Raw genomic sequence first — 72,089 nt, 5'->3', positions numbered from 1 at the left:
TTGACCATGTAATGACTGAACACTCAATTTTGGTGCCAAAAAGTTACTAATTAATACTAGCAAAATCATTCAAATGAATTGCTATAAGTATGTTTGTGTATGTACAGTAAACTCCCTATTATCCGCGGGCGAATGATCCGCGGTGCGGATTATCCGCGCATGCTACGAAAAAATACAGCAAATATGTAAATCTGTATTTTATTACAAGTGAGCAAATTTGAACTCTACTGACGAGTGTATTGTGTGCAGTATACAGTAAAACGCCACAGGCCTTCTCGGAACTCACACGGCTGGCATGCGTAATTATTCAGTAAAATACAAAAATTTTTACTGTTAATTGTAACTTTACTGTACATACATTTGTAGATTTTTAAGTTGAAATTAATGTTTCCTTTTTTGTTTCCCATTTTCGGCTCTTTGCGGATTATCCGCGATTTTCACTATCCGCGGTGGCCCTGGCACTTAATTTCGCGGATAATCTGTAGTGTACTGTAGTTAGAACATTGTCTTTCTGCTCACTTAGAAAGTTGACCTTCATTCTGCAAGTTAACACTCCTCCGAATCCCAACTCTGTGCATGTCTGTGGCAGCAAACATATCAGTAATTCTTTCTAACTATAGAAGTCACACTGTCTCAACATTTGCTGCTGTGTATATTAGTTCTGTTACAAAACCAGTAAGTTAGGCACAGCATATATAGCTGGATGGTTGCAAAATATTACATGAGTTGGTAACAACATTAAAAAAAGGTAATGTTGTAGTCCTGGCTGTATGCAATGGATTAGAAACCATGTCTATTTCATTATCTTAGCCTGTGATGTGCTTTCAAGCTAATAAAATATTTTATTTTGTTTCAGATGATGTGCTAGGCCAAATACTGTCATCTGTTTCTCTTTGCAAGCTGACGTCAATTCTCAACCGTCAAGTTGCACTTGTAATTTTGGGCCAGAGCTGGAATGGAAGAATGGCATTAGTAAATGCCATTTTTGGAGTGGTGGTGTTGCAGAATGTCAATAGCTCATGTAAATGGATTCGCCTGTCGTATGGGCAGTCCAGTACTATATCAGTATACATGTCTCAAGAATATGAAATGGAATGTCACCAAAATACCAGTCAATGGTTTGCAGGACCTGATGATGAATGTGTAGTATCAGGAAATGATGACGTGGTAAGTGACAATGACTATATTCATATTTGAGTATTTATATTTTTAGTTGAAATAGAAGTGGTAAAATTATGCTATTTAAATGCCTAGTATTTTTATTAAAATATACATGGCAGATTTCAATGTTACTTTTAAAGGTCATGTATTGTATTTGTTTGCTTGCATATTATACAGTATAAAAATAATAATTGGGTGTAAAAACTATGGGGTTCACAATGGCTAATGGTCATGTCTCTGGCCTCCCACCATAGTGATCCAGGTTTAATTCCCGGCTGGGTCAAACTTGTATTCTTCGCAAGTGGGGAATGTGGCATATGTTGTTATGTGCCAGTGGGTTTGAGTGGTGTTGTCGAGACATTAAGCACTAATTCATTGATCGTTATTCATTCATAAGTTCTGATGGAGACATATTTTAAGAAAATTAAACGTATCTTTGCATTTAAAATTTTGTTTCAAAAGCTAATATAAATACAATTACTAAAAAACCATGATCACTGAATGTGGCAATTTAATTTTTTTAAATAAGGCTTCTGCAGTTGATTTGGAAACAAATTCAATAGGAGTTTTAAATATTGTGGCTCAGAAGTCGTTATAATGTGCTGGGTTCTGCAGCAAAAAAATACCATACTATGTTTATCTGTAATATAGATTTAGTTTTGATAAACGTAAAATTTTTTAAATACTGTTGGCAACATTTTCTGGTTAGAGGTTACAGAAATGTATTCAGACTGTAACATGGGTTAATTAGCTTGCTTAGCTAAGGCATTGCATGCATGAATAAGGCTAAGTAACAAGTTTGAATGTCCTAGGCATTTCACATGCACATTCAGCCTTACAAATAAATTTCATCATCAAGGAAGTACATTTTTACTTATAATTAAAAGTTGGTAACCATACTTTTTTTTTTTAAAGAAAAAGCATCACTTCGACTTAATCTAAGTTTTTGTCTGAAACATTCTCAAAATAAATAAATGTGGGGAAAACTATGAATAAAAGAGTTGATTGTTTTATGATTTTATTAATTATTGAATATTCTTTTAACATTTGGTGGTTGTTGTTGGTTTGAAAGTCTTAGTTTGAAGAAAAAAAAACTGAATCTCTGTATCTGCAAAGTTAAGGTTATGGAACAAAGATGATTTGCTAGAGGAAAAGCACCAAAGGTCTGTAACCCAACACACCCCTGTTTCTTAGCTTGAAAGTGCTGCAATATAACAATACTTTTGTGAACTTTGTCATCCAGTTCAGAAAACATGTCTTGAGTATTTTTATAACGATTAAACTCATATTATTTAGTGCTGCTGGAAATAGCTTTGGATTTAACTCCCAAAAATGTATTAAACTTATACATCGTAAGCAACCAATATTCAGCTGACAGCCACAGCTTACACTTGGCGCGGTGTATGCTGGCCCTACATGTGTATTCTACAGAAGTGGAGCTTGTCGAGGTCAGCTTGGGAAAAGTTGGCCGACATTCATTTGAGATCCGTTGCTCTAGGCCTTTGCATGCGCCACATGTACATCAAATAAATAAGCTACAAGAATGTGTTTCTTTTTTTCACTTAATTTTCCTTGGGTTTAACATTTCATAGACATTGAGGTTGTGAGAGATTGTCACACGCGACACAGATAAGGGATATTAATTGGGAAAGGTATGAGTGATGGCTTATATAGTACGGAACAATTTCCATGAGTTCCTGAAGTTTCGGAAAACTGTGGTAAACCTAAATCACAGCGGCCAGACGAGAATTTGAAACCCGGCCTCTGAAATGCCATTCCAGTGTGTTACCACGTCTTCATCCTGTTAACAAATTTTAATAATTCAGTAAAACTTCACTTATTCGTCACTATCTGGACCCAGGCCTGTGATGAATAACAGAGTAGATGGAAAGCAGAAATATCTTAATACATATGTACAGTAACAGGATTTCATTGTGAGCTTGTGATTAAAATGAAAATAAAATCCTTTAAAACTAAATAATACATTTACATTGTATTTAATTTTACAAAACTATCAATATAATCTTTAATGCATATAAGATTAGTAATGTACAGAACTATATTTATACTGTACATACACTTGTACTGCTATAAACTAATTTTAAGGAAGTCTTGGTTTTTTGGTAGATATATATTTTTGGACGATGACAGGTAACGGAAACTGTTGGATAGTCAAAGATTCATTGTTTTCTCTCCTTCATCAAAATAAAAGAGTTGGCACCCTCATATTGCTTACAAAATTCTTGCCTTTCAATTTTATGGATTTTTGATGCAGTTTTTTTACATTTTTACCTAATGAACAAACACACTCCTCTTGTTGCAGCTGCATACTAGGATGCACTGTTTCAGCATATGAGGCATTCAAAATTTTCAGTGGCAATGATACAATGGGAGTGAAGTAGGCAATCCTTCCTGTAAACAGAGTTAAACACAGTATTTATGGAGGGAAACGGTAGCCATGAACAAACATCTCGTAAAATAAGTTAGTCTTGTAGCTTGTTTATTTGACATACATGTGGAGTCTCACTGCTTCAGTATCTTGGTTGGAACATGTGGCAATCTCTCAGGTCAGTGCAGCCAGCTGCAGGTTTGAGAATTCCTCCCTAGTTAACCTCAAAATGCTTTCTCCACTTTTGCAGAACATACTTGTTAGGCCATTGAACACCAACTGCTCTCGAGCATTTTGTTTGTAGGTGTAATGAAGCAAGGTTCCGAATATGGATTTGCAGGTATTGAAATTATCTGGAGCGTTACAACAGGTAATAATAATAATTATTATAATAATAACAATAATAATACTTCAGCAATTACTGCTGATGATATTACAGTGGCAAGTTGTACTTGTTTATTATTTCAGTTGCCAGCGGAGCTCTCAATGGTCCTTGAAATAAAGATCTGTCATTCACTTCTTCGTGATAATATTGCAGTGCTGCTGCCTCCTGATTATGAGATGTTAAAGCATCAGGATTTTCAGGGGATTGTTCACAACACAATGGACAAAACACTTCCCATTTTCGTCTATGCTCTTGATGAAGAAAGGCTTTCCGAACATGTATGTAATATAAAATTATTCAATATAATTATGTGGATAGTGCCAGATAGTATTTTCCTTAATAATTTATTACTTGGTATGCAGTCAGTGGCAGATCCCAGAAACATTGTGAAGGCATATGTTCCTAAAAGTGATAGTTTTTCACGTCTTTTCCATGAAAACATAATTTTATAGTTTGTCATTGTTATCATTAGAGTGGGGCTTTATCCCCTAACACCCCTCCCTACTTGGATCCACCTCTGTACTTACAGCTGGTGTTTCTTTAACATGCTATGTTGTTTATGTTGTATCTCTGTACATGTCTACATGTCAGTACAACAAGATCACTATTTACGCAAGTATTTTTGTTGAAATATTTACAGAATTAAATGTTGCTCAAGTTAAAAAAACTAACTTTTAAACTATTTGGACACAAAACCAAAAATTGCATTAAAAATATGTTACAGTATATCAGTATCTGAGTAAACTAATGTCATGTTTAAATATTCTGACATGGGTAAGTTAAACAATAATTTAATAAAATATTAATTTATTTAATAGGTTGACATGTTTTGAGTTAACATGGTGGCCACATGTTCTTGAATTCTTTGAAAGTGAGAATTGCCCTTGAATTTTACCCATCCATGGAAAATTAGGAAATGTGCTTGAATTTTGGCTTGAGTCATTGAACTTTATTTTATTATAATGTTATTTATATCTTTCGAGCGAATAAATATTATACTTAATGTTTTGTGTTGTATGTTCCCAGTTGTTAAACTGTTAGTTCTGCATTACAAAAGACGTAAAAAATTTTGGGGCAAATCTTCCATAAAAGGGCCGATATAACACTTACTTCAATTAATGGTGCCAACGTTCTTGCAGACAGGCCCTTTTACACGAACGTGCAAAAAGCCTCGGTAACACCATGGTGAAGTTTCAGGCAGCTCCAATGTCCTTGACTAGCACAGCCCCGTCATCATTGACACGAAAGTTCCACAACGTTAACCATTGACGTTAAGATAGGAACATAAAGATGCAATATTGGATTCAGCAGTTTTCATGCCATAACAATTTTATTTTCATTTGGTGATAGAAAAGTTTTTCATGTTACGGCAGAGATCACACACAAAGAGATTTACAAATCCCATAAAATAGTGTCGTTTGATAGGTAGTATTATTACAGTTGTAGGCATTGCAAAAAAATGAATCCAATATCAATGCCAATGGCTTCACATGGTTTTAACTCTGAGCCATGTTTCCTTAGTAAGCAACAATCGAGATAGAGATATAGTGCAATGTGTGTTTCTTTGTTAAAGTATCAATACATATATGTGTTGGCATAGTCTTGTGTTCACAACTATTTTGAGGTTAATCATTTATTTCAAAACATTTAGTGGCTGTTTATATTTTTATTTATGATGTTAATATCAAAATTTTGGTACAAATTTACCAGATGATCTACTTTTGATAAATTTCAAGAAAACCACAACATAATCACTGACTTGCTGACCAGATGTTTTCCGCACAGACAAGTAATGTTTTGTTATTGCCTTGTATTTAGACACGTGAAGACTCTTAAATTTGCAGAATAATTAAACAAAGTAAATTTGTCTTGTTATATTGCTTGCATTTTGAATTTTTTTTCTTTAGAAAAGCATATCAATTGTTGAAAGCATACCTAAAATGTATAAAGGTAATTACATCACGTTAGTTACTGCAGTTAAATTATTATTTCTTTTGAGGTAACCAACAAGATCTAGACTCAAAATGCCCACCCCTTTTCCTAACTACCACCTTGCAACCACCAAGACTATTTCAAGCTTCAACAAAATTCTCTTTTTTATGCATGCGTGAAGTAATACACATTTTTTAACATAGATAAATTAGGCACAAAATAAACAATGTCTGAAAAATATATTTTTTGATAAGACTTTATAATTCAAAATGGTCATTTTTAATTTAGAGATTCATTGAATTTTCAACATTTGCTTAAAATTACATATTCATTTGGAAAAAAAATTGAAAATAACCTGTGCTTTATTAAAAAAATTAGAGTCTTAATGAAAAATCCCAATGAAGCTAGACGAATTGTGTTTTTTCAGAAAAACTCAAGCTTATCCAACCCTGTCAATATCTAATGTGGAATAGGAAATGGTACTGCCTTGGTGTAAGACATGCATGACAATAGTTTCTTAATGAGGGCTAAGGCTTTGATTTATTGTGGAAAATGTTAGATTTTTAGGAAATTTTATAGAACTTGAGATGCCATGCTTGTAGGAAAATTGGATTACATCTTAGCTCAGTAATTTCTGTAGTTTTACTTCTTCATATGTTATATAGGTTTTTTTTTTTTTTTTTTTTTTTTTTTTTTTTTAAGAATGTTGGTGAGCTGCAAGCCTTCAGGAACATGTTTCCAGAGCTTCCGTTCTTCTTTGTTCATACCGCTGGCAACTCTCCTCCGTACACCACAGAGCTAACCGAGTCAGAACAGCATGAACTCCAGCAGCAGGAAACACCACAGACAGAGTATCATCGCGATGCAGAAATATTCCTCCCAACTGAATATGAAATGGATGTAATGGACCAAAACCTTCATGTGATAATGCATCAGCTCTCCAGTTTAGGTAAAGCAGAAATGTTGTCCACTATTTTATCGTATCTGTGTTTATAATAAATACTGACACTCATATGTTGTGTTGAACATTGGAGTTTGCCTATTAAAAAATCATGGAGTCACAGTGGTGATCCAGATTCATTTCTTATCTGGGTCAAACAGAAATTTTCACATTATGGGTAAAGTGGAAGTCCTTGCAGTAGGCCAGCAAGCCAGCTCAAATCCAGTCAGTCTCATCTGCATCGTACTGTACTGGAAACATCCCCACACTATATTGGAAACATTCTACCTCGTCACCTCACCTATCAGATCACAAGTGGAATTTCCTGTGTACCTTTCATTTGTGAATGATTAAGTCAATGGTGGTTGAGTGATCAGATCATTTGCTTTCTGCCAAGGAAATATGATTTTGAAACCCAGCATGGCTGAGTCCTGACACATTTTGTGAGTGGGAAAACATGGTGGGCATCAAACCATAAGCCGGGTATTCTTGGGGTGCTCCGTTGTCAACAAGTTTTTAAGCACAAAAGCTTTCATTCAGTCACTCACTCACTTGTTTGACAAATTCTCGCACCTGCCTATTGTTCTGCTTTGTTCTTTGAGCTTCCACATAACGAAACCTCTACTTGAAACTCTCCTTGAGCTGCTCTAAACTTTCTCCATTCCTCCTTACCCCTGACTCCTGGAGGCCCAAGCAGCTCTGGGTGCACATGAACCCAACAGATACCAGTACCTGGTAAGAGGGGGGGGGGGGGGCGGGAACAGCAGCATGCCCTTCTCAGCTAAATTAGCATGGTTTGTTATGTCTCAATGTTGCACTCCCTGACTGCTAGCCTACATTTTTGGCTGCTCTCATCTCATTAACTGTACACCTATCCCTCACTTAGCACATCTTCAGATTGCACGGATTAATTTAGCGCAATGTTAATTTTACTGCCCCAGTCTTGACTAGCACGTCTGTAAATTTCAGTTAGCGCGAAATCTCCACAGGCAAAAAAAAAAAGTCTGGCATAACTCCACGAAGTCTGTTTCAACTTTTGTAAACAACAGATGTGCCGTAGATACAGTTAGCCAAACAAGGGGGGAAGCGATGCGCGCGCAGGTCTGACTACGCTATCGGCTGTTGTACAAACATCAGCTATGGCAAGTTAAATTGCGGCTATATAGTGCAAAGGACCAAATGTTTTTATGTCCGCGCGTATTTCCGCCGTGCCGAACTGTTGTCGCCTGGCCACAGACTGGGCTGTGAACTCAGTCTAGCAGGTGGCAGGGAATTCACTCAAACAAAAGCAACGTCTGCCCATTCAGTTGCCGGTAACTGTACGTGCTTGATCACTCATAATGCATCATGTTCAAGTATTTGAGACAAAACTAGAAGTATCACGGCGCAGATTGACACGAAGGCCACGCTTATGTGGATCACACTTTAGTTTTAAGCAAGTCAACTGTGGGCACAATTTTCTTTTAAAGACGTTTTTAAACGTTATAACCTTTATCTGTTAGTCTGCGTCGCTGTGGTGTACCGTTTATAAAAATGTAGCCAGCGCTAGTTGACATCATTCATGTTTGGCTATGTTTCTTCCGGTATAGAGCGCGCACACGTAGTCGAATATCGATATTGATATTTCGCCGATTGCATGCAACGCGCGCTCTCTGTCGAGTGCCGAGTTAACTACATTTGATAGCCCGCACTCTTTCGTGGTGTGTACTACGACGATAGTTATGCGTTAGTTCAGGCTCGCATTTGGGTCAGATTTTGTTTTTCTATTTAAAGTTGAAGAAAAGTTTTTGTTGCATGACTTATTAATTTAAATTTTTTACATGCTTTTTTATACTCTACTTTTTAAATAAATGTACTTTCCATGATTGGGTTAGGTTTTTATTAATAACTTTACCCAACAACAATTTTTTTTCGCATAAAAATCACACCTTTACTTTTGAAACTTGATCTTATTATAAATTGTGCGACGATTATGCGATAAGACACGGTAAAAATATAATTTTTGAAAAATTAAAATGTAATTATCCGGACAGTAATATCGGTTTCACTGTCAGTAAAGGATGGTTTGAAAAGATACGCGACGTGAGTTGAAGGTCACGCCCAGGCGGGCAAGTCAGCCAGCCGACTGACGTTACACGTATCTCCCGTTACGCAGTGTCGTATTTGTCATACAAAGTGCGATAGGAGGCATATAAAGATTAATGGTGTGACATATTTATCGTTGAGTATTATTCTACGCATTTATATTACGTAAAGTATATTTTCCTAGACAATTTTGGAACACATTAATTAAATTAGCCTTGCTATTTATGGAAACTAATGCTTCAGAATACGTGATTTCGAATAACACGAGCATTTTTAGGTTCAAATTAGTTGTGCTAAGTGAGGGATAGGTGTAACATAAGTGAAACTCTGAAGTAGAAAGAAAAAGCATGAAATCTTCCTATGATCAATGTTACAAAATAGGTTTAGCAAACTTTCATGTGTTGGTTATAACTTTTCTTGTAGTTTTAAAGCAAATGTCATCTAGGATTACTAGGAGCTGTCATAATTTTTTTTGTTTTGTTTGCCAGGCTTTCTTAATCTCAAAAAATGTCAGCATAAGGATCTAGATATCGCACACCAGACATGCTGCGGTCACTTCACATTTGGAAGTGATTTTCTAGATGGACTTCACAGGCTGGATGAGTTGTTAATGTTTGTTCGTGGTTGTTTGCAACTATACTTGGTGAAAGCAGCAAATTTACTCACAGATGTAAGTTGGTTGGAAGCCATTTACAGTGATTTTGTTAATTTAGTTTGAAGCAGTGTAGTGATCTTGAGAGGCATTACACATATGTAGTGAGAGTTGTGGGTTGTATCCCAACACGCCGGTATGAGCCAAGTTAGTGAGCAGTGTAAAACTCTGGTTTTACATTTTTACTTTCGGAGATTGTTATGATTGGTGACACCGATTACCATTGTTGTTGAGTATTTTGTTTAATTGTTTGAATATTTGGAATGCTAAAGATTATAAATTAACATATATTTCTAAGGACACTTGACTATATCTGATGTGAGAAGCAGTATTGGAGCAATTATTAGAAGAGTTTACTTTTGCACTATTTTAACATAGGCCCTTTTATTTTGAAAAGGGTTATCACCAAATAAATTTTTTTTAAATAAAATGTGATATTCATATTTATAAATTGTAAAATAAGAACTATTTTTACAATAGATTTTTATTACATTTAAGGTAGAATGCATTTGAGTAATTTATTAATTTTTAAAGTTTTTGTTTTAATATCAGCCATTTTCCTAACTATGTAGTAGGTTGATTAATTATAATTAGATACCTTTGTTGCATGAAGATCCATACAATTAATATAGCACTTACTAAGTACAGTTAACCCTCGATTAGTCGGACCTCGATGTTCCGGACATCGGATAAGTCGGACAACCATTAAAAATAAATAAATTAATTAAAAAATTTGCAACAGACAATATTAATTTCTTTAACATATAAGACACCACAATAGCAATGGCGGTGTTCAATAATGTGCAAAAAAACAAAGTATGTACAGCGTGGTATGGGCCGATTCTTTGAAGGGGAAAAAAGTGGCAATTCGGATGTCAGAGACTTGACAACGCTGCCTTGCCGGCAGAGACGTGGCATCATAGCCGGCCGGCCGCTAGCTAGAACATGTCCTTCTCTTCCCCTCTTTCAAGGTCTTTACGGGCTGTTAAACAGCAGGTGTACATGCAAGTATGCGGCTAGCTTATTGTTAACACTCGTTACACTTCCGCAGTTCCGCACGCCGCGATTTTTTTATGTTATGAACATTCACATTTCACAGTGGGGTCTAAAAGAAAGTGCGTGACTTTGACTGTTGCTGAAAAATTAAAATTGATAAGAAAACTTGAGTCTTGGTTTCTGTGGCGAATCTATGTCTCGAGTACGGTATCGCGAAACAAACAGTGTCGGACATAAAAAAAAATAAAGACAAGTTTAAGCAGTTTGTGTTCAAGTGTGACTCGGAAAAAATTGTTTCCAACAGAAAACGGCTTAAGCAGCCTACAGAAACAGATCTTAAAGAAGCAGTTTACAAATGGTATGTACAGCAACAATCAAGTGGCGTCACAGTGCGTGGTGTAGAGCTGCAAGCAGCCGCTGAAAGACTAGCAATGCACCTGAACATAGAGTTCCGAGCTAGTGATGGCTGGTTGTGGCATTTTCGCAACAGACACGGCATAATCAACAAGAGAATGTTTGGCGAAGCCCTAAGTGCTGATACTGCTAGTGTTGAGCCATTTAGAAAGCGGCTTAATGTTCTACTTGAAGAAGAAAACCTATCTCGTGCACAACTATACAACGCTGACGAGACGGGGCTGTTTTGGAGATCACTACCAGAAAACACACAGGCCTACAAGCATGAGAGTACTGCACCTGGACGAAAACTTAGTAAGGAGAGACTTTCGGCTTTACTGTGTGCAAACGCTGATGGAAGTCACCGCCTTAAATCAGTTGTTGTGGGAAAATCTCGCAAGCTGCGTGTCCTCAAGGACATTATGAATAACCTGCCTGTTCACTATTACAACTCAAAGAATGCGTGGTTCACACAAGAAATCACAAACGACCGGTTTCAAAACCACTTTGTACCTGAAGTGCGTCGATTCCAGGAGGATGTTTTGAAGATTTCTCCCGATGAAATCAAAGCTTTGTTGCTCGTCGATAATGCCCCTTCCCACCCCCAAAGTGAGAAGATGTGTAGTAGTGATGGCAAAATTAAGTGTATGGCACTGCCTCCAAACACAACATCCCTGATTCAGCCTATGGATCAGGGAATTATCTTGGCCTCGAAGAGATTGTACAAAAAGAAATTTCTTTTTGAGGTAATGGTTGTATTGGAGGAACCACAAGATGAAAAAGAGGACACACGGGGCCAGAGAACACTGCAAAAACTTCGGTCAGCCATTTTCAATTGGGCCTCGGCTTGGAGGGAAATAAAAACGTCCACGCTAGTCAGTGGATGGAATAAGATTCTCTTCAACAAAGACGTAGAGCACGACTTTAGGGGTTCGAGGCCACTGATTACCAGGAGACATTGTTGGCATGTGGCGAAACTGGCCCCACAGAAGCAGATATCCGAGAGTGATTAGATGCTGACGAGGCAGAACTTCGTTGTCAGATACTGCCTGACGAAGAAATTGTTCGAGAGGTTATGTATCCTAACACAGAACATAGCACAGATGAAGAAGAGGAATTAGAACCCCTCTCAAAATCAAAATTATCAAGCCAGAGATGCATTAGATACTCTAATTAGCATTATTGATTCAACCACTGACACTGAACTGCAGCCATTCTATCATCATTTCCAGTCAGCACGAGAAATTGTGATTCGAAAGCACCACCACATGACCACGCAGCTGAAGATTGACAGTTTCTTCCAGGCAACACCTCTGTCAACTCTGACAGCTCCCACCACAGTGCCACAAAGTGTAGACGAGTTTCCATCATGTGTAGCCAACACAGGACTCGAACCCAGCACATCACTCCCCTCCGTCCCACTTCCCCCACTCCAACGGGCAGCCTTTCCTCACCTACCAGTGCCCCCTCCACCATTCCTCCTCCCTTCCCCTTTTTTAGGTCGACAGTAGCGCCTCTTGTGGCATAGATTTAGTGGGGTATAAATAGGGCCGCCCGACCGGTCTTCCTGGCAGTCCTCGCTCACTAGGAGTAAGGCTGTCCATCTGCGTAGGCACGCTCTTTGGGTTCATTTAGCTAGGTATATCTAGGTCGTCATTATGCTCGTGGAAACCGCACATGCTTAACATGGGTCCCAGTTAAGAATTATTCTTCGGTGTGAAGCTTGCTTACTCTGGATGCACTCAGGCAGTGGCGTGAGCTCCGCCTCTGACTGCGTGTTGCGGGATTGTCAGCGTTTGAACTTTCTATCAGGCCGTGGGTGGTTGTAGGTCTTCCCTTCATTTGTTTAGATGCGTTTTCAGTCGCTTTGCACTGACTTAGTGTTGCTTCTAATTCAGTTAATCGGGTCCGTTTCATCCGTCATTGTGTGCCTACGTTCGATGTTAGATATTGATGGTTAATGATAGGTAGCATCTTTAGTAATGATGTAATGGTGTATGCGTACACTCAGTTTGAGTAAAATTTACGTATTTAAATGTTGCTATAATAACATTTATATCGCAAGGTTTAACGTATATTCTTTTGAGAGGTGTATTATGGGGTTCTGCTATACACGTCCTAGGGTTGATAATACTAATGTACCTGAGATTACGTAAGGGGGGATACGTAACATAGCTTTCTTATCCTGTGTTGTAATGAAGTTTTTGGTCGAGTTAATAAGACGTCCATTAACTTTGGATATGCACCTAAAGGCGAAACAATTCAAGTAAGACGATTCATTGTTACGTTTGTTGTTCAAAAATATCGTCATAACTATTCTTCATGTACCTAAGACTATATCTCTAAAAACTTAATAGATGTGGTCACTATAAGCGTGTATGATGATATAAATGTGAAGAACTAAGTGATAAGATAATTTGTAAATCATTGCTTATGTTACCTTTCTTTTTTTTAGATAATTGTAAAAATAATATTTATAAAAAAAATATATGATTAAAGTTACATATATATGTCACCGTTTCTAATCTTTCATTTCATAAAAAGATTACCTTAAATTCTTCAAAACAAACAGTGTACTGTATGCTAAACTAGCCTTCGCTAGTATTTTGCTCTGGTCACGTGTTATTTGTTCGCCCAGCTAATGTAATCAATCCGGGTGGTCAGGGGATTGGTTACAAGATCTGCGCTACTCTGCTGTCCGCAGCAGTTAATCTGTTTGTTTCTTCTTTTTCATGGCTACATCGGATCGTGGAGACGGTGTTGGATGGGTTTATAGGCTTCATAAGCCTGAACTCATCCAATACCTATCGGAGAACGACGTGAGTACTGACGGTGCGGAAACCGTTACGGAGTTGCGAGCCCGTCTGGTCGCGCATTTACGCGCGTCCATAGTTGAAACGTCTGGCAACCCAGGTGGATGCCTCTAGTGTAGCGGTAGGGGCAGTTCTGGGACATGTTGAGCAGGGTAATTTGAGACCGATAGCATTTGCCAGTAGGACACTGTCGGAGACTGAACGTCAGTTCGGTGTATATGAGAAAGAAGCCCTAGCCTGTCTTTTTGCCTTAGAAAAATTTGAGTCATATGTGGATAATCGAGAATTTGACCTATACACAGATAACCAAGCCCTAAGCTGGTTATTCAATCATCCCCATCAGTTAGGTAAACTAGGCAGATGGATCCTACGCCTATCCAAATTTCGGTTTAATATTCATCATATACCTGGTAAAGATAATATTGTTGCCGACACGCTTTCACGCATGTTCAACCCCGATGAATTTGAAATTAAAAAAGAAAATAATAGTTTTATGGCTCAGATACACGCCTTTCAGTTATTCCCAGAATCATATTTAAACATCCGTCAATATCAAGATGAAGATTCCCTATGTCTAGCGATTAGGAAGGATTTGCATAGTAAGAGAAATGTTCCATATATCATCGATCAAGGCTTAATATATTTTACGGGTAAGATAGGCAAGGCAAAAAAGGCAGTTGTTCCCAAGGCGTTACGTCCTATGATCATGTGTTATTTCCATGCTTCTGCCATAGGATGCCATCTAGGCATCGAGAAAACCATCCAACGTATTTCAAAACATTTTTTCTGGCCTGAAATGAAACAAGATATTAGAGATTATGTTAGAACTTGTGTTGATTGTCAAATGTCGAAGCCTCCCCGCAATGCCAAAAAAGGCCTTTATGTCGCCGACCCTCCCATTGCTCCTTGGCACTGTATTCACGTTGATATTTTCGGCCCGTTGTCTCGTTCAAAAAAAGGAAACATTTGTGTGCTAGTGGTTATTGATATATTCACAAAATTTGTAATATTACTGCCCCTTCGCAATATGAAAGCAGAAACCATAGCTAAGAGTTTGACAGATAATGTGTTTAAGTTATTCGGACCTCCAAACATAATAGTGTCTGATAATGCCCCATACTTTCAGTCCTCTGTGTACAAGAATTTTACCTTTCAGTGGTCGGTCAAACCTGTGTATAGTTCGCCATATTTCCCTCAGGGCAATATGGTGGAGCGTGTTAATAAGGTCTTGAAAGGAATCCTTACATCTTTTTACCGGTTTGATCAGACTCTGTGGGATTCCGATTTGGCATTTATAAACATTGGGCTTAATTCATCGATACATTCAGCGACAGGTTTCCCTCCCTGTGTACCTTTCTTAGGTAGAGACTTGTCCCATCCACTCCTAAACCAATGGGGTCTTCCTCCCATCGACTCCAGCTTAGATGCCAGTTCGCTTAATCGAGTGTTGGATACTGTTTCCTGTAACTTGGAAAAGGCGCGCCACGATGTGGCCATGTCATATAATAGAGACAGATCTGATCATACATATAAAGTAGGTGATTTGGTACTTGTAAGATGTTACAAACTTCCTAATCTTGCTTTTCAGATAAATTCTAAACTTATACCCCCCTATGAGGGACCGTTCATTGTGGAGCGATTCCTCGGGGTTAATACAGTCCTTTTAAAATGTGTTGATAATCCTAGGAAATTTCGTAAGGCCCATGTAGCTCAATTAAAATTCTTTTTTCAAAAGTAAGGTACGGTGTGAGTAGGCTGTAGAATTAGGTTGTTTAGTTTTTAAGGTTTTGTTATGTTGTGTGCCCAGTTGTTCTCTCTCCTCCCCCTTGTTTCAGTTGATCGCGATCGTCCTTGTCTGTTTCCTTCGTCCTTCCCTTGTGCTGCTACTCTGGAATCATGTCGCGTGGGACCTTGCGGTGGGTTCGAGCGGAGCCGTCTGCCCGGACTTGGGCTACATCCTCTCGGAGCGTACCTCGTCTGCCTGCAGTTGAAGATATTCGATCGTCGCCTGCTCAGTGTTGGTGTCGTGAGTAGACACCAGTGGAACCTCATCTCTGGACCTCGCCGTGCTTCGACTAAACGACGCATCTCGGGGGCATCTGCAAGAGTTGTGCCACCCGCTTATACTTATCCTTCGGCCTGAAGAGGGGTATTGTGGGACGGTTTGGGCGTTTTGGCACCCTCACCCCGGCCGGTCTTAGCCTTGGATAGTGTCTAGTGTCTCAGCCATCAACAACTATTAAACATTCTCTTCTACATTCTACTTTCAACCCTCTTTTAGAGACCTGTACGTGCTTTTTTGAGACTTAACATTTTCGCTGGCAAGAGGAACTTATGGAGGGGGAAGTTGTAGCCAACACAGGACTCGAACCCAGCACATCACTCCCCTCCGTCCCACTTCCCCCACTCCAACGGGCAGCCTTTCCTCACCTACCAGTGCCCCCTCCACCATTCCTCCTCCCTTCCCCTTTTTTAGGTCGACAGTAGCGCCTCTTGTGGCATAGATTTAGTGGGGTATAAATAGGGCCGCCCGACCGGTCTTCCTGGCAGTCCTCGCTCACTAGGAGTAAGGCTGTCCATCTGCGTAGGCACGCTCTTTGGGTTCATTTAGCTAGGTATATCTAGGTCGTCATTATGCTCGTGGAAACCGCACATGCTTAACATGGGTCCCAGTTAAGAATTATTCTTCGGTGTGAAGCTTGCTTACTCTGGATGCACTCAGGCAGTGGCGTGAGCTCCGCCTCTGACTGCGTGTTGCGGGATTGTCAGCGTTTGAACTTTCTATCAGGCCGTGGGTGGTTGTAGGTCTTCCCTTCATTTGTTTAGATGCGTTTTCAGTCGCTTTGCACTGACTTAGTGTTGCTTCTAATTCAGTTAATCGGGTCCGTTTCATCCGTCATTGTGTGCCTACGTTCGATGTTAGATATTGATGGTTAATGATAGGTAGCATCTTTAGTAATGATGTAATGGTGTATGCGTACACTCAGTTTGAGTAAAATTTACGTATTTAAATGTTGCTATAATAACATTTATATCGCAAGGTTTAACGTATATTCTTTTGAGAGGTGTATTATGGGGTTCTGCTATACACGTCCTAGGGTTGATAATACTAATGTACCTGAGATTACGTAAGGGGGGATACGTAACATAGCTTTCTTATCCTGTGTTGTAATGAAGTTTTTGGTCGAGTTAATAAGACGTCCATTAACTTTGGATATGCACCTAAAGGCGAAACAATTCAAGTAAGACGATTCATTGTTACGTTTGTTGTTCAAAAATATCGTCATAACTATTCTTCATGTACCTAAGACTATATCTCTAAAAACTTAATAGATGTGGTCACTATAAGCGTGTATGATGATATAAATGTGAAGAACTAAGTGATAAGATAATTTGTAAATCATTGCTTATGTTACCTTTCTTTTTTTTAGATAATTGTAAAAATAATATTTATAAAAAAAATATATGATTAAAGTTACATATATATGTCACCGTTTCTAATCTTTCATTTCATAAAAAGATTACCTTAAATTCTTCAAAACAAACAGTGTACTGTATGCTAAACTAGCCTTCGCTAGTATTTTGCTCTGGTCACGTGTTATTTGTTCGCCCAGCTAATGTAATCAATCCGGGTGGTCAGGGGATTGGTTACACATGTTCATACAGTATGCCTAAGGAAAGTGTAGTGTTTCCGATCCCGAAAAGTGTTACTGATTCCAACAGTGATTAAATTGCTACTCGTATTAAATGAAGGTCCGAAAGTTTGTGGTAGCCTAAAATTCACAGTTTTTATACCGTATATTGGTATGTATAAGCAGCGCCAATATTTTGAGCCTTCAAAATTGGAAAAACTTAAAATTTTTTATGCCCGGTGTTGTGTACGAGGTACGTGCGGCGGCAACGCAGCAACAGCTGAGTTGATAGATACGCACAGCGTGCCGGCAGACTACTGTGACCTTGCGCGCAACCTTGCCTGGCCGTCTCGTGCTCGCTGCTCACAGTTGACCTTGCTAGCGGCCATACACAGCTATGGACTTGTGTTTCGCTGCAGAGTGTTTGCCGTGCTTTACTTAAAAGACGCTGAATAATAAATTATGTATTACATTGCGGCTGTCTTTAAACTGATACCACTTTGTATACTTTTATTTCGTAACACTGGTATGTAGTTATCTTTGGGTGTAACCTAAAATTATCCACTCGATAACTGGGACAAATCATAACTCTGACAACTTCTCCCCCCTTTTAGTCCGACTTATCGAGGGTTTACTGTACTGTTAACATAATAGCAATAGCCATAGAAAATATTTTGCTTCTAGTTTGTTGAGGCTTGCATGTTGGCCCATATGCACTCTCTCCTCATGTAAAAACAAAGAAGAAAGTGACAAATCGAGATGTTGTGCACCAAATGTTATATGTGAAAGATCATGGTTAAGCTTCTTATGCAAATTCTGAATAGAATAGAAACATGTAAAATAAGGAAATTTTGCTTACTATTTAATATTTTGTTGGATGAAAGTATATCTTGTAGCTGTATAGGTATATTTTAAAATATATTATTAGCAGATATTAATGTCTTTTCTGTTGCAATTTTGAGTTTAAAATTTACGTGTAAACATTAAAAAAAAATTTGTCGTGCCAGGTAACAAATTAATTTTTATGAGATACTTTATGGTACCTATTTGAATATGAGCATAATGAATTAATAAATGCAGGCTGTAAGAAAAAACAAAGTGCATGGCTTACAGATTGTGTTAGTCATGCAGTATGGAATATTTAATTGGCAAATATGTATTGTTGTCCCTCAGAGTAATTGTCTTTCAAAACTATGGGGTCCCTTTGCCGGTTGTATTATACATTACTTGACAGAAATATGTGTGCAATAAAATTAAATATCCATTTTCAGGACGAGGGATATGAAACTAATTTTGGGATATGCTAACTTTTACATTGTGGCAGTTAGATGGGAACATCCCTATATCAATGACATATGAAAAATACATTAAAAAATATTTAGGAGCATGTAAGGGAAACATTTTATTTTGATTGAAGCACCAGAAACCAGTAGAAGACTTTAAAATGCCATTGTCATTGATTGTGGAGGAAGGAGTACCACGTTGCACTAAGAACCATTTATAGGTCAGTTCCGAAGTAATAACAAGAACTAGGACATTGTGTGGTGGATCCTCTAGTAGCTAGAACATTTCACTGTACACTTAACACATCTAGAGAGTTCACCGATGCTTACTGTATGCTTCATACATTTGTTTGCAGCAGTATGCAAACAATACACTCTTCTTAGAACATTTGATCACTTAACCTCCTGATTGAGGACATTTTATTTCATCGTAGAGCAAAATTCTATTTGTTACATGATTATGCACCAGCTCATTTCAACCACACACCATGAACCTTTCAGCATGATATTTTGCTGTGCAGTGGACTGAATGCGGGCAACCAGTTACACCATCTGATCACGTAGATTTTTTTCTTAAGGAATTATATGAAAGTATCAGTAAACCACTCTCCTTTTGATGAGTTGGTAATCTTTTGTTACCACATAGTAAAGTTATTGGAACACTTTCACACCAACTACAACACACCATTTTTATGTTTAGAAACACCTTTGGATTCAATACTGTTAGTGAAATTGCTACTGCCATGCACCTCAAAATTGAAACTTCACAGATGTAATAGAATGAATAAGAATGTGTGCAAGTATGCGAGTGCAGAAGTATAAGAGTGAGAAATCATGCATGTGAGAAAGAATTTAATAATTATGCAAGTATGCAAGTGCACAAGTACATAAATGTGTAAGTATCAAGTGCACAAGTATGCTTGTTGTCAAGTATGTAAGTTTGCTTAATGAAAACATGAATTAAAGTGCTGCTGCTGTTATCTGTGCTTTCTTCAAATAATTTGATAGCTATTAAAGTACACAATTGATGTTTACACTTACAGATTCACAGTTGTAACAGACATGGCAAAGAAAAACCTGCAGTCTTACAGTTGTCTGACTGACTATTTGTCTCTAAGAAATAATTTTTTTTTATTGTGTGCTGTTGACTCATTGCCACTACTTACTCTACCGGCTTTAAAGAATTTTTGCTATAAAATAGCTTTTTCAGAATTAGTGTGAGCCTATTAATTCACCTGCTGCAGAGTTCCCGATTTTAAAAATGAAAATGTTTTCACAAGAAAACAGGAAATTAATGCCAAAAGGTTTTTTTTTTAGGTGTATTTGTTTTAAGTTGCTATTCAAACTATTCTTAAGAATATGCCGAAAGTGTGTTTTAATATTTTTAAAGCTTGGTGTAGAGAAAAATAACCATTAACTATGAAATCTGAAGGGCCATGATTCTATACTCTTTTGTGATAAAAATTTGTCATTTAATATTTTTAGTTACTTCCTTTTTAAAAATTATTGCTTAAGAGCCTTGGGTTTCAAAGATACGGTTATTTAAAACATTTGGGGCTGAGCTTGTATTCATCCTACCTTGACAATGTCACTTACTCTCAAGTCAGAATATTATTTTTATTATCATTATTGCCACTTAAAAAAAAGCAGACGACTTTCCCCAAACACTATTTATACCAGTTGTTTGGAAATCGTGGGGCATAAATTTTATGGGTGACAGGAATAGCCAAAACAAGTAATTTTTGTTCAGGAACATCTCTGGAAACACAACCCTGCAAAGTTAACAGGTGCAGTCATTAGCGGGCAAATTTAAATTTTGCTGGAAAAGGGGCACTACTCCATTGGCTGAGAGGACGTGCGATTGCAGCGCCGTGACGTTCAAACTCTTTGCAGGAAGCAGGTGATGATCCGGGCTCAGATGTTTAGTTAGTCAAACACAGTGACAATCAGCAGTCTGTATGGTTGGTTGTGGCATGTTTGCACATTTGCCGATTAGCACAGTGTTGGCGGTTAGTAAGTATGGTGCTGTGATTACAAAATTTACAAACAGTAATGGCATGACATTCTTAACATTTACAGAGATGGCCATTATACACATGGTGTATGGAGGCTAGAGGAATTGCAGCAGAAGCAGTACACATTTACCAAGGGCATTTCCAACAGAAGTGTACCAGTTGGGAATACTTTTATATGGCTTAACCGGCAACTCTCTGAAACTGGGAGTTTAATATCACAAAGGGTAATGTACACCAAACTGCTGGTTGCTCCTGCGTGTGGCTAACTCGAAACGTCTGCGCCAGCTTGTCGCCTGCTACCCACAGAGTGTTTAAACATCACTGTGCTGAGACAACACGTCCTCTCAGCTAGTGGAATGTTGCCCTGATGCCTGCGAAATTAAAATTTTTACACTGCTATTCACACGTGTAACATTGCGGGGCTGTGTTTCCGGTCATATGTTCCTGAACAAAAATTGCTTGTTTTGGTATTCCCTGCCACCCGCTAAATTTATGCCTCACAATTTCTGAACATCCGACGTACCAAACATCAAGATCGAGTGGAAGTATTGCAAACAAAACATTCTATATTGTAAAAAAAATTTGGAGTAAAAATATTGGAAATACTTTTTCTTGTTATATCATTTGATTATATTCCATTTATATTTCTTATAGACGTAACTGAAAGACGTCATCTTGGTTTCAACTGTTTTTGTCAACAAATTTTTATATCATTTAATATTAAAAATGTTTGCTCTGTTTGAGCAAAGCACTTAATTTAATGAAAGCCTTGTTATAAATATTGACTGACTGTTACAAATAGTTTCTCCTGTGAAATAATAATTGGTGTTTAATAGCATTTAATTATTTATTTTTATTTCAGAATGTCTTCAACTGCAATAATACTGTCAGTGGGCACTGTTTTATGGTTTTAGAAAAATCAACAATTAGTAGAAAAAAATGTATTAAAGCATATTATAATTAACGATGGTATACAAAATCAGATTTTTAATGTTAACAAACCAGATAGTGTCAGTCTAGCAACAGTGGGTGCCATTTGCTCTGTACTGCAAACTGAGAGTGAGACATTATATAAAAATATATTATTTTCTACGGAATTCTGTGATTTTTTTGTTTTATTCTGTATATTTTTAAAATGGAGTCCGGTTTCGTGAATTAATTAATTATATTTAAATGCAAGTGTGGCATTGAAGCATTAGAGATGATGAGGGGTGATGATATGAGAATGGAGCATTGACAGAATAAATGGACGGGGCAAACGGGAGTACCCCAGAAAACCCACCAGTTCACATGCAAGAAGTGTTGCTGTGACCTCGCTGGAATCAAATGCAGATTGCCGTGGGGGGAGGTGAATGATCCGACCACTCGACCACCGTGGCTCCCAAGGTCGGCTCCAGGAACTCTTTCGTACAAAGATTTGACACAGTTACTAAACATTACTTTAAATAATCCAGAGCTTGGCTTTGGAATATTTTCACATTTATGGTCTCAAATACTGAACTTAAATTGTTTCCTATAACTTTTGATGAAAGAATAATATAACATAATTTAAGTATTTACGTATAAGTCAATATACTTTCCAAAATAAAATTAAAATTATTAAAATTTGGGCTTGGGAGTGGCTATTGTCCACACCACCCCCTATTTGGAGCTGTGCTTGGTGGTGTGCCGCCAATTAGCATTTTTTTGGCACAATTTTAAATTTGAATTTTGAACCATAATTTTACCAGTAATTTTATAACTAAATCATTTTCCGTTCTCTGCACTCTCCCACTTAAGGTTTGTCAGGCTAGTCTCCCAAATCTGTTCCCAGCGTCAGATCTGATTTTTACCGAGTCTTCGCGAGCCAGCATGTGGGCTCGTCTTATCCCCGCTTTGATGCACGCCCGTTGCCTGTAATTCTCACTGTAGCCATGACAAGAACTGCTATGCCCTGCAAGCTGTTAGAGCAGCTCGGTTCTAAGAGGCTGCCTTACGCGAGCGATTTCTGACATGTCCTGAGCTAAGTTTCCCCAACGTCCCGGCACGTCTCCGGGCTCTGTAGATCTAGTTTCCCACCATCGTTACAATTTTCACCTCCCCCCCCCCTCTCCAGCCTTTCCTGGGAACACTGCCCAGAGCACTGACCGGCCACTAACCCCGGCCTAAGTCAAGGCTAGGCATAGGTCTTCAAAAGTACCGCCTCTGACCTCTAGCGGCGGAGGTAGCAACTGCTGTGAGTCTCGGGCGAAGTTAGCCTGTCCCGTGGCAACTCACACCACAAGCATTGCCCTGTAATTCTTCTGCAAGCCACCAGAGTGCCCCACTAGTCTCCTCCATATGCCCCATTTTTTCAAACTAACCTCGTGCGAGATATGCACAAGTCAATTTGTTTTCTATTTTGGCCACCACCCAAGAGATTGCGCTCCGCTCGGGCAGCTAATGACAACGTCGAGATATTGAGGCAGGTGTTTCTTTGCCAACCACTCGGAAATCTTCGTAACCTTTCAGTCCGGAAGCCGAAGTCCCCCCCTTTCTTTCAAAAGCAAGCGCCTGTTTTAATTAAGAGTTGCTCCTGCCATGCAGAGACTTCGCGCCGTGCTATCAGACTGACCACTTTTCATCCTTGACCAGCCCACAGCAAGACTTGACTTTTGCCGTCATACGAGAATGTAGTCGTCTCGCAAAGGGATGTTTTCCCTAATTTTATTTTTTTAGACCTTAATTATTCAGTCTGTGTTCCATGTAGAAATAGTCTTATTTTGCTAAATTCTAACTTCTATCAATGATGAGTGCGTCCGCATCAACCGCGCTTGTTCGGGACGGTCTTCTCTCACCTCCCGGTGGACACACGTTCTTAGTGCTAAGAGCTACACCCTGTTTTGGTGAGTTTTGACAACCTTTCTCTTCCCTGACCATCACTGTTTTTGTGGGCATTTTTGCCCGTTTAATGACTGTCTGTGAACCAGGTCTAATCATGTTGGATTCGGCTTGTTCACAGACAGGGTTCAAGAGCCGGAGCAAGCATGGCGACTGCATGCTTTTTTCCCGTCCTCGGATCAGGACTGCTATGGCACCCTGATAGTCCATCTACAGTGGCTCCTTTGGTTTGTTGAAAGCTGGCAGTCCTGGTATATGCCAAATCAGAATTTTTGAAAAAAGTTTGTTTGCATGGTTTGGAGATGTAGCAAAGAGCTACCATATAATTTTCCAATTTCTCGGTTTTCGCTACATTTTGCTATAATTTTAATATTATTTTTTTTTTATATTACTCCAAATTGAACAGCATGTTGCTATCTAAATAGGGATCATGGCTGCAGCTTACATGCAATTTAATGTACAAAGTTGAAAACATCATAAACATTCTTACCCAAGCCTCATCCCAGCTAGTTCATATGCATTTTCTCCTTAATGTAGCATAGGATGGTTGGAATAAATTAGCAACAGTTTATTGTGCTTGTGACAGTGTGTTGCTCTTGTTGATGAATATGCACGAAGATCTGATCATAACTTAACTTTCTCTGCTTCTCTAGCTTTTATGTTTGAAGTACAGTGTTGCAACATTTCAGTTGTATGTGAGAAATGTTACTAATTGAATAAGATTGTGAATATTTATGTATGTTTTAATGTGAATTAAAATATAAATGATTTTATTCGTAGTTTAATCATGTAATATTCATTTTACAGATTCATAGTCAGTGTCTGCGCCATTTCATATTGATAGCATTTGACATGGCAAGAGTACTTCAAATCACGCCTCGTAGAATCCAGTATGCAAAGGAAAAAGAAGTAGATCTGTTTAAAAACTTAATGATGATAGCAAATGAAAAACAAGAAGAAATAACATATATAATTAATAAGATACTTCAAGATGAGAAAGGCCATCTATTAGAAAAGGCAAGCAACTACTGTTTTAAAAGTAAGTTCAATATGCATATATATTATTATAGTTAAGTATTCTTATATTCTTTTATTTATTACTTAATGTTTTCTTTTATACCAAGTAACATTTAGCAGGCGTGTAGAGTTTTGATGGAGAATCATTGATGGCAGAGGAGAAGACGACTACTTGCTAAAATATTTCTCTTATTTAGATTAAAACTTGTTTGCTGACAACTTTAAGATATTTTTAAATGCAGAAAATCTTAATAATGCGATAAGGTTTAAAAAGCTAGTTATTTTAGTTTATTGATGGCTCTCAATATCACAAATAAGTGGTGTGATGATAATGAAAAAATTTGTCATCAGTAAGGTAGAAGGTGGTATAAAAGTGATACTTAAAAATCAAACATGTAAATGCAAACTTGAAAAATAGATATATCATGGAGATGCATATTAGTGTAGCTATTGGTGAAAACTGATGTGAATGCTTCTTATTCCTTACTTGGGTTGATTGTTATCCGAAACCTCAGTGAGTTAACATTGCAACTCAAACATAAGACTAATTACATATTCCCTTATGGTTATTTTTCATGAGACCAATTGAAACGTTAGTATTTTAGGTGACAGCAGGCTTTTTATTGGTGTTGCAAGGCACTCTGTGGCTGCAAAGCATTCTTTTGCCTCCTCACCCACCAGATAACTGCTCCCAGGGGAGGTTGAGTAGTCTGAAAATAGCTCTCCTCTCACCTAAGCAGTTACCAGCAGGGTCACGCCTGGATTTTATGCTAGTTGGAAATGTGGTGTGTGTTTCCTTGAGCTGGTGGGTTTTTCCTGTTTTCTCATCCATCCTTAATTCACCTGGATAGCACTGAGATCTTAAACCTGTGCCGTTAATTAGTAATTTCGACACGATATATTTTAAATTTTTATTATGATTTTAAATTTTTGTGTGGAAATTTTATTTGCTCTACTAGAGTGTGATTTTAATTTGTTAGTCTGGTGTACTCCTCTGAGTTAAACTTTGTCTCAATGCTCTGAAGCCCCTTTCCCATCGGCGTATCGGATATTTTGCTGGCCTAATCCCTGACTGGCAGACAGCGTACCTTTTCCCCCGCCTTCAGTCACGCCTCAAGCCTGTAATATCATTTCTCTTCGTGACCCTAACTGCATAGACAAGCCTGTAGCCTGCAGGCGACCAGTTCTCAGAGACGAGCTGAGATTGGCCGTTTTCATCACGTATTAGTGTTGTGTTCGCCCCTCTGCAGACAAGACGGGGCGTAGATTCCCAGCAGCGTTGCATTTCCCCCCCCCTTCTCTGTTCCAAGTAAGACCAATGACCGGTCGTAACCCCCTGGGCACCAGTGACCCTCCTCAAGGTCTTCGCGCAAAAACGAGTGCGCCAGAACTGATAGCAAGCGCTACCTAGCGACCAAGTCGCGAACTTCTCCGCTTGCCTACCCTCTAGGGCGCCAGAGAGCAGCACCTGCTTTCCCTTGAGTTATATGGACGCCGTGCGCGAGTCGATTGTTTTCAACTCAGACCCCTCCGACAGAGTTCTCTACTGTCGCCCAGTGATGCCAACTTCAAAACTCCTGCCAGAGTTTTTTCCGCCCGCATTCGGGCAAGTTCGGAATCTTTCGGCGGCCCAGACCTCCCTCCCCCTGTAAGAGCCGGCGGGCACTTTTAATTACAGGACGCGGTTTGCCGCGAGACAGATCAACCGCGTCGCGTCTGCAGACAGATCTCCATCGAGTATCGGCGAATCGGCAAGACTTCATCCGTCCGCTAACGACTATGTAGTCGCTCTGTATAAGGGATGCTATCCCTCAAGTCTATCTTAGTAGATTAGTCTGTCTGCATAGTTTAGTTATTTGCCTTCAAAATTTTTTTTCTCTTTAAATTTTATCATGAAGAAATCATCCGCGTCCTGCCGCGCAATTCGCGAGCTCCAGATCCGGGCTGACTCCACGATGGCAGCGTGCTGGGCAACTCCCCTGTTTTGGTGAGTGATAATTCGCGACCCCCCCCCTTTTTTTTTTCCTTAAATTTTTATTGGGCATTTTCTGCCCCATAGACTGCCTGTACACAAGTTCTAATCAGTTTTGATTTGGACTGTTGCAGACAGGGTCGATGACAGGGAGAGACTTATTGCTCCCATCTCGCGGCCCCCCCCTCCTGTTCCGTGGGTCACATTAGAAGAAACATTTCTACTACCCGACGTGATCGTTTGAAGACCCCGGGTGGTAATGTAAATTCAACATTCCCCCCCTACCTAACTACGAACTATCTTAAGCAGATGACCAACCCACCAGCGACCAGTGTTTTTCTCAAGAAAATGTAGTACCAATAGAACTAATTATCAATGTAATCATCGGATCCATCCAACTTTGGGTGTGAAACTCATAATGCAAATGTTTATATTTCAAACTAAGAATGTAAATTGTTTTAAATACTCGCGGGCCGGCCCCATTTTCGTTTTTCTTTTGTTAATCTTTGAAACTTGTTAAAACCTTTTGTATGTAAAATAATGGAAACAAGATAATTCTTCAGGGCAAATAAAACAGGGAAACTATAGATCAAGTTAATCGTGTAGTTTTTATTTATTGATTTTAACGATCCACACCAACTTCCTCCTTGCTTGTTTCAGGAAGTTCCTAAATTTTGTTTGTTCCCCACCTCGTGTCGCCTCTGGTAAATCAATTTATTTAACTTATTTTTTTTATCCAGCAAGTTTCCAAGGCTCCTTTTTAATTAATTTAAAATAATTCAATTTTGAGGCACGAGGGGTGTAACAACTTGGTAGCAGAGCATGGTTTCCTTGGTCTATAGGCATACCTGAATAATATAAGCATACCTAAACTAAAAATAAAAGTACAAAAAAAAATTTTTTTTAAATTAATTTTTGATAATAACAATTTTGTAATAATATTGTAAACTGATCGCTGGTACACCCCCTAGTTATAATGAGTTAAATTTTTAAAATTTATCTTGAGTTAAATTCCCGTGTGGACTTAGGCTAGCGCGTAGCGCGCGAGACGTCCTTCAGCCAGCCAGCTGTCCCCCCCCCCCCCCCCCCCCCCCACCGCGCGTTCCCGAACGTGCTGTTGACAAGGCCGTAGACATCCCCCCCCTCCCCTGCACCCCGGGCGACCGGCGGTGTTATCATATCTCGTTTGTGCCTGAGGCTCGCGCGGACACACACACACACACCCCTTGCTCCCGCAAGTCCCGGAGGTCGCTTACCTCTGAGAGAGACGCCAACAGACGTACCAACTTATTCGTCTGCCGGCAGCAATAGTTAACTTTTTGTATTCTGGGCACATACTTCCGACCCGTCGGAGCAACTATGATATTATTAAGCTAAGTTAAATTAAGAGTGTCTTGTGTAGAATTTAAGGTACTGTTTCAACCATAGTTTTAAGCCTTTGTTGGTTGACCAATCAACGTAAATTTTTGTATATGTTTTGCTGTCCTCGTAAGACTGGACCAAGCTCCACCTACGAAAGGGACACTATGCTCACGCCGGAGTATCTCCGCCGTGACGAGCTGGAGTACGAACTCAGATTTCGAGGTTTGTCAATCCTCGGTGACGTGGCCACGCTCCGGAAAAGATTCCGAGCTGCGTGTGCCGACGAAATTCAACCACAAGTCACTAATCTCGCTGACTTGGACTCTTTGGAGGAATTTAACTGTGTTTGTAGTAAATTTCAGGAACTCCACAGTTACACTAATTCTGTACGAGACGAGACAAATAGAAACAACATCTTACGTGCGCTAACTCGCTTGAGTCACATTGGCACGAGATTTACCAACCTCACAATAGTAGCCACCAACAAATTAAATGGGATCTACCAAAAGGAGATCGAGAAATGTAGGCAACAAATTCCTAGTCTAAATTTCCAATTGCGGAGCAAACTAGCCGCAATCGACCAAAGAATACTTGAACCCGTAGAGGCAGTGGCAGGAGGAGTAACTGACAGTCAAGTACAGGAACCCCCAAAACAAATGCACACTGGAGGCAGCCCAGTCCCTACCCCACCTCCTTTACCCTCCCCACCACCCTCACCCCCCGTGACATCACGTCGCCGGGCATTGACTTCGACATTCACACCATCTCATTTTCCATCTGCGACTGTCATGGCGACTGGTACTCACCCGAGCACCAATGTCACCTTCGCCTATCCTATGCATTCGCTCTCAGCTCATCCTGTTTACATGCCCCAACCCATATATCTACCCTCCACCTCACCCGCCATTTTCAACCCCTATCATGAATTCCGGTCAGCCTTCTCATCCCTCCATACCTCTCCAGAAGCCCTTCCCACCTCCTCGGCCAGTGGAAGGTCAGTTTCGCCACTGACAGCCTTTCCTTCCACCCTGGCAGCTACGCTACCACAACCAGCCCCTGTGCACCCTGGTGGCAGGATAGAATCACAACTTCCTTACCCCAGCCCCGCCACCACATACCTGCCATTGGGCCCGCAGGTATACCAACTTCAAAACCAAACTCAACCTCCACCAGTCACACCTCACGCCTCTAATCTAGCACCGAACCCAGTACCTGTGGTTCCTACCTTCAATCAGACAACTGGAGGTAGTTTCTACGCTAAGATACCAAATCCCGTTGAAAGACTGCTGGCTAATTTTAAGGAAACCACAGGGTTGGAACCCAGGAGCCTAATCGACTTCCTAAAGAACTTGTTCAAAATCAAACAAAAGGCAAACCTTCCAGACAGGGAACTCCTAGAAGTTATTTTCCCCTTTACACAACCACCCTTGAGCGAGCGAGTGATGCTCGCCATTGAGCAAAATTATTCTTTTGACCAATTTCACGAGGACATTCTAAATTATTTTATTCCAGCCCGTTTGATGACCAACATCAGGTTGGAATGGTACAACAGGCTACAACAAAGAAATGAAGCCTTACCTAATTACATAGCAGACATCAAACTAGCCGCTCAAATTCTTCGGTTGCGAGTATCTGAGAGTGAGATAGTCTCTAACATACTTGATGGAATTAACCCTCAAGAAAGATCGCGGGCAGTTTTTCAGGCCCGACCACAAAATTTTGCCGAGCTTGATCGCTTGTGCATCTCCAACACAAATGTAGAATACGCAGACCACCAGCGAAATCGAGAAGCTAATGTCTACACCCACAACAATATCAGAATAACAGAAAATAAACAGCAGTATTATAACAAAAATTCGCAACACAAAAACAGCAATGAACAAGTCGCTAAGCCTCAAAATAAAGATGAACGGATACCTGTCTGCAGGTACTGCAAAAAACTGGGCACTACATTGAACAGTGTCGCGCAAAAAACTATCGCCCAAACTATCAAAATTCGCAGAATCCAAAAAACGTGTAAACCGCTGGCCAGAAAAAAATTTTTCTGAGCCAGCCACCCAAACAACCATTAGGAATTTTTCCCTTCACCAAGGCCCTAATAAAAACAACGAACAAAAACTTCAACAAAACACCGCTTCCCCACACAGAAAAAATAAACTAAGAAAACAAAAACAAAGGCGAGCTAAGAAAGACAAAGCTCGTCAAGATAAGCAAACGGAAAACTGTAACACGTCTAGGCCTATGTGCAGACAATGTAATTGTCCGCGAACCACGGACAAAAGAACATGTCATAATATTCTAGCTAATATACCCACAGTTTTGCCCTACGCCAACACAATAATTGGAAAACAAGAAGTTCCAGGCCTAATAGGTACTGGATCCGTGCGATCATTCGTGTCAGGCCAGCTATTCAGGAAATTACAACAAGACCGTTTGACTCAGAAGGTAGAGCCAATAAAAATAAAGTGTTTTACAGCGGCTGAACAGCCTTTGAAGGTAAATCGTATTGTTTTCGTTAAAGTAAAAATCGATTTGTTTTCTTGGTCTTTCCCATTCTTAGTAGCAGATGATTTGGCCACAGATTTAATTTTTGGTTCCGATTTTATTGCAAAAACAGGCATGATAATTGATTTGAAAGCACGAAGAATTCACTTTAAATTTAACAACCAAGTTTTTGTTTCTTTTGTGTCACCTGACGCAAAATGTCAGAGCAAAGTAAATGCCATTCACACAGAGGCTAAAGGTGATAATAACATTTCACTAACCCATCTTAACTTTGAACAGAAACGAGAAATAGAGAAGTTATGCAGTAACTTTCCCGACGTTTTGAGTGAAAAATTAGGGCGCACCCATCTCACCCAATATGAAATTAAGCTTTTGGACAAAACCCCAGTTAGGTGTCACCCTTACCAATTATTAGGACCTAAAATGCAGATAATGCGGGATCACATACAAAACTTATTGGACAAAGATGTTATCGAACCTTCCACTTCCAGTTTCGCCTCCCCGGCATTTTTAGTACCCAAGGACCAAGGCCAAGTTCACCGCATGGTGGTCGATTTCCGCCGCGTAAATCGACAAATTGAAGTAGAGATGACGCCATTACCAGACCTAAATTCGGCATGTCACTGGTTTAGTAAAGCCAAATTTTTCAGTGTGTTTGACCTAAATTCGGCCTATCATCAAATACCACTAACACCAGAGTCAAAACACGTCACAAGTTTCTGCGTTCCGTGGAATCTGTATCAATACAAGGTAGTACCCTTTGGCCTAGCCACAGGCGCCCAAGTGTTAACACGCCTTCTAGACCAAATTTTCGGCGACCTGAAATTCAAATTTGTTTTTAATTATCTTGATGATGTCGTTGTCTATTCAGAATCTTTTGAAGAGCATATGGCTCATTTGCAAGAAGTCCTTAAGCGACTATGTAAATCCGGCCTCACTGTTAATACAAAGAAGGTGAAATTTGCAGTGCAGGAAATTTCTTTCCTCGGACACCTGATTTCAAGTCGAGGAGTAACAATTGACCCTAATCGCACACAAGCAATAAAGGATTTCCAACCCCCTAAAGATGCTAAGGGCATTTCCAGGTTTATTGGCATGGCAAATTTTTACGCCAAATTCATACCTAATTTTGCTGAGCATGCAGCACCACTGAATGCGCTACGTAAAAAAAATTCCATTTTCAATTGGGGTCCAGAACAGGACAAAGCTTTTGATTTTCTAAAACATGCAATAGCTAGCCCTCCAGTACTTAGAATGGCTGATTTCAGTAAACCTTTTATTTTGCAAACCGATGCATCCAGTGTGGCCATTGGGGCCGTGTTGTCACAAGAATTCGATGGCTGCAGGCAACCTATAGCTTTCGCCTCCCGCACCCTAACACACCAGGAGAGGAAAGCCTCCTCGGTATACGAACTTGAGTGCCTTGCCGTAGTTTTCGGCATAGATAAGTTCCGGCCCTATTTGGAACACAAAGAATTCCTACTAGAAACCGACAACCAGGCCTTTGCTTGGCTTCTAGCCCATCCGAAGCAACTAGGTAAATTAGGTCGGTGGATTGTAAAAATTGCTTCTCTCAAATTCAACATCCAACATATTCGTGGTTCACAGAACATCGTGGCAGATACTCTTTCTCGAATGTTCGAGAATCCTTCCAACTCCGAGATTCAGTAAAACAATCCTATTGCTTGCCACGCATTGTTAACAGATTTTCCTCTAGCATTTTCCGACATACAATCAAATCAAAATTCTGACCCACAATTGTCCGACATAATTAACCAAATAAAATCAGGCTCACCTCCAAAATATTACAAACTTTCAAAAGGCATCCTTTACCGAAGGACACAACAAGCAAAAAATTTTAAAATAGCCTTACCTCAGAATCTCAGGGACATGGTTTTTCAATATTACCACTCGTCACCTTTGGGCGCACATTTAGGAATTTTCAAAACAATTGAAAACATTCGCAGGAATTTCATCTGGGACGGAATGCATAAAGACATAACCCAGAGGGTCAAATTATGCAAGTTGTGCAATTTGAGCAAACCTGCCCAGAAAACACAATTCGGATTTTTGAGTTCCGATGTGGCCGAAAGGCCCATGCAAAAACTTTTCATTGATTTTGTGGGACCCTTCCCAAGGTCAAAAGACGGAAATTCGATGCTTCTAGTATGCGTAGATGCATTCTCAAAATTTGTGTGGCTAATCCCTGTTAGAAGAGCCACGGCCAAAATCACCATTCGAGCCCTCCAAAATTATATTTTCAAAATATCCGGGGTACCTTCCATTATTGTTTCCGATAATGCCACAAACTTTAAATCGACTCAGTTCAAAAACATGTGTTTTTCACACGGGATTCAGCATGTGACCACGACTCCCTACTACCCCCAGCCTTCGCATGCGGAGCGTTTCAACCGAAACCACCAGGTCTGCCTTAATAGCATTCCATGCGAACTCGCAGGATAGGTTGGATTCCAATCTTGTGTGGTTGCAAATGGCTTTCAATTCCGCCAGACATGAAAGTCACAAAACAACACCGTTTGAACTCATGTTTACATACCAGCCCAACACCCCACTCTCTAATCAATGGACGTTAAAAGAGTTACTGCCAGACGACCCCAGGAACATTAAGGAAGTCTGGAGTAGAGCTCGTAAAAACCTGAACTTGGCCCACGAGGCAAGCAGGCAAAAATATAACAAAAAACGCTATCCCAATCCCTACAGAGTAGGAGATTTAGTGTTGTGCAGAGCACACACACTCAGCAAGGCGATCGACAAGAGGTCAGCCAAGCTTTCATATCGTTGGAATGGCCCCTGGCAGATCCAGCGATACCTCACGCCAGTCACGGTCGCGTTAGCCGACCCCAGCTCCGGCGAATATCGCGCGCGCACACACATTTCTCAGTTGAAGAAAGTACACCCCAACCTAAAATGAGGGCACTCTTCACTGTGTTTCTTTATACAAGGAACAGCGTTCCTACTACGGCATGCCATACTCAACCAACGTGTTGATATAAAAAAAAACCTAGGTCATAATTATAAGTAATATAAAAAATCCATGGTACTAGTTTATAAGAAATTTAGGTTAAGAAGTGTTACACTAAGTTGTCTAGTTTAAAGGGGCACCCCTAATTCAATAAGTTATCTGTAAGTTTTAGCCTTTAGTTAAACACGTAAGAATTGTTAGCCATTGTAAGTAGTTTACTACAGTAGATCCTGGTACAGGGTAAGTTTCTGGAACCCAGGTTTTTGGTGGCTCAAGTGGGCCACCCTGACTCCGTCTTTCAGGGGGGAAGTATGTGCCGTTAATTAGTAATTTCGACACAATATATTTTAAATTTTTATTATGATTTTAAATTTTTGTGTGGAAATTTTATTTGCTCTACTAGAGTGTGATTTTAATTTGTTAGTCTGGTGTACTCCTCTGAGTTAAACTTTGTCTCAGTGCTCTGAAGCCCCTTTCCCATCGGCGTATCGGATATTTTGCTGGCCTAATCCCTGACTGGCAGACAGCGTACCTTTTCCCCCGCCTTCAGTCACGCCTCAAGCCTGTAATATCATTTCTCTTCGTGACCCTAACTGCATAGACAAGCCTGTAGCCTGCAGGCGACCAGTTCTCAGAGACGAGCTGAGATTGGCCGTTTTCATCACGTATTAGTGTTGTGTTCGCCCCTCTGCAGACAAGACGGGGCGTAGATTCCCAGCAGCGTTGCATTTTACCCCCCCCCCCCTCTTCTCTGTTCCAAGTAAGACCAATGACCGGTCGTAACCCCCTGGGCACCAGTGACCCTCCTCAAGGTCTTCGCGCAAAAACGAGTGCGCCAGAACTGATAGCAAGCGCTACCTAGCGACCAAGTCGCGAACTTCTCCGCTTGCCTACCCTCTAGGGCGCCAGAGAGCAGCACCTGCTTTCCCTTGAGTTATATGGACGCCGTGCGCGAGTCGATTGTTTTCAACTCAGACCCCTCCGACAGAGTTCTCTACTGTCGCCCAGTGATGCCAACTTCAAAACTCCTGCCAGAGTTTTTTCCGCCCGCATTCGGGCAAGTTCGGAATCTTTCGGCGGCCCAGACCTCCCTCCCCCTGTAAGAGCCGGCGGGCACTTTTAATTACGAGACGCGGTTTGCCGCGAGACAGATCAACTCGCGTCGCGTCTGCAGACAGATCTCCATCGAGTATCGGCGAATCGGCAAGACTTCATCCGTCTGCTAACGACTATGTAGTCGCTCTGTATAAGGGATGCTATCCCTCAAGTCTATCCTAGTAGATTAGTCTGTCTGCATAGTTTAGTTATTTGCCTTCAAAATTTTTTTTCTCTTTAAATTTTATCATGAAGAAATCATCCGCGTCCTGCCGCGCAATTCGCGAGCTCCAGATCCGGGCTGACTCCACGATGGCAGCGTGCTGGGCAACTCCCCTGTTTTGGTGAGTGATAATTCGCGAACCCCCCCTTTTTTTTTCCCTTAAATTTTTATTGGGCATTTTCTGCCCCATAGACTGCTTGTACACAAGTTCTAATCAGTTTTGATTTGGACTGTTGCAGACAGGGTCGATGACAGGGAGAGACTTATTGCTCCCATCTCGCGCCCCCCCCCCTCCTGTTCCGTGGGTCACATTAGAAGAAACATTTCTACTACCCGACGTGATCGTTTGAAGACCCCGGGTGGTAATGTAAATTCAACATTCCCCCCCTACCTAACTACGAACTATCTTAAGCAGATGACCAACCCACCAGCGACCAGTGTTTTTCTCAAGAAAATGTAGTACCAATAGAACTAATTATCAATGTAATCATCGGATCCATCCAACTTTGGGTGTGAAACTCATAATGCAAATGTTTATATTTCAAACTAAGAATGTAAATTGTTTTAAATACTCGCGGGCCGGCCCCATTTTCGTTTTTCTTTTGTTAATCTTTGAAACTTGTTAAAACCTTTTGTATGTAAAATAATGGAAACAAGATAATTCTTCAGGGCAAATAAAACAGGGAAACTATAGATCAAGTTAATTGTGTAGTTTTTATTTATTGATTTTAACGATCCACACCAACTTCCTCCTTGCTTGTTACAGGAAGTTCCTAAATTTTGTTTGTTCCCCACCTCGTGTCGCCTCTGGTAAATCAATTTATTTAACTTATTTTTTTTATCCAGCAAGTTTCCAAGGCTCCTTTTTAATTAATTTAAAATAATTCAATTTTGAGGCACGAGGGGTGTAACAAACCCTAGCTCATTCATTCAATGCATGAGGCTGAACAATTCAGCTGATCACTCAACAAACCGCAGCAGTTGTCAGGAAGAATAAATGATAATATCTGCAGAAGTTTCACTGTATCTATAATTATTCTGTTATGATTCCATACTTTCAGAACAGCATCATGTTTAACTTGAAAATACAGGGACTATCTAGGATATGGCAGCATCCAAGTTTTTAAGTACTAATACTGGGAATCAACAAAAACTAACGTCACTGACGGTTGTACATTGCAGTTCTTGTTGCCAATTGATGTTTTTTTTTTTTTGCGGTGGAACGTCAGATGATACGGAATGTTGGATATGCGAAGTTCTTATGAACAAGACACTACTGTACCCCACACTGTAAATAGAGCTGTTGAAATGATGTTAACTTAGTGGCTATAGGCTACTTTTGACAAATTATCTGAATTTTTTTTTTAAAAAAGAAGTTCTATGACTGCCATGCACATTAGGAGTGAAATAGAAAATTTTCAGACTACATGAATATTTGAAACACATGTAATCATGCATTGATAATAGACCTTTTTCACTAGTGTCCAATGTCTTCAGTGGACTCTAAGAATTAAGTATTGTGTTTTTTATAGCTAAAATGTGATATATACCATCATTGAAAATGTGTGTACAAATTTTCACAATTCTTACTGTAAAAACCAGATTCAACTTCATAGTTGAAAATTAAGAGTTGTGAATTACAGAAGTATGTGAAAGTATGTAAAAGTTTGTAAAATTATAAAAGTATGAGAAAACATTCCAAAGTATGCAAAAATATGCAAAAGCATGTCAAAAATATGAAAGTATGCGAAAGTATTGGAAGTATGCGAAATTATACCAAAATATGCAGAAATTGTTAAAGTATGCCAAAGATTGCAGACATATGCTAAAGTATATAAAAATATATGCAAGTATGCGCTGCTTCTCCCATGTGTTTCTGGCTTAAACATGTTTCAGTTGAAAATATTCAATTATTCACTTGGACAATAACACTTAACAATGGAGGTTCACAGTTGTAACAAACATGACGAAAAACCTGCCTGCAAAGAGTGACTCTACTTTATACGTTATTCCCCTTCCCCCTGCTTCGCACTACCATCCTGCGCCTTCAAGCAATTTACTTCCGTTATTTACTCCCTTTTTGCTACCCTGTGATGACATCACCATTCTACTTGACTTTACTGGCTGTAAAAAAGTTTCACTTCAAAAATTTTGAAATAAATTTTGAAATTATATAAAAAACTGTCATATTATTATTAAATTGTGCTTTGTGAATATCTGCAAGTGTGTTTGTGTAATTTTTTTATGAAATTAAAAATTGATGGTAGCCAGCTGTTCTTGTGAACACATGACTGAATTCAAAAACCTCCCGGTTCTATATGTTTCCTCGTAAAAACACTGATGTCTTAGACCAGACCATGAGTAAAGAAACTTTGCCATTGCTGTTAGAAGCCTATACATGGTGGTTTATTAGATTATTACTATATATAGTCCCTGAAAGTTTAGAAATGTATGTTCATGAAATAAACATTTTAAGCTGTTCATCTGAAAACATTTCAATATATGTATAGATTTGTGAACTTTTCCAGGCATCTCAGTTTCTGACTCGGAGGAGGTGAAGTCTGCACAGGTTGTTAACATGGCTACAGTCGAGATTCAAAACCTTGTGCTCAACTGGCTCAATAGTTGTGTGGCAAATAAGCTAGTGCAATCTATCAACTGTCTCCAGGACTCTATTGTGGGCACCCTCCAACGCTGTGTGGAAAGTTTGGAGAAGAATTGTCATGATCAGGAGCACAGTCTACAGGCTAGTGATGCAATAAAGCAGGTATAGTATTTTTTTCATTAGTGTTTAATATACCTATTTAAAAGAAAAACCTTTTTTAAAAACAATTCCACACTTTTATGCTTTTATCCCCGGAAAGCTGCTTGCTGACCAATAGTATTGTTAACTGGGATCTTCAGAAGGTTGTAATTAATTAACTTATGGACCAAAACTTGCTGAACATTTTCCCGTCATTTTCTTGATTTTCTACGGCACACAAATGATCTGTAATGTTTACTGTTTTCTCAGTTAGTGCCAGACAGAGATTTAGACTGATTAAGATCACAAAACTCTTTGGCATTGAATTTAATGCATCAATTTGATAAATAATTAAAAGGAAAGGTGCAGATAATATGTTTAAAATAAATTGTGTAAGTATACAGGCAGCTAGACTATGTGAAATAATTTTCTAAGTAAGTGATGCAAAAGTACATTTTCTGACTGCATCTGGCAATCTTAATTCATGCTCTTGAAAATTTAAATGGCTTAGCAAACCATTGTGATTTGCATAAATGGCTCACCTCTGAATTATAACTGCATCATGTACCTTTAAATACATAATTTTTCTTTTTAATTATGGTGTTACATCATGTCAATAATGAAGTCATTAGGCCCTCCTCAACACTCAACCATGGCCTATAGTGAGGAATCATCGTAGCATTAGCCTGGAGTGATTTTAAGAAACCATGAAAAATCCAAATGGTCAGACCGGAATTTGAACCTGGCTCCTCCGAATATGAGTTAACTGTGTTATCACTGCACCAACGTGCTCCATAACATACTGAAATTGTGATTGGCATGGTCATTTTACATACTTGAGTCATGAGGTACCTAGTAAAATGACTTGTGTTCAAAGACAATTTAATTTCAAGCCACTTATGGTGCACTTTGCTAGTTTTGAAGCCAGTTTTTGATTAAGATTTTATTATGGTGTGCTAATATTGAATAATTTAAATTAAATGTTTTTTTTTTTTTGCATTTTGGTTACAATGTATTTCAAATGAGCAAGTTACTATGTAAAAATAAACAACAATGAACCCTGGAAAACCTTATTTTCAGCTTAACTTATTCGGATACCTTACCACTAGCTACAACACACAGATTCTGTGCTATTTACTAGGGTAGGTTTGATCCAGTTGCAAGGCAATTGCAATGTGTGTCGCTGGCACTTGCCTCCCTCCACGTTTACTATGCAACCAGCCTCATGGGTTCATAACCCACAGTGCGTGAAGCGCAGTGAGCGATGGCCAAGGGAGAAATGTCATGTCTAGTGACACTAACACTACGTTCTCTGAATGAATTTTGCAATGGGAAAGCTTGATTTAAAAGAGTTTCATGGACATTGCCATTGCTGGTTTTAACTGTATGTCATAAGAGAAACCACAAGAATGAACAAGAAAGATGAATACACAAACACACAGAAAATGAGCCAAAATCAGCTGATGTCAAATGTTAAACACACAGATACCACAGAGAGAATTCCATGGAAGAAATTAGTCTGAAAAAAATATCACAGCACAAACAGTGGGCTGATAACGAGACAGTTTTAACAAGTTCACAGACAAACAACAACCTTGGACAACACAGGGACAAACAGACGAACCCAACGATGATACAAAACAGATAATCAGGACATCGGCTAAGTTTAGCTTGTTTTCTGTGTGTTTGTGTATTTATCATTCTTGTTCATTCTTGAGGTTTCTCTATGACTTATATTAAAACCAGCAATGGCGTAAATCCATGAAAATCTTTTTAATCAACATTAACACTCTTGGCTGCTAAGGTTATCGTAAACTTAACTACACTTGCAAGAGGGGTCAGTCTTCTGTGGCAGTGTTCGCTAATGTGGGTTTGGTGCCAGCACCCCGGCATTGCACAGATTTTTGAGCACTGAGTCACTGCAATGCACTATTATCTTGTAGGTCCTGACACCTTAAGTGCGAATAACCATGTTAGTTATACCTTATAACTACAAACATGTACTTGCAAGTTTGCCAATCAAGAAAGACTGCTGTTTTGAAGAGATTTGCCATTACAACACTTAACCATGCAGGTTACACTTTCAATTCTGTGAATCAACTCTTCTGCCACGGCACAACATTCTGTGATTCCGTCGCTCCTCCCCGATCACAAAGAAGGGGAATCAGGTACTGTTGGCTATCACTTTGAAACTCCTTTGCATGTTTCTTTGAACTGCCACAGGAAATAGCTGATAGCTCCTGGAAAAAGTGTGACATCGCCAAATGTTATTTATATCCTCTGGTTAGGCCATGCTACATTTAGTGATGTGAGCATCGCCCTGTGTCACCCACCCTTTTTGCACCAACCAAAAAATTCCACCTGGTGGTACCAAGCTCACCAGAAACTGAGTGGCAGATAAACTTTACAGAAATGTTCAGAAATTAGTACAGTACTTTCTAAAATCTAGGTTGTTAGAATCAAACAGTTTATTAGTACATATAATATTTTATAAAGAAATTCAGCAAAAACAGCATAGTTTTTAAACTAACAAAATTAAATGGCTAGTTTTGAATTATAGTTTGGGCCTAATTTGTTTAAGCATTTCATTTTCTGAATTTCCGAAGGATATATTTATGAGTGCAGATGAAATAATTCCAACAGGAATGAATAGCCTAGGAGATCTTTGACTGTATGCGAGGTAGAAATATTAATTTAATGGTGTAGATATTCAAATAGTGGGGCCATTTTTTTTAAACCCTTACTTACACATCTGATTTTTTTGAACAAATTTTATTCAAACACTGATGTCAACCCGTGTCATTTCTTAAGTAATATTTTATTTTAATATTATTTTATGTTGCTTGTCATGATCATGTGCTGGCATGATTGCTGCTCTCTTGACCACTTTGTTCTAAGCCCAACCACATGGCATGGTTCGACCTCCCTTCAGCTGGTTGTGTGCAGCTGTATTTAGTTTGACAGATGTAGTAAACAGCAGCAGTGAAATTTGAATTATGTTAGTGGGGCATGGTAAGGCGGGTATTGAGGTTTGGTCATTATGCTTGTAAACTTTCATAGAGTGGCACCTATCACCTCAAACATGAACTGTCTTGACAAAACCTTTATTGCAGCATAGTGGAGAAGGTAGTGAAACAAATGTTTCAGATACTGAATGTTGCATACAATGTGGAAGTGAATGCTTCAACCTCAGCCTCGCTGTTGCACTCATTTCTTGAGAGGCTGCGTACACTCCTTCATGGACTACAGCTACCCTGGGTCGCTGCTCCACGACTGAATGCTGTTTGGAGAAAGAAAGTTGCAACGGACATCTTGAATTCCATGAATCCTTCACGACTAGCAAAAAGTATCTCAGCCCAAGTTAGTATTTTATCCCTTAGTAGTCTGTAGGTAGTCATCAAATGTAAATTTTAAGTTGTGTAGTTTTCAGTTAAGTATATGTTTAATTGAATTTAAAAGGTAAACATTAAAACATGATGCAGTGTTTATTTATCTTGATTGAAGACTGTTTATTTTAACCAGGAGGATGATTTTCAAGTTTTTACGATTTTATTTTGGAATACTCAATATCAACACTCTCATTTTGAAATATTTACTTACTTCTACAAAATTCTGTTATTGAGATAAAGGTTTTAAATTTTACAAATATTGTGTAAGATGGTTCTTAATTTAAAACTTCAAGTCATGAGTTGTTTGTAAATAAAAGCTACAATTGATACATTGAGACTTTGAAGAACGGAATGTATACCAACATCTTTCTTTACTTATCTGACCCACAAGCTTTGACTTCATGTTTGTATATTTTTAAATTTGTTATTGCAATCTGGTTAGAGTGACATTATGGCTGAGAGTATTAAAAATGTACAAAATAGCAAAAATGTTTGGTACGAAAATATTTGTTGGTTGTTTTCATGTAATATGGGTTTCAGTTTTCACAATGCCTACCTATATATAACAAATTATCTTATGTGTGTTTTCTTTGTTCCATTACATAAAATATTTTTTCAAAAGAGGCAGAATAAGAGGGTGTTTTGTGAATTATTTGAAGGTCAGTTAATTAAAATTGTTTTTTATTTATTACATTTTTCATATTAATAGTTTTGGAATTTCTTGCTATGTGCAGTGTTTTAATTTAAAAATAATTATGTACATCTACAGTCAAACACTAAACAGTCTTTAATGCCACACCAAACACATGTAATTTTTATTGTGTCTATATATATTCTAACTCTCTCATAAAGGTAAAATATTTTTTTTTAATGCAATTTAAATGAACTACATAACCTCAAACTAAACACAAACTGTTGAGGTAAAGATAGCAGGTTGTGAGATCTAAGCTAGTGGCCTATAAAATTGTTCTGAATGGAAATAATTTCAATAGCCCCTAGGGTAGGCTATTAAATGTCTCAGTGTGAAGAAAAGTAAGGCTAAATGAAACTACAAAATAACTTTTAGATCAGGCAAACATAAAACTAGCTTTAAATTTTATGCAAAGAACTATGTTTGCTTAAAAGAGCTAATAATATGTTTAAAAATTTTTCCAACCTCTAGTTAACAGTGATGTGCTTAAATTATATTTATTTCTTGTTTATTTTATGTTATAGTGTATAAAGCATTTCTTCAATACTAAACATTTATATTTCGTTCCACAATTCGCAGTAGCAAAAATTTAATAGTTTCTTTTTTCCCCTTATGTTTTGTTGACTGGCTTAGTTATTTATGTTGGTTTAACTGGGAAATTATTTAACTGTTGTAATATTGCCATTCAATATGTTTGACTTAATACATGCATAAAATATTTTTAGTTTCGAGAAAGAGTACGAGCATCTCATCAGTCTTTTCAAGTGGCAATTAAGACTTTGGAAAATCATTATTCAGGTCACTTGGAAAGAACGGAGAAGCAGCGTGTTACCATCCGGAAGGTTTATGCGCCGCGGATGGCACGTCTGGCACTGGAGAGTACATCGATGTGTGACATGGTTCAGTATGGTGAGTGCTTTTAGAATAATTTTCAACGCAAGTAAATTATTTATTGAATTTTTTTTTTGTGCAATCATTTACTTGTTTGGCTCTTTGAAACAGGTATGCCAGTTCTGGGTAAAGAAATTGGCCGTGGGCAATATGGCGTCGTGTTTGCCTGTGAGTCGTGGAGCGGAGCAGGGCCTTGTGCAGTCAAGTCTGTGGTCCCTCCAGATGAAAAACATTGGAATGACCTGGCTATGGAATTTTACTACACTAGGTAAAACAATTTTAGTAAATGTTTTAAGGATGTTACAGCTTGACTATAAAATTTCAGTATCATCCTAAACCATCAAAACTCTTTGAAGAAAAATTAGAGTGCTCTCTCTATTTAATACAAAATTGTTTTAGAAATCCTGGATATTTTACTCTGTTTTGGCAAGACAATGTTTAAATCCTAAATGATGACTGCCAAGAAAAAAATGACATGAAAATAAATATGTGTACTCAAAACTGTAAAGTATCTCATTTGCATATATTATAAAATTTTTGGCCATTGTCTTCACATACATGATAGTTTTTTTTCTCTCCATAATGCATCATTTCATGATCAAAAATATTGTATTTAATTTAGTGACTAATATTTTTCAATTCATGAATGCATTTTAATTTTTTTAATGTAAAAATGGGCCTATTTCATTATTCTTCAATAAGTAAAGTGAATGGCAAAACCACTTGTAAATTTGTGGTAAAATTATGTTTATTGTCAAAAATATAACTTTATACTCATCACTATAATGTCTCAAGAAGCAAAAGAGCCTTCTTTGATATCGCTGTGCGCATCGTCTACCTTCCCCTCCCACGGCGAGCCAAGTGGGGTGAGAAACCAACCGTTGCACTTGAGTCAGTCTTACACGAGCAGCAATGTCGTAACTCAGAAATTTATTTGATCACTAGTTTGGTAACTTAATCACTTTTCAGCTTTTTATAATTGCTGTACAAACAATACAATTTCATTTGTGGTTTAGTGTATTTTTTTTTTATTGTTTAGTATAATGATTTGACTGGAAACTGGGTATTCATTTCCTTTCGTTGTTAACCCACAAATACTCATATAAACTTCTTTCAGATATGCATAAATTTAAAGGCCCTTACAAAGGCATAGCTGAATAAACTGTTATGAAGGAAGTCTAATTTATGGCATAGCCATAGCTAAAAAATTTAATTGGGCCAATATTTTACTGAAGTGCTTTTGTGTCCTTTTAACACACACAAGGGTTGTCTGAAAAGTTTCCGACCTCATCATGAAGATGGCAGCACTCGTCAACGAAAATTGGGGATTGTGTTTGGTCATGTTTTGGAATATACTGTCTGAAATTTCAGCCATTTGGGACGAGCAGTTGTTTTTTAACAATTGTTTTCGTGAGTCTCTGCATAATAGTTGTTTACGAACGTGATGGCCTCTTCATTCGACAAAAATGTCTGTCCTCTGAGTGCAACTTTTAGCCTAGGGAACAAAAAAAATGTCAATTGGGTTTAGATCTGGTGAGTTAGGAGGGTGGTCAAGCAGTTCAAACCGCAGTTCGTAGATTTTCACCATGGCAACCGCTGAGGTGTGAGCTGGTGCATTGTTCTGGTGAAACATTTTTTTTTGTTTCTGCAAGTGTGACATTTTTCCGCAATTTCTGCCTTCAGCTGGTCAAGTAATGATGCGTAGTTATGTTATTCTTTTTCCAAAATAATTTATTTAGACAACTCCATGACTAGCCTAGAAAACAGTATCTGTTTTTTCTCCGGCCAAAGGAACAGTCTTTGCATTTTTTGGAGCTGATTCTCCCTTCGCGGTTTTTGGTGTCGCAGACGTTCATTGTCACCCGAGCTGGTGTGGCCATGTTTGAATTGAGCTGCCCGAAATATCCCTGTGGTAAATGATGGCGCAGAGTCGCCGTGCACACCGCCCAACTCGTCTTCAATTAGCGTAGGTGTATTGCCTTTCAAAAACAAATATTGAATAACACTTCGATACTAATTTTTTTCATTTTCACAAAAATATGTGCATTCACTCAAGAAAAAATGGTTAAAAAATCTATTCACGTCGAAAATGGCTGAAATTTCAGAAAGTTTATTCCAAAACATGACTTAACACATTCCCCAATTTTCGTTGACGAGTGCTGCCATCTTCATGTTGAGGTCGGAAACTTTTCAGACAACCCTTGTAAATACCACTCTCAGAACATTGAAACATAAGTAAAAAGTTACCACCATGCATGAACTATAAAAATTATTACAAACTAGATTTTTTAGTTGGTACAATATTTATTAAAAGCAATAGATTCACTTTTGTTCTTGTTGCTAGACAATCTGTTTTGAATGCCTAGTTGAGGTATAATCCTGTAAGTTTTTGTTTAACTGAACACTATAACTTATTTTTCAGGAAAATGTGGCAGTAAATTACTTTTCACATATAGTGAATGTTTACAAAATCAATTTCAACAATGTTATCTCCAGACTTCTGCTTTGACTTAAAAATAATCAAATTATTCATAAAAACAAGTATTTTTCTCCATATTCATGCAAAATAAATGTGTATCTGGCAAAATGGATTTAATGACGTCAATTTCTGTATTTGAGTGCTGACAATAACTTATGCTGTGATTTTGTCAACATTTACTATGGTTCCACTAGCCTTACGAAATTCACGTATTTGTTCAAGTTGGCACCCTCACCAAACCGCTAATGAAGGCTTTTCAACTAAAATATTTCTCTTTGATTTGACTTTTTTTCTTAGTGAAAACTTAGCAGCTAATTTCTCAAGTATAATGCTGCTGTCTTATTGCAAAGCATTATTTTATTTTTTAATGTTGGAACAGATTCTGTTACAGAATAAAATTCACAGATTTTTTTCAGTCTATTTTAATTACTTTCCTGTGCTTTGTTTATATTACCTGATGGTGTCAAAAAAGTCTAACAGGTTTTACTCTTTTCCTTTTCCTCCATCAGAATTCGTTCTATTGTTTATATTAAAACATGTATTGCAACACTATTTGTTTCAGTGACATCGCACATCAAAATTTCATTGCAACATTGTTCCAACATTGTAAACTACATCTTCATACCTGTTTAAATACGTGCTTTAAATTCCAACTTAAAAGCCATTCCGTTAATTTTATCGTGTAATTCAGACTGCACGTGACCTCTGTTCTCAGCTAGTAGGCAGCTTCTCCTTCCTGGTGTGCTCATCATGTGACCATGTGGTGACAGTAGGGTCTGTGCAGGTTCTTTTGTCTTTTGTTACGTTATATGTTTTTCAGTCAAAGCAAAAAAAAAAAACAAAGTACCAGTAAGCATTCATCAAATGATAAATGATAGGCAACTATATGATTGTCCATGGTTTGAAAACAATTGAACTTGCATTCTGGAGGGCCTGAGTTTGAATCTTGGCTTGGACATCCTAATTTAATTTTTCAGTTGTTTTCCAAATCCACTCCGGGAAAATGGAAAATGCTCGGATGGTTCCTTGGAAGGTATTATATTCTTAGGTTTATGTTGTTGTGGTTACCATTTATGACCTTGCTGTTATCAGATGTTAAGCTGTGGTACTCTTGTAGGCATAATAGTTGATGTAAACAATACTTAACATTTGGTGTTGTGTACTGCGAGTTGTACTCAGTACACTTGCCACTTTGAAATTACCATTATAAGTATCCAAATTTGTGTTGCTTTTATTTGAAGTAGTGATGGCCCGATATTCGATATTCAATATCGAAGATCGGTAATATCGGCACATTTTTCAATATCGGACATCGGTAAATACTTGCGATATTTTTATAACCGATCGTTGCTCTTGCCAATAATACTTCTCACATAACTTTAACCGTAATTCCAAGCTTATTTTCCGCGGGCGTAATTTATCTTTCTTCATGTCACCATATTACCTAGTAATTCCAAGCATATTTTCCACTGAAACAATTTCAAGCCTATTTCTTCTTTCTGATACTGCAATGCATCCCGACGGTACAATTCTTCCATGTGTACACAAATCTCAGTCATTAGTGCATATTTATTCGTTTCAGATATTCGCAAAATGTTTTCGCTTGATGAATTTTCAAATTTCACTAAGTGTACATAAATTGAAAACATAAACAAAAATAATTACGATATTTAATTTAATAAGTGGTGTAGCCGTAAGTAAACATGAAGAAGAATAAAGTTGCTGCTTGATATAACAGGCATTTTCTTTCCGTGTCGTTTCATGGTCGCCCACTGTTGTTCTATACAAAGACGTTATGTAAGTTATACAAAAACTAAAATAGGAAACGAGTTTAAGTAGGGCAAGTTGCAGCAAAAGTATTATGTTGGCTATATTGAGTGCATTTCCAACAACATAAATAAAGATGTGTGGTTTTATAAACTCTGCAGTACGTTTCAAAGTTGTATTGAAATTACTTTTCACCTATTTTTAACGTGTTTTCGCTCCAATAAATGGAGTGATACACTTGAACAATGGTCACAAAATTTGCTAATTGAAGACCTTCCTTTCTAGCGTGTCGTTTACCGTGATGAAATTTTACAAAGGGTACAAAAGTTTAATGTTTTTCGGACGGTATTTTTCGTAGATTACAGTTGAGACACTGGACTAAGTACATGCAGTGACTCGTGATTCGTACATTATAAGCAAATACACTAGCGACTAATACCGGACAGCTACAAGATTTTTGTGTGAAAACGTGGCGTTGTTTTCACCTCAGTCCGATAGATGGCAGACGGCATGCCTCTTGCCGCTAGGTTATTTTCACACTCCCGCCTGTGTTGTTAGTATAGAGCTGTCCGGGTTATAAGCATTATTGTTTTGTGAGTACAATGCGCAATGCCGCCGAAAAGTGACATCTGGTTAAATTTTCAAGTAAAAACCAATGATAAGGCAGAAGCAATTTGCAATTATTGCTGTAAAGAAATATTGCGTGGTGGGAAATCTTTTAGGACATTCAATACATCAAATTTGTGGAATCACTTTGTAGCATTGCACAATGAGGATTTGTTATATACAGATATTTTTTTTTGGGTCATAATAATATTGATTGGGAATGACTTTGATATGAAGGATAATAATTATTTAATGTGTAGGTAACGATAGTGGTTCAGGGCTGTTGAGAATTGTTATTAATTACTTTGGTTAAATTTCATGGAAGGCCTTAAAATACTTATTTCCTTGAGATACTTTATTATTAATTTGAGGGTTAATTCCAATCCATAATAATTAATTTTGATATTTGATAATTAATTTCAGTAATGGTTTTGTTTAAAGCAGTGTAGACTATAATTTTACAGGACATTATTTTTAAACTAAAATTTGTAATACGGTATGAATTTCAACTTTGATTACTAAATTTTGAACATTGTATTTACATTTGTTGGGTAATTTTAAATTCTATTGGATATTGCTAGTGTAATATTTCGAGAATAGTCTGGAAGGTGCAGAAGGAAGAGCGGACAGGCGCGACACCCTGGTGCCAGAAAGTTATTTTTCACCTTGTAAATGCGTGTTTGGGATTTACGCGTCACGCGGACGCACAGCTGTAGCGACCGTCTGGTAGGTTCTCTGGAGGCTACCACTAGCCAGCCAATCAGGGCGAGCCCTGGTGTGGAGTGAGGCGCCCATCCGAATTTCCTTATATGGTCATGTTTCTGAATTCTGTACTCTGATTGGTCGGTTGGCCCACGGGGTTGCTTCCCTTGTTTTCACCTTTACAAGGGAAGGTACTCTCGTCGACCAACTCACTTGTGGCTCGATCGTCGCCGAACTCGGTCGCGTCGTCGGCAAGTCACGAGACAATGGAAAGTTACTAAGGGACAATTTAACGCCTAGGGGCTGGGGCCAGGCCGTATGTTTTTAACCTAAATTCTTTATCTTTAGACAATGTAACTATAAATTTAGGCCCTAGGCGTCGGCGTCGGCCCGACTTCGTGTGATTACGATCAACGATCGACGGTACCTTGAGTTATGTAGTTAACCAAGGGACATTACTAAAGTATATATTTTTTGGCGAGTGACAAGACTCCTCGACCATCAACGGCAAGATGTATGGTGTTGTGGTATGTATTTGGACCTCATTCTATCAAAATTCAAAGACATCGTAAAAATTTGTATAATAAAAGACAAAAAACTGTGCAAGTAACAAAGTTTTCTAACTAAATTCATTTGTAAAATTGTGTACTGAGGCCATGTAATGATGACAAAAACATTTTTTTAAAAAATAAATAAACAAAGGTAATTTAATAAACTCTTTTATTTCCAAATAACGTAGAACGCAACCACCGTAAAGAAAAATTCCTAAAGAACATTGTTTGTCTTTGTTTTGTTACGTTTCTCTGTGTGCTTAGCCGGGCCACACATACAACGTAAAAACTTATCCCTGCATCCCTGAGACGGAAATTGTTAGCCAGAATATATCTTGGGCTTTCCACCTGCCTCAATTCATTCTGAAAGATTGTTTAGCTCTGCAGGTGGATTTGTACCAAAAAACGGAATCGCCTTTCACCTGAACACATTCAAATGCTAACATTTCTCCACAAAAATCTGAAATTTGTTTCCTTGTAGTTACAATATGTTTTTTGCATACTGTAGGTAATACCTACTCCAGAATATTGCTTTATCTGGCCTTGAAAAAATTTTAATTTTTTAAGACCTTGAATTTAGAGAGCTTATTTGTAGGCCATTATGATAATTTCATTATTAGCTTTTATTTAATGTGAATTTACAATATTTTACAATTAATAAAAATAACATACATTCACATAAGTATGTTTTATTAATATTTAACATTTTTCAATATTGTCTCTAACAATACTCCAGAACCACAATTATATAGAATCAGTGTTAGAAATGAGATAGGCCTATTATCGAAATATCAGGTATTGGGTATTGGATCAGTATATTTGGAAATATCGGAATCGGTATTGGTATCTGGTTTTTGGATATCGGGCCATCACTAATTTTAAGACTTATACATAATAAATATAATAAAATTGTAACACAAGAGGATACATAAACATAACCCTTAATAAAAATGCTAGTTATTAGTTAAATGTCAGAAAATGTTCCACTTGGGAATCCTCGTCTAACCTTCGGAATTGTTTGGGATATGGCATCGATGCAGACCAGTATAGATAAATAAAGGCAATGGGACATATTTCGATACTGTGTAAAGAAAAAATAACCCTAGGGACAATTAAGAAAAGTTGACATTATCATTATAAGTTCGTAGAAGAACAAGCCACTGGCTTTAAAGGACCCTCCTGTGGGAGTCTTTGGCACACAGTTCAAATCTTGCTTGTGCGCAGGTCACACGCGACGTACATGGCGATGAATTATGTAATACATTTTGGGGTTGTGTTATTTTGATGTAAACTTTGTAGCATTTAATTCTTTATTATGGAATTTGGAATTTTGTCTGGAAATATAGCCCCTTGGAATGTGCGGCCTTAGGGCAGGCACTACCTTTGCCCCACCATAAACATGGCTCTAATGCAGTGTATGTATATTTTTTCTATATTTATATATATATATAGGGAAGGCAGAACACTGTATAACTATTTCTAACTAAAGGAATATTTTACAAAATGCAGGAACGTATACAAAGAGGAAAATTAATGCACGACTAATTACCATGATCTGGAACTACAGTAAAGTTACTACTGCTTATTACATGGTTTAATTTCAGTTATGACTATGTAACACCGAGACCACCTCTCGGCTATCTCAAAATTGGTCTGAAGTGGACATGCATAAAACACTTGCAAAAAAAAAATGATTTGGGCACCAAAATTATGTAAGTTTCAGACACTTGTTAGTGTCGCTGATTCGTTATTTAAATAATGTCTCTCAGACACCAAACTGATATTAATGGATTTTTATTACGACTCGAACAATCCACATTCAGCGGGGTAGCCATCTTGCAACCACAAAACACAGTACAGGTAGAACATACAACCTTTCTCACATAATTTCTTTGTCTCCGAAAGCAAACAAATGTTGACTGTTCACAGTTACCGAAAGGGTAACTTATAAATTTATAGTTTGTAATTATGTCCCGTGGTTCCACACGGACTCACGTTATGAAGTCGCAGGTCTACGTCTTCGGAACAAAGCCGCTATTAGTAGAGCCTTATTTTGGGTGATTACTGATGAGTGTGGTTGAAAATTCTAGTTTCAAAGTTCCAAACACGAGAAACAGGTTGATTATATACGGTAGCGCCCGGACCACAGCCGCAAAATAATAATTAGTTTTTAATTTTATATTATGTATAGATTAGATGTGATCAAGCAAGCTAATTGACTGTTTTTGTACCGTGAAAAGCATTATACCAGCAAAAAATATTTAGTGACACAGCTAAAACAATACTCATATAACACTAACAATACAGATTTACGTAAGTAATTAAAATTATATGTACTTGAAAGAACACCATTTTCTTGCGAGTATGGTCCGTGGCGTGGTGCACAACAAAAAGCTTAAACCCCTTTGTATTGCCCTCTGCCCAAATACTCCCTTACTAAATGCCAGCAAGTCGGGTGGCGTGAGGCGCAGGCAGATGCCTATCGCTGCGATATGCCTATCCCTGCAGCATGGCAGGGTTCAATCTGAGCTGCATGGGGCCACATGGAGCCCACTTAAGGGAGCGAGGCCCGTTGAGTTTTCTACACTGTCCTCCACCCTTTTAGTGCCAGAAATCATTTCACAACAATGTTTCACGAGAACGTTGCATTAAAATTCCAAGCGTGTTTTTAGTCCCAAAAATTCCTATCTTTTGGGATTGTATAGCACCAGCAAGTTTTTTTATATTGCATCATATTTATAATTACTGGTTGTTACATACTCTTATTTTACTATGGACATATGTTTACAGAACCATTACAGAACACAAACACATTGTGAAGCTACGAGGATCTGTGATGGATCACATGTACGGTGGAGGCTCTCAACCAGCAGTTTTACTGGTCATGGATCGATTATGCAGAGATCTGTACTGTGGACTTCGAACAGGTCTGAAGTGGCTGACACGCTTGCAAATCGCCATTGATGTTGTGGAAGGGATGCGTTACTTGCATTCTCAAGGCCTAGTGCACAGAGACATCAAGCTGAAAAATGTTCTGGTAAGTTTTATTTGTAAAATCAAGTTGTATTTTTTTAGTGATACAGTGGGATGTGTACAATTGGTTCGACAAACAACTATTTGTTAGATAATAGTGAAACCTAACAATGACGAATGTGTAAGGCATTCGTAAATGTGAGTGCTTCTATGTACAATCTCTTTACGTATGTTAATTTTAATTAATTTTGCACTAACAAGTGAGGTATTTGTTATAGTGTGTCAAGTTACAAAACAACTTTCTAAGATTTTGTTCTGTGCATGGTGGCTGTCTGCTCCTTTCCACCTTTCAGGAGGGTACATCATCTTTTCTTGGAACCCAACTCACACAATCTGCTGTTGACTCCATGTGTGTAAAAAAATCTTATGGAGTTAACAGTTTTGTTGGTAATACTTTTTGCTGATCCAATACTGCATTACCACACTCATTATTGTACAGTTCGTGAATCAACTATAAAATTTTGTTTTCCAACTTATGACATTACTAGCAAAAAGCTATGGTTAGCAGACTTATTAATTCTGAAATCAGTTCATTCAAGCATTTTTAATTTATCTGCACTCACACTTTTTTGAATGCTTTTATGTTTCAACCAGTCTTAGTTTAATATTTTAAAGTTGTAGATGTTATGTTTTTGTTAGAGCTGTGGTTTTATCCCTGAAAAACAGGGAACATGTCTTTCCCAAAATGTTGGGCAGGAAATTACTTTGTCCCGTTTCCCAATTTGGTTCTGATTGTAAACATATCCGTGTGCCAAACTGGTTGTTAACAAACTATTTTAAAGAAAGCACTGCACTCTAACCTGATTCAATAGATGCATGTGATCGAAAACGTACCATTTTTAACAGTTTAAACTCAAACTATTGACAGTGGCATAAAAAATATTTACAGCCTTGGTAACAAACATGAACTTTATTCAGCATTAGAATCATACACCAGATAATCAAAGTTATTTAATTACTTTTGGGAAATGGTAGCGGAATATATCTCATTTACTATTGAAAACATAAATTTTGACATATTAAACACGTAATAAACATTTACTTGTTTGTTTTGGTTCACACACCAGTATTGAAAAAAAAAAATAAACATGATTGCCTTTGACCATAGATTATATCAACAAAAACATGGAAACGAAATGTGAATACGGTATTTGAAACTATGTTTAAATCAATATTTACGCTGTATATACCAACATGTTCACACAGTACTAGCTTATTCTCTGCATTTAATGTGTAACACTATCGAGATTGTGACTGGCACCTTGAAAGCAACATAAATGTAAACCTTAAAAATAGTGCCACAATTAAGTAAGAATTCATTGTAAATATGTTTGTAATGTCAAATAGGTACATGGCCTTCGTAAATAACTAAAATGATTGACTGGTTTGGGTGAATGGGAAAATATGAGCTAATTTCATTACTATTTCACCTATTCAGGCTTTTTATTTTAATTTCATAGTTATCTGAAAATTAAATAATGCTAGCCTTATTTCGTGGTATTTTGCGGTCCTTGAAAATTACCTGTCTATGTCAATGTATAATTACTAGATTTGAGCCTGCACAAAAAAAAGGACACCATTTTACCTTTGAAATAGTATGGAAATTATTGGAATTTGTAATCGCTAATGATTCCTAATCTTGTCCCGTTTCTCACAGAAAAATTTTTTTTCCTGCCTGAAATTTTTCCAAACCAAAATTCCCTGTCCTGCCCAGCTCTAGTTTTTATGTACTTGTTACATTTTTAAAACAGATATTATTTAAAACTCTGAAAGTAAAAATAATTCTTTTAACATACAAAGAAACAGTAACGATAAAGAGTATAGTTTTACGTTCGAAGACACCCAAGATTTGAATTTGCTCTGAACCCCTGAGTACTGACTTGATGCATATAAAGTTGAGTCATGCCAGGGGTTGGGATGAAATACATGACAGGTTAGTGATCATGGTCACCAAGTACTCTTTGTCAACGTGGAAAGTTTTTTATAGTTAATGTCTCCATGATACTGGAATGTTATGATTTGAAAATGATTAAAGCATTTGGAACAAATTATGCCTTTCTGCCACACATATGCATCAAATACGTTCCCTTGCGAAAGGATTTTGTTAACATAATTCAATACTTGACTGAATTAGATTTTAAAAAATGAGTACCACATAATGTTTATTTAAACAAATATAATATTCTTACGTTGTTCAAGACATCAGTGTTAGCACAGGCTTGATAACACTTCAGGCCCTCCTAGCTTGCAATCATGTAACAATGCATAAAACCAAAATTTAAAAAAATTATGATTAAAACTCACAAAATTAACAGGTGAGTTTTTTTACACTAAAGCAAGAGAAGACTAGAGTTAAATATAAATGCATTTTTCGGCTTTGTGTGAACTGTGTGTGTGGTCATGTTCAAACTTTCAATTTTTTTTTGTCAGTTAACTAATACTTCAAATGTGTCAGTGTTTCTTGTGGATATTTTTTAATGTTTTCAGAACTGATAAGTAGTTTCTCGAATGAATTGATATGTTTCCATTAAAGCAGTTGAAATCACATAGTTGTGTTTAGTTTAGGTTCTTTGTAACTTTACTAGTCTCAGCACTAGCTTAAAATATAATTGAAACTACTGTTTTATGTATGTTATGTATGTTATGCTGTTACTACAAATGTGTGAGATTATGCTTTTGATATTATAGCTGGATGAAGAAAATCGAGCCAAATTGACTGACTTAGGGTTTTGCATTCCTGAAGCAATGATGTCCGGCAGTATTGTGGGCACCCCAGTGCATATGGCACCTGAGCTTCTGTCGGGTCATTATGACAGCAGTGTTGATGTTTATGCATTTGGCATTCTGTTCTGGTACATCTGTGCTGGCCATGTTCATCTTCCCTGCTTGTTTGAACAGTTTCACAACAAAGAACAACTGTGGACAAGTGTGAGAAAAGGTTTCAGCTTTTTTTTATTATTTAAGTTTAAATAATTTTTACTTTTTTAATTTGTTTTATATAATGGTTTATAATACTATTTACAATTTTATCAAACCTATGCATGCTAAATTACACATAGATTTAAAATACAGTATGTCCATAAAATAATGTCCCAGTTATAAAATTTAATAGGATAAGGTTCAAGGTCATCATTAAAGAGTAACCCAAACAGTTTTAGATAAGAGCATGCGCGAATACTGCTTTGTTGTTTTCTTGCTTGCAGCAAGGAAGAATTGCTAATTCCTCAATTAGTACACGGTGAACCTGTAAACTTTATTTGGCACCAGGATGGAGCACCTCCCCATTGGAATCTCTATGTACGAGAGTGGTTGAACGTCGAAGTCCCTGACTGTTGAATTGGTCGTAATGGTCGAGATGACAGAGCTCTTTTTCGCTGGCCTCCACGTTCACCTGACAGAACGCTGTGCAAGCCTTTGGGGCTTTATAAAAGATTGTATCTATGTTCCGCCGCTACCAGTGAGGGATTGTCAACCTCAGCTCTCGGGATCTTGTTGTTTATCCTGTCCTAGCACTCGTTAGTCACTCAGGACGACTGCCCGCCGAATTGCATCCTTCCCTTAGCACTCCTCCCAGCAAGTACTCACTAGGCCCGGTTCCCAGGTATGGTGGTACTCACTGTCTTTCGTCGGCTCGTCAATCCACGTTACTCATCTGGTACTGCTCTGCTACTTACTGCTTGCTCACAGGTTGCTCAGTTTGAGACGAAACCCTCATCTTGGGGAGGGAGGAGGGAAGTTTATGCCACCTGTCATTGTCTCAGTGGAACTGGAACTATCTCCCTCTACTCACTAACCCCAGTCATCAGATCAGTTGGCCATCGGTAGGTCTCATTTAGTCGTTTCTCTCTAGGTAAACAGGCATCTTGGCAGTGCTGCTAGCTGGGCATCGACGCCATCTCCTAGTGTCGTGCTGCCCAGTTCTTGTAGTGACAAATCACAGAGCTAGCAAGTAATGCCACTTCAAACCTTCGCACTCCAACCCGCCCGGCGTAGTCTTCATCTCCGACCTCCTGGCCGGTGAAGACTTCTTCAGTCTCTCCGGGTAGTTTGACGTGATCCTCACTTACAGCAACTGCTGATTCCTGAGTGTGTCTGTGGCCCATCTGCTGTGAAGTGCCTGTATATACAATACCCATTCCTGCCTCTTGACGTCACTGTGTAGTTCTTGCTGAGCAATAACAGTGTGTTGAGTGTGATCACAGCCACACTTACACTGGCAAAAACTATCATACTGGGCGGGTTTTCAGCTCTCTGTGGAACATCGGCTATGCCTATAAACTACGGACTGCCTGTACATTCCGTTACAATAGAAGTAAGTTAGCGTTAGTAAAAAATTTTAAGCATCTTTTTCTTTGAAATTTTAATATTTTTAGGCAGTATTAAAATATTTTTGGATAGCAGTCTGAATTCTGAAACTTTTATAAACAATTTATACTGTCTAGTTAGGTTTACAGGTGGTGAAAATTAGAACATGAATAATCTGTTGAAACCAGAAAATTGACCATTTCCTGACAAAAGTTTTTACACTTCCTAACCTACCATTTGGTCTGATTCTGTGCACATGAAAACATTTTTTTTTTTGCTTATTTTACTATGGCTGTGGAATTAGTGAATTTATTATCAATGTGGACCATATGTAGGAACACATGAGAAGAAAAAAATGATAGTCTCAAGAAGCCTATATGTTATCACCATGACAATAAAGTGTGTGGCTTGTGTCTTGCTTGTCATATGGTACCTGGAAAGAATGACTTTACTCAGAGAGCAAGTTACAAATTGCAAATTACATTTGAATAAATCTGAGCAAGGTGGCACAGTGATAAGAGATTGGACTTGCATTCAGAGAAACTAGGTTCAAATTCCTGTCTGGTTATCTTGATTTTTTGGTTTTCTGTGGCCAGTACTTGGCTGAACCACTTTCACTCTCTTGGCCAATTCCAACTTGGCACATTTTCAGGAGAAAGCTATAAAAAGTGAATACAACCTAAGTGATGCTGCATCTATGTTGAAGACAAATTTTATATCATTTTAATAGCCACCACCAAAGCATTAAGTTCACCGTAGAAGAAGTGACAGAAGTCAGGCAATGCTAATTTGACAGTACAATTAAACTTGAGACACTCATACACTAAAATTCACCCACAAAATAGTGAGAGATGCCATAGAAATTTATAAAACTTCCCAGTAACTTCAATTACAGCCAAGAATTGTCACCCATCCAAGAATCAGCCAGACTCCCACCACCAACTTTGCCCCCACCCATCCACCCAAGTGTTTCTGTCATTCACCGAGTATAAATACAGGTGACAACATCAGGCTCTCAGTCCCCCCTTTAAAATGTTTGCAACAAAGCATGTTGAAACATGGATTAATAACACAGGCCTGCATTTTTCGAATTTTTGAAAATTGTCTCACATTTGGTGGCTGAACTTTATATTTTTAAGTGTGCTGAATCCAAATATGACCATGGTTTTTTTCCATCACGTAAGGTTTTCCTACAAAATGCAAATAAAAATTAGGAGAAATAATACAATTTTATAAATGATCAAGAAACTTCACTTTATTTTTATTTATCATAAAATTTATTGTTCATAAATCACTTAGAGCGCTTTTAACACCATTTACTGTATGATATGACCAATTTGTATGTTTATTCGTCTTCATTATGCCTCATTCTCTTCTTTTTGAAGCTCCTTTTATGGCTTTCTCGTTTGTAGACTTTGTCCGGTAAGTCCCTCTTCAGCATCCAACAGTAGTCAGCAATCATAGTAATGTTCCATCGACCTTGATACCTCCTTTCCATTTCTTTCACGTCTTGGTGAAATCTTTCACCCTGTTCCTCACTCACAGCTCCTAGGTTTTGTGGGAAGTAGTCAAGATGGGAATTCAGGAAGTGAAGTTTTAAACTCATCGAACAACCCAGATTTTTCAGTTTAGTCAGCATATTCTCTACAATGAACATGTAGTTAGGGTCCTTATAATTTCCTAGAAACTTGGTTATTACCTCTTTCAAAGAAAGCCAAGCCTCTTTTTCTGTTATATTCATTTTCGTCTCAAACACATCATCTTTCATCAACTTACGAATATCAGGGCCGACAAAAATGCCCTCTTTCAATTTCGCCTCAGACAATCCTGGAAACTTTTCTCCCAAGTATTTGAAACACGGGCCATCTTTTGGCAATGCTTTGACGAATTGCTTCATAATACCCAATTTAATGTGGAGTGGGGGCAGAAGAACTTTCTCTGGTTCGACAAGATTTTCTCTTAACACGTTTTTAACTCCTGGTACTAATGCTTCTCTTCTTGGCCACTCCTTTCTAATCCAATGTGAACTTTTGTCTCTACTGTCCCATTCACATATAAAGCATGGGAATTTTGTGTACCCTCCCTGCTGTCCCAGTAACATCGAGATCACTTTTAAATCTCCACAAATCGTCCACATATGTTCATTATAATTAATCTTTGACAATATCATTTCTAAATTTTCATAACGCTCTTTCAAGTAAACAGAGTGGGCTACTGGTACTGATGCATACTTATTACCATTGTGCAGAAGTACGCCTTTAAAACTTCTCTTTGACGAGTCAAGGAAAAGATGCCATTCATTGCTATTATACTCAATATTAAACATACCCATTAACGCTGTTATATTATGGCAGTAAACCAGTTCCTCATGCTGAGTGAAGAATGGAGTGAAATGTTTTTCACGGTTTCTGTACCAGTAGAAAGAAGTACCTGGAGCTAATAAATTTTTTTCTTTCAGTCGAGAAGATAGCAACTCAGCAGATTCTTTAGATAAACTTAAATCCCTGATCAAATCGTTCAATTCACATTGGGAAAACAGTTGAGGTTCACTTTGAGGTATATAGAATTCTTCATCACCTGAAACAGTGATTTCTTCTTCAGATGTTTCTGGTAGTGATATATCATCTAATGACTTTGGAGCAACGGGTACTGGAATATCTGGACCATGGGGAACAGGACGCATAGCACTCTGAATATTTGGATAAAAAATCTGTTTCTTATTAATCAAATTGTAACCTTGAATATCGCAAGAACAAAAATAGCAATCATCTGAATGATTACGAGGCTCTCTCCAGATGATGGGGATTCCAAATCGAAAAGATTTTTTCTTACCTTGGGTCCACTGACGAAGTTCTTCTACACAAATAGAACACACTTTATGTGGTGCCCACGATTTGTCTTGGTCCCCTAGCTTCATACCAAAATAGGCAAAATACGCTGTTTTCACAAAATCAGTAATATTTCTCTGTTGTTTTTTCACAATAAAACTTCCACAAATATAACAAAACTTATCAGGAGAAACACGACATCCTCTGGAGGTCATTTTATAAATAAATAAATAAGTCAGTGGTCAAAAAAACAAAAAACACACACAAACAAAACCAAGAGCAAATTAGATTTTATACGACTGTAAGACCACGTTAACTGTGTCAACACCAAGGGAACCTTCTTCTTCTACCTTGATAGTTATGGCCTTGGGGGGTACCCGTTCAGCCAGAAATGAGCGTGTCCTTATACGAAGCTTTTTTTTCTTTTATCATATCTTATCAATAAAATCTCTGTACAATTCGTCCATATTCGAATCATTATCATGCCCTAATCAATCAATTTGTAGCTTGTAAATAACACCCATGCCTTACCCGGGACTCGAACCCAGAACCCCTCGCACCGTAAGCCGGTGTGCATCCGACTACGCTACGGAGGTCGGCACACCAAGGGAAGAATGATAGAAGGAAAGTAAGAAGTGCTATGAACGAGAAGGACAGAACATGAAAAATCCTGTTAGAACCTGATTGAACATGTTCTTGGCTGTCTGGCGGCCAAGAACCTCTTCACCCTGGCTGCTCTCATTCCTCTACCGAAAGTCATCTTTATCACCTGCTCTTGAACTTTAATGCTTTTATACCAGAAATCTTTAAAACAATTAAAACTAATTAGACCCCGCAATTATAATTATAAATATACAAAATCAGAAAACATTAGTCAGTGTATGCATTTACTCCTGAGGGGAAAATTGTAATATAACAATTGTACGGTAAGTATATTTTGTAAAAAAACTGTACGTGATGGACTTTTTAAAATATTTTTCCTGAATTGAGCACACTAAAATACTTAAGAATCACCCTTTAAATTCCAAACAATTTTTTCATCGCAGGCCTGTGTAATTTATAAGAGATGTGACATTAACTTGGAAGTTTGTGTGTTCAATTACTCTGGCCCAAAAACTCTTCAATATACACCTTTTAATTAGTTTATATGTATGTATTTATCTACATAACCTGTAATTATTAATGTATACGTGCATAACTGTCCCTGTAACCGGAACGGTCTTGCTATACGCTTAATGAAATACAGTTAAGTCTTTGCCTCGACCTAATGGGTGTTTCCTAAACACAACTTGCTAGGGTTAAAACAATGTGCAACATTAAGTCTTATGATGTTAGGGACATTATAGTAGTAATATCAACTTTTGTGATCACATCCATTATGATATAATCTTGGAACACAATTTTCTTGCTTATGGTATGCCTAGACACAGTGTCCAGCATTCAACATTAAGCACTTACTTGTCGTGAGGGGCATGTCAACACTCATACTTAGAGTAATGGCTCATTGTATTATTCCTTGGCCTTTCTACATTGTCGGTCTGCATCCCACAGCCTCAGACAATGGGTTGTTTAAAACCACTCACAGATTCATCTTGTTCCACTCGCCAAGGGCATTTGGACATACTCACGGCCACTGATTACCCTGACCCTGTAGTTCCAAGTCTGCTGCAACACACTGTTCACCTGTCGCATTGCTAAATGCTATTGTTCCCTACCACCACAAGCGCCACTTTCCATTACGTGTTGGCTCGCTAAACTAATAGTCTATCATTGTCAAGCACATTACCTTTATAGAGTTCTCATTACAAATAAGTTTAAAAAAAACACCCTTACTCTTGATCTGGAGGAACTTATCTATAGACACAAGGTAGGCCTCACTGCTATCAGGGGTATTAGACTCTACCATTGATATATTTCATATAACTTCCTGTTTTTACTTATAAAATATGTACGTGGTAGGGGTTGACCCCAAATTTTCCGCATGTGTGATACTAGGCTGATGTTGCAATGCGTTTTTTCACCAATGTATTTATTTATTGCATCATCTACATAAGTTAATGCTGATAATTTAAAATCCCAGAAAATATAAAATTGCATATATTCCGATTTTGTAATTGCAGTTTAGCAATTTCTATGAAAGCGTACAATTAGTTTATGAAAAATTAATTTTAGAAGTTGTTGTCCTCCGAACAAATTGATACTTTAAGAATTTACAACCTGCCAAAGGAAGCTAAAACACTAGTAATTTCGAACATTTAGTGGGTGGCTAGTGTAAAGTCCAATTTTTATGGTATGTTGCAAGGAAGTGAGGGATTTTATTGTTACATAACATACTAACTTATTTCATTAGTCACTTGTCCTACAAACAAATTGATATCATGTGGGCTAATTCAATGTCTTGTTGTCACCAAAAAAACATATAAACACTGAATGACGTATAAGGTTTAACAAAATTTGCGCATTAAGTTTATTTTCAATAGCTTATTATTGATACATATATTTCTTATTGAGATATCCGAGTGGAGTCTGTTTACGAAAAGCATTTAAGAATTCGCTGAGGGCCGAAAAGTACTTTTGATTTCAGATTAAGTTTTTAAACTGTATTATTAGAAGAGTTAAAAATGGCTAAAGGCGTTTCTAGACTAATTCTTAGGCGTAAAACAACTGGTATAGATTCTTGAAAGCACTTAAGGGACTTGCATTACACCTTTATCTTCATTTCTTCGCCATATAATGTTACGGTCACCACTCAAATTTCACTGTTGTCCTATGGACTACCAGAAGACTACGCACCAGTTCAGAGCCTTGCGCTAAGAGGCAATTCCATGGTAGAAATATCAGGAGCCACGCTTATCAACCCACCTCACTAACATACATACACCCCGACTAGATGGACCTCTTAACTGTCAAACTATAAATTAATAATTTAATTCATATGTTTTCTGAAAAATTTTCTTACCAAAGGGGTCTTTTCAATGTCTAGTTTTTTGCTAAAAGAAAGCAAAAGCAACATTGATAACATAATTTTTAGTAAAATGTGTGGGCAGTTATTCCTTTTCAGTGGCTTCATATGAGAAAGTTAAAATCATCTTTAATATGAAAAAATTTAATTCAGTAGACAGATGTCTTGGAAATAATTTTAGGGACCTGGAAAAATTGTGAACTATGAAATATGCCGGTTTTTAAATTTTTGGACAATATATCAACATTTTTGATAAAACTCGAAGCTTGGCTCAAAACACAGCTGTTTTCACGAGATAATCAACGGGTTGGTCATAGATTTGTAATACAGGAAACAAATTTCAATAACAAAGTATTTCAATATCTCGAGTATTTTTTTTCTACTACAACACAAATCGATATGATTTATTAATGCCTCAAACACAATACATCAGTCTTTGTCCATGCTCTTTGTGTTGTGCGTGCAACGCAGAATTATATGACTTGTTTGGTTATTTGTTTTAAAAGAAGGTTGGCTTTGTTTACAAGAGAACAATGCATTTTATATTATGCCAGGTTTTGTACTTTCCTTTAATTACTTTTTGTGACACAAAAATTTTGTTTTATCAAGTAGAGAAAAACTTTGTTTACCAGGAAACTTCTGAACAAATGTAAAAATAAGTACATAAATTATCTGTCCTCTTGTTTATTTAAATTTTACGTTTTCGTAATTTTTGGTTTATGCCAAGAAATAATTTTTAACAGTATGAGAAAACATATTCCAATGTGTTTTACGTACGTTTAGCCCTGTCTCTTGGTTAAGTTTACTTAAGTTTTTAATACAACCTCTAGAAATGTACACATGGTGTAGATTATGCCAAATGTTGGAAGTTGGTGTATTGCTTTTATTTAGTACCTGCCATGTGTCTTAATGCTTCAACAGTAAGTTATTTTAGTTTTTGAATTTAATTTTAATAAAGTTTTAGAAATGATCATTTTGCATATTTAATCTGTAATTCTGAAGAAGAGCATCTTTTCTGAACCAAAAATAAGAAAACTGTTATTTATTTATTACCTGACATGTTTTAAAACATTCCCTAACATTTTAACAAGTAATTAGGTTTGGTTGTATGAATTAACAAATAAAAATTTACCTAGGTAACTAAACCTAACCAACTATCCTTACTGTTTTTAAGTATTTTTAATATAGCAACCTAACTATCCGTTCACACAATGTCATAGTAACCAAACAACTTTTTAAAACTGTAAACTGCTTTTAGTATCCAAACATCCTCTTAGAGAATGATTAAAAAAAACAAAAAAAAAAAAAAAACCTGGAACTAAAAAAAGGAATGTTAGAATTTTTAATTATTTTCCTGAAAAGAGTGTTTTTTTTTTCAGAATGGCCAACAATTCTTCATTTTAAATTTATAGTGTATAGTAAACAATATTTAAGGGAATAAAAGGCATAAATGAACATTCAATACCGAATTTTAGAAGTAACAAATGTTATTCACCAATTTTATGCACCGGTTTTATGTTTTAGTACTGACTTTTTGCATCTCTTTTGCCTTATTTTAACACTGCTTTCGGTCAGTTTTATTTACCATTTTTAGGGTCTCTAATTAACCTATCATAAAAGAGTAAAAAGACTATTCTAGGCTTAAAACAACAGTATAAACGTTAAGTTTCATGTTACCTGTAATGACAAATAAAATGAAATGTTCATTATATTGTGTTCAGTCTGAGAAAATGTAAGCAGTGTTGTGGATTGATAATAAATTTTATTATACTTTTATAAAAGTATTTTTAAAATTCTTGTTTTGTATTAACAAAGAGACATTTCCTAATTAAGAATTTTTGCAATTTGTTATTAATAATGTTATATTATGTGCTAAGTTTGTTACTGTATGCCTTATTAACATTTTCTTACTTTCCTGAAAGATAATTATTGTAGGCCATATTCTTTTAAATATAGACAGAATGGTAATGGCTTTGAAAATTTCTTGTTTTATGCTGAATCTGATGATATTATCTATTTATCTTTACGCCATACTTCAACAAAAATTTCTAAAAGAGAATTATAAGTTTGTGTGTAAACAAACATAAATGTTATGACTAAAACATTGTACAACTTGACTAAGCCTTTAATCATTATCTACTTTTAGTAAAAAATATAGTTTTTTATACGCAACATAGTGAAATAATCTCATACGTAGTTATTATATTTTTCAGGAATCCGGCCAGAGAGGCTGCCTCACTTTGATGAACAGTGTTGGCAGTTAATGGAGCAGTGCTGGTCTGGTGAACCGAGGCAGCGACCACTTCTGGGCTACGTGCTGCCTCTTTTACAATCCATCAGAGCCAAATACTCCAAAAAATGCAGCATATGATCGAAGTTCGGACACACTTCATTGCGTGTTAAAGTATTCCAGTGGATTAAAACCACCTTCCCACCTTCCATGTTGTATCATAACCTACCTGAAGAAAAATAAGTATTAACATAGTAGTTTTAATGCATTGCTCGTAATACGTTTTTTGTTTCATTATGAAAGTCGGTGTACTTTTTGTAACGTTTGATGTCTTTTTTAGCCATCAATAATTTGTATAAAATAAATGTACATATCATAATTGGTGATAAAAATTTTAGCCATATTCATTAAATTTTAATCAGTTTGCACATGAAATGCTCATGTGAATCTCAAACCTAACCTTTAGTAGAGTTTGTGGATGGTCCAAAGTTTGTGCAGTAGCAGCTTGTGAATTTAAAAAAAAATGAGTTCACATTTTCTATTGTGATCTTTAAAAAAAAAGAAAAAAAAATTCAACAGAATGTCAAATCATCTTAGCCAGAATATTATCCTTGATCCTCAAAAACATACAGAATGCTAACGGATAATAATGGTAACACCAAACAGGTGTTAGCCGCTAGCCAATGTAGTAATCCTGAAACAGAATCACGAACCGGAAACCTGATTCTCAAAAAAGCCAGGTGTTAAGTTTCAGCACACTTTGAATAGTACATTTCAAGTACTAAAACTTCCATAGGAGATACCACTTTTTTCTACGCCATGAGCAGATAGCCCTGAAAATATGCACTAATCTGTTGTGCATTACAACTCAAAGTCATAGAGTGAACATCAGACATCCATGCTAAAATAAAAAACAGTTTGAACTACAATGGTACCACAAATCGCAAATTTACGTAGACAATTATAAACATATTTTTTGAAAAAAACTGGGTGTTCTAGTGCACTTATGCTCTTCCATACCAGCTGCTGCTGCTAGTGTGTCAGGTGGTTTTGGTGTTGACATCTCAGGTTAGTGTATGTGAATATAACAACACACTGGCCGTTGCTCTGTAAAATTTACCCTATTTGTATTGTGTACTAACTTTACTCTAGCCACAAGAGTAACTGGTGGGCAAAATAGTGGAGCAACATCATATTGTGTTCTGTGATGACTAAAGACAAGATTTTTTGGTTTTATTTTTAGTTCAATTTCATTTTTTAAACAATTGATTTCGGTTTTATTGTTTTTATTTTTCTAAAAGCTTTTTTGTAATACTTACTTCACCAAAATAGTGAAATTAATATGCAATGTATAATGATGCATTTTATGATAAAATAATTTGTAATAGGGGTCTGAAACAGAAACATTCACAACAATAAAAATAAATTAGTGAGTATTTGTAGTTTAAAAATGATTCAATAAGAGATGCACAATAAAACAAAGTAGATTAATTTTTCTGATCCATATACTTTGGTGCAATTTTTTCCTTGAAATTACATTTCTTGAATTTCAAACTTTAAAAGATTACTTTTGTTATGATCTGAATTGAGTTTTGGTTAAATGCTACTTAATTCCATCGTATAACTTGCATTTCAGTGCTATGTGGTGTTTTGACATGCTTTTTGGTGTTATTTCTGTTTTTTTGCAATTCACCATACAATCTTGTCAATAGTGATGACATACAATGAATTATGTTGTTTATTACCAAACTTGGAAAAATTAACAAGAAATCAGATAATTTAATTGGAGTTCATGTTTGTTGAAATAAAGTTTAAAGTTAAGGAATAGAAGACTGATTTCTGTCAAGATAATATTGTTACAACAATTTTTTACCAATATTTTATTTAAAAAACCAAAAAATATATGTTAAGATGGGGTAAATTAGTATTAGTGGAGTAAAATCAGAGGTGAAAATTTTCAAATTTTTTTTCACACTCTTAGATTGCTTAGATCAATATGAAATATGTCAGTATGTTTCTTACATATTTGGAACCATTTGGGCATACAACTTAAAATTGATATTAGTAGTATAAAAGTCTGTAAAATTTTGAACCTTTTTCTCCGATTTACCTTATTTTATCTTACTTCCTCCAATACATAGTTCAAAATAATACCACTTAAGGGGGTGCCTCCTATTTCAGGTAAAGATTTTATATTTACAGTAATTACAGATAAACTTGTAGACTTTTTCAATTGTTTTAACGTTCCTGAAATGAAAAATATATACAATGCAAACTTTTTGCATAATTAGCTGCCAAAGTTACATTTTTAGCGTTTTTGGGTTGTACAAATAAGGAGAATTTAATTTATTGCGGAGCTGAAACTTTTTAGGTTTAACTGCAATGCCACTGGCTACTTCAAGAAATGGTTTGAATTTCTTTCAGAAAATATTAATTAATTTTACCTGGCATTGAAACATTCTCAAATTTGCTACGATTTTGACAGCCAAGAAACATGAAATGAGTTTTTGTAACTGCAATGCAAACCTTATCATGAAGTAGCCAGTGTCATTGCAACTAAACCTAAAAAGTTTCAGTTCTGCAATAAATTAAATTCTCCTTATTTGTACAACCCAAAAATGTTAAAAATGTAACTTTGGCAGCAAATTATGCAAAAAGTATGTGCTTTTTTTTTTCATTTCGTGAAAGTTAAACAATTGAAAAAGTCTAAAAGTTGATTAGTGATTAATATAAATCTAAAATCATGACCTGAAATGGGAGGCACCCCCTTGAGCTATTTTCAAAGACAAGTTCTCAAGCATGAAAAATATTAATTTACAGTTCTGTGTGCATTGAAAACTTGGGCAGTGTAATTTTTTTCTTTTATTTGTGACAGTTTCTTTTGGTTGATGGATATTTTTGATGTGTTGCTCTTGATTTTATCTATTAATAACATTAGTCATTTTTTACACCCTCCCTAAACAAAATAAATGGTATCAGATGGACTACCTGGGAGAAGTTACCTATGTGTTGCAACTCTTTGGTCTCCGTCAGCCTGTATGTATTATACTGCTAGCCAACATTATATATGTGATGGCTGTCACATAATAAATATCTGCCATCTTCCCTGCCATGGAATGCTCAGGGTACATAAAACCTTGACTACATGGCCCCTCAAAACTAGCTAAGTTTTATTTGCTAACAGAAAAATTATTATTTAATAATCTAAAAAGTTCATAAATATAAAAAAAATAGTATGTTTAAAATGTATCTTTAATATTTACTTTTAATGATTAATTTTTTAATATTTATGTCCAACTCTGTTTGTAACTTAAATGTTTTAGTGTTTATTCGAACTGAAAATTATTGAATGCAAATGTTAATTATTAAAGTTTATTTTTACAAATTTTGGTAGCATGTGTTGTTTAATTTGTGTTAGTAAAATACATTTTCTGTCATTATTGCTTATCAGTTTTTTAGAGAGATAGTTTCTTGTATTGTTTTTACTTAGGTATTATATAATGTTATTAAAATTTTTAATACCCTTCACATTATTTAATTCAAATACAGCCAAAATATGTTTTCCTTAATTTATTCTACAGAAGAAAATATTCTGAAGTAAAAGTACCATTTTGCTCATAAAAAAAGTTGGGGCCGTTGTTTTAACTTGAAACGTCTGTGGCAGAGAATCTTTTTACCGAATTGGATTGAAATGAAGGTTTGACATTGACTGCGTACCTCATTTTATTTTAACATAAGCCAGATAGTGAAACTGGATAACAAATGCTGCTAGATATACATAACAGGTTGGTTTCGAATACTGCTTATAAGCGTTTGTCTACTGCACGCCAGTGGTACTGAATTGCATTGATTTGACTAAAGTTGATACTCATAGGCTTGGAGATGTCTTCGACAGGTGTATGGGTGTCTTCTTCACTCACTATGCCCATCTTTCGGTTATAGCAGCAGTAGAGGTGCTCATGCTATCGTTCACTGAGTGCACCAGGACAACTTTGCAACGTTCCTAAAACCATCTCTCTTGCTTCTTCATCGGATATAGAGGTACCTGTGTGTGGCCCAGAACCTCTTCTTTCCAACGATATGCATGATCTTTATTTTTGGCTGGCTCTTGCATGGACTGAGACCGACATTGTGATTTTTTTAGTTTTTTTTAACACTTTAAGATTTGTCAATGGAATACTGCCCAAAGTAGACCCAGGTCTATAGATCTCAAAAATCTCTATTCCCAGACACATCTGGGTAGTGAGTACCGAACAGAAAGTACTGAGAACGCCAGTTTTAATAGGTTAATGTTGCACCCTCCATCCCCTCCCTCCTCCTCACCCCATCATAATATGTAAATTCAAGGTCATATTAGCGAGCTAAGTGCTTAGATATGACATGGCACTTATGTCTCAGAGGCTAATAGTTAAGTTATTAAGGCAAAAATTTATAGATGCTTGTTATGGTCCAAATTTATATCTTGGTACCTGTAAGTTTTGGTCTTATTATAAAAAATTTTCTAAAAATGATACTATAGTTGGGTATAATTTGTTTAATTGAGACTGTAGGAACTTACATTTTGAGAGACATTTTGTATTTTATTAGGCCTGTGCGGTTACCAGATTTTTCAGTTTCGGTTTCGGTTCCTTTAAAATAACTGACCCAGAACAGGTATTTTTTTGTAAATTTTAGAGGGGGGTCGTAAAATCACAAACTGGAGTTTAGTGGCAGATATCAAAAAATTGCAGTCACAGTCTGTGATTCATCACACGAAGAAACTGTGATCAGAGTAGCAATATCATCGGTCGTAGTCTTGTGTGCAACTTGACTAGTGCTTCAGCTGATGTGGCAAATACAGCAGTTCGGAAACTGTAATTGCACCCATACCACCAGTGGCAGAGCAGCTTTCAGTAAACTGTGACTGCTCTCAAACCACCAATAGCAATGCAGGCAACTTTAGATCCCTTGGAACTGTGATTGTTCCCAAACAACCAATAGCAGCACAACCTGCTGTGATTTTGTCACAGATATCTAGTGATCGCATGACTAGTGCTCCAGTCGATATGGAACCAGCGATTGCTTCTATAGCACCAATTGCAAGGCCGTTTACTAAACTGAATGAAAACTGTGATTTCTCCTATAGAACCAATGACAAGGCCACTTTCACTAAACTGTAAATGCCCCCAAACCACTAATAGCAATGCAGCTTCGTTTGCCATGAAACGTGAGTGTTCCCAAATACCCAATAGCTGCACACCTTCTTTTATTTTACTGTCTAGGCTACAGATATTTACTTTGTAAATACATTGAAGCGCTTTATAGAAGATCCTGTTCCTATCGCAATAAATAGAAACTTTTGAACTTAAGATCGTAATAATCTTTTCTGGAGCAATTCTTTATCATTATATAGACATTATTAATAGTTATCGAAGAGAATGAAAAGGACGTGGTCTTTCTAATGTCTAATATTATAAATGATTTGTCAAAATGATTTTTCTGGGAACAAGTTTAGTTTTATTTTTGATGTTAATATTATGATATTGATTTTCTAAAACTTAATATTTACTTCAATATTTAACCAAAATTTCTTCTATATTTTTTTTGTAACAAACTTTCTTTTTGTGGCATACTTTAATTGTGTTAGTTACTATCAATTCATTAAAATGTGCTTTTATGTGTACATGTTTTGAAATGACTTGCAGTTGTTAAGTTACATCATTAGCACTTGCTGTTTACACAATTATTACTTTCACCATTAGAGCAGACAAAAATTACTTGGACTGTGATCAGATCACAGCTAAAAATCACAGATGTTCAGAATCGTCAAAAAAGGGTTTAAAAAATTTTGCCTGCTTTTAACTTCATTTCCATTCCCCAAAAAAAAAAATTGGCATTAATGCCACTAATATTGAGTATTGAAAAAAAAAGCACCATTGGCCACTAATGATAGTTTCTTGCAACATTGTAAAATTTTATTTAACACTTCAGGCTTTTTGTGATCTCCAGTAGATTGATCAGTGGGATCATAAAAATGCAAACTGGAAATCAAAAACACATTTTTCGATTTCTTTGGAACGTAAGAAACAATATTTGCTTCTTCTCTGAATTCTAGTGGGATTTGTTTCTTGTTCTTTTTCAAAGTTCCAACAAAAGACAGTTTCTCTTTCTGCAGTTCTTGGCACTGAACCAGTTATTGGCAGTAATGTTTCATCCACTTTTGTAAATTGGCTTTGCAAGTCTTTTCACAACATCTACTGGTTTGTTGCTTGTGCAGAATAATCCTTCGGGCTGTTTCCCTGCGTATATTTCAATGTTGTTGGAATAGTATATCTTGGCATCAACCAAGGCATATATTTTAATCCCATATTTATTTGGTTTCAAAGGTATGTAATATCGAAAACCACATCTACCTCTGAATCCTTCTAATTTTTCATTAATGGTTATATTTTCTCCCAGAGAGTATCATTTTTGGCACTTGTCAACAAATGATGTGAAAACTTACTATATAGCAGCTAGGTGGTCACCCTGCTTTCTCTTCACGTGTTGTTTTGTCATCAAATCTGTTGATGCAACAAAGCATAAATTTATAACGTCTGAAGTTCATCACCAGACAAAATCTCTCAACACCATCTCCTGATCCCCTTAATTCTTCTAAACTTGGCCGATTGCTTTGGAGAGTTCCTGCTAAATAAAGCAGTCCAATAACACCTTTATTATTATCTTTGAAATTATCTTTGAAAGATTTGTGCAATGGGAGTGCATGACTTGATGTAATCTTTTGGACATACGCCATTGCTAAGCACTTTTTCTGTTGAAGGAAACTAAAAAATACCCAAAAGACAAAAAACACAAATTAAGCAAAAAAATTGCTGTTGTCAACAGGATATAAACATCACATAATATTCCATAACAGAAATATGGTCAACAAACAAAGAAAAAACAAAGAAAAATGGACTAAGAGAACGAAAAAAAACTCACAAATGATGACAGCACAAAAATATTGAACAAAAAAAAATTCAGCACAACAGTTGAAACGAGACAAAAAACACGACAAAATGAAAAGACAAAACATACACAATAGTTTTCCAAAACAGAAGAGAACGAAAAAACCCCCACACCTTTATTTCAATTTTGTCTGTGCTTTTTTAATCTCTTTCAAGACTGTAATTATCTGAAACTGACTCAATGTATTGATTTGTATACTGGATAATTACATTAAATATATCATCTGTTATCAGAAAGTTCCAACACTCAATTGGCATTTTTGCTGTCTTGGCTTGCCACTTTACTCCTGGTAAATGAGTAAGTAAATTATGTGATCTCATTTTTGTGTTTTGTAACGGTCTTGTTTTCATCCATTTGGTGAACTTGTCTTTCCCGATGTAGTAACTAAACTATTACCACGACTTTCTACTTCTTCGTCAGTATCATCTTGAGCTGTATCAGACTCTTCTTGATGATTTTTGACTTCATCTTCAGCATCTGTATCACTTACCTCCCCAACATCACTTTCATTGAACAGCATATCCATTACTGCTTGATAATCACTGGGTTTGCTAATATAAAGTGTTCTGTTCCTTGCATCAGCCATTTATCCACTCAATATGTACTTACAATCATATACCAACTCTTATCAATCATGTACATTATAGGTTGCAATGTATCTCTCAGATACCAATACTATTACATGGGCGCAATGTATCTCGCAGATAAAACCGAACCAAAGAGAACTATGTGTTAAAAGGCCCGAGGTCAAGGCACCACTGATCACTGTGGAAGTATGTTGCAAGAAGGTACTGAGAACCGTAATTTCAAAACAAACGAAAAAGTTGTCTGTATCTTTCTGATCAATTGCGCCCGATGGAAGGTTAAGTTAGCTATATCGCTAGTTCCTAACTTATAGTTCAGATAATTTTACAGTATTTTTATGAAGCTAACCGTACCTAATTGACCATTCTGACAATATATTTATATGTAACCTACCTCACGGTAAACACCTGACAAACTAATTGAGGTAACACAACACCCTCTTAGGTACTGATTGTAAAACATGCCAGGAAGTAAAAAAAAAATTGCATTTTGGAATTTTTAATCATTTCTTACTATAAAAGTGACCCCAAAGCTTGTATTGTTATTTACTTTTGTGTTTTTTTAAAGCAATGCACAATTTATAGGCAAGAAAATTTATAGGCTATTGCAAAAAAAGTAATTGTGTTCAATTAAAAAATATTTGTATAG

General features: G+C 37.1%; 1 protein-coding gene across 1 annotated transcript; it reads left to right on the top strand.

Annotated features, from left to right (window-relative positions):
* The first annotated feature begins 23,661 nt into the window (after positions 1–23,661).
* Positions 23,662–67,345, top strand: LOC134529503 (dual serine/threonine and tyrosine protein kinase-like). The gene is made up of 9 exons (XM_063363653.1): positions 23,662–23,762; positions 24,343–24,574; positions 37,221–37,459; positions 40,583–40,795; positions 42,241–42,424; positions 42,518–42,674; positions 51,302–51,548; positions 54,233–54,482; positions 63,853–67,345. The coding sequence occupies exons 1-9, from the start codon at positions 23,682–23,684 to the stop codon at positions 64,008–64,010; spliced, it is 1,761 nt and encodes a 586-aa protein (XP_063219723.1). The 5' UTR covers positions 23,662–23,681; the 3' UTR covers positions 64,011–67,345.
* Positions 67,346–72,089: the final 4,744 nt, after the last annotated feature.

Source organism: Bacillus rossius, chromosome 2 (genome assembly GCF_032445375.1).
Source record: "Bacillus rossius redtenbacheri isolate Brsri chromosome 2, Brsri_v3, whole genome shotgun sequence".
NCBI classification, from domain to species: Eukaryota; Metazoa; Arthropoda; class Insecta; order Phasmatodea; family Bacillidae; genus Bacillus; species Bacillus rossius.
The sequence above is the reverse complement of the archived record's forward strand: the minus strand, read 5'-3'. Positions and strand labels throughout refer to the sequence as shown.

Coding starts and splice junctions, on each gene's coding strand:
- LOC134529503 (XM_063363653.1), top strand. CDS start 23,682: ATGGCGACTGCATGCTTTTTTCCCGTCCTCGGATCAGGACTGCTATGG. Junction 23,763..24,342: donor CATCTACAGTGGCTCCTTTG/GTTTGTTGAAAG, acceptor TTCATTTTACAG/ATTCATAGTCAGTGTCTGCG. Junction 51,549..54,232: donor TCAAGCTGAAAAATGTTCTG/GTAAGTTTTATT, acceptor TTGATATTATAG/CTGGATGAAGAAAATCGAGC.